We start from the raw sequence: 63,015 nt of genomic DNA on the forward strand, positions 1-63,015 counted from the left end.
AATGGATCTAACATATAGGCTATAGCTACCTTCATAACAGATAAGGTTGGTTCTAACATATAGGCTATAGCTACCTTCATAACAGATAAGGTTGGTTCTAACATATAGGCTATAACTACCTCCATAACATATAAGGTTGTCACCTAATAGCAGGACTTGAAACCTGTACAAACGAGGAGCTGTTGGTAAAATTTTGGTCAATTGTGAATAACTCCATCTTTAAGACACGTACGATTAATAAATACCTAGAAATCATGACAATCCGTCAACTGGTAAATAGTCTGGTTCCTTTGTTCACTTCAAATGTTTATTATCCAAGTGTAGGGCTTACATGTTATCTCTTCACTTTTGTTGTAAGTTATAATACACACACAAAAAAAAAAACAATTGTGGTGATATTCCACTGGGAGTTAAATGCATGGGTTATGAGAAAAATGACTTAATTATAAATAAAATCCGGAAAGATCGATTAATATATGTCTGAGCAGGTTGAATTAGGGTATTGTCAACGTACTAGGACATAAATAAAGCACCAGGTTAAACGATTGTTTAGTCTTAAGGTTAAGTTTATAAACATGAATAATAATCGACTCTCGGAAAAAGATAAAAAGAAAGAGACGTACAACTATGCTTCAACCACTATCCACCTCTTTAACCTAAAGCGTGGGTGTTTTATATCCATTGAGCAAAGGTGGACTATAGGGGGCGCTGGCCGCTGGGTGCTGGTTGATCGAAAAATGGGGTCCTGAAAGGAATCGTAGAGGCTCGTTGTCGATCCAAGTCATATCACTGGAACTGGTATATGGGCATGTGAGTTTCCTTTCAGAAGTTGCTGTTTCAACTTGATTAGCCTCCCACATTTACACATTCATTGGCTAAACGAGAAAAAGTTGATTTTTTGTTGCTGGTTTTATACATGTACAATTCATATATAGTGGACAGATCGAAGCGGCTGCTTGGAAACGCAAAGAGACTGGTTGTAATGGGAGACATCTGTGTGGCTTATTTTCAAACACATTACGTACACTACCCTATACAAAGTTCTCTCCATCATCATCATCATATATGGATATATATTCTGAAGTCTAAAGGATATTCCAGGCAAAAAGACTCGATCAGTTTACCAAACACTCTGGCAAGGACAACCCTCGAGTCATATCGATCATCTTTGCATACTGATAATCAACTATTCGATCATCTTTGCATCGATCAGTACCTTCCAGTTAAATTATCAACTATTCCATGTGCACATGATTGAAGCTAAATATGATGGTTGGTTGCATCGGGTCACATACGCACATCCAACTTCACATTAAGTGCATAGAAACTTGGATGAATTACACTTAACTGTATGAATAATATTTAATTGCGAAACTACAAGAATATTGTTTTTGTAATAATGTTTTTATCTTGATATGTCGAATGATGTTTATATTCCTAATTAATATAAGAAAGTTTAAAGATTTTAGTAACCCGGAGGTAAACCTGATCTGACCTGATTATGACACAAATTATAAAGGAATTATGAGGTTAGTGTGGAGTCTTAATTTTAAGTAATTTCTCAAGACGATGAGACCAACAGTTATAGATGAAGGATCTGTGATACAATTTTCTTGAATCAATTTACTTGGATATAATCGTGGATTGATGAGCAATAGTGGCCTATTAGCTCAGCTGGTTAGAGCTTCGTGCTAATAACGCGAAGGTCGCAAGTTCGAGACCTGCATGTGCCAAATTTTCAATTGATTCCTATTTTAATTTTGAATAGAAATTACTAAACATGCGGGTGCATGGCCAAAACATCTGATAATTCAGAAAAATTTAACTCCTACAGAATTGATGAAAAGAGGAATTCTGATGCATCAAAAGTATTTCAATGTTTGATATAGCTCGCTTCAAGGTAGGCATGAGGCGTGAAACATGTAAGGCCGAAACGCCTTGAGGCCCTGATTTCATGGAAAAATTAAATTTATCTGAATTTCTTCATTTCAAGTAAGTAATGATTTCTTTCCCTAATTATACTTGGATTGAAAAAAAAAATCTCTATTTATATCTAAATTTTATTTTTCAATTGATTCCTAGTTTATTTTCAAATTTTACTTTTGAATTGAAATTATTGAGGGTGTGTTTGTGATTACACGCATTTTTATGCATGTAATTGTATCTAAAACACTAGAAATAAGCTAATCCTTAAGCCAATTATAATGTAATTAATCTAATTTTATTTATTGTGTAGGAAATAAGCGGAATTGAGGAAACCGAGATAAAATTGTGGAAAATTAGAACAAATTGGAGTTTCCGACAAAATGACAAAATAGTCAATGCGGGTCAACCGTGGTCAATGCCAATTAAAGGAAGCGGAATCCAAGTGCCAGTACGAATGGAAATATATATATGGAGAAGAGAAAAGGAACGAGAAGAAAAAAAAATTGAAATTGAGAGAGTTAAGTTAATTAATCATTGATTTGATTAATTAATTATTTATTTGATTAATTAATCAAGGAGCCATCAGCCATCACATACGAGCAGCAATTAAACAAGGCCTTGTTTAATTACTTCAGCCTATGAAAGTATGACATGTGGCAACCTCTTCTTACCAACCTTGAAACCCACAGATCCTAGGCATGATTCTCGTTCTCTCTCTCCACCAATAGACATGATCCATTCTTTTCTCTTCCCAGTTCCCACCACATAGAGGCCACGTGCAGCCTTATCCTCTCTCTCCCTTCAAAAGCCACCAACACACAGCTGCACCACGATAAAGGAATATCTCTTCGACCCTAGACAATTCGGCCGCACACCTAAAATCCCATCAGACCCTCTCTCTTACCAACCCCATTTCAGCCTTCCTTCTTCTCTCTAACACCGAACCACCCACCTCCAACCCATTTTCTATATTTTCTGCACTATTCCACCACAAAGCTTCATCAATTCCACAAGATTCAAAGAGGAGCCCAAGCATCAAGAGCTTCATAAACATCAAATTTGGGTAAAAGTGGGAGCCATAAATCAAGGTTAGCCATAATTGCTCTATAGCAATTTGTGGCTTGTTCTTGTTACTCTCTACTGCTCTTCACTTTTTTCTCTTTCAATTATGTATTTTGATGTTAGTTTGGTGATGGGTAGTGAGTAGTTTTGTTGTTGGGGGCTAGGGTTGTGTGCCCTAGTCCAAATCTTGTGTAAAAGATGCTTATTTTAATGTAATGATGCAATTTTCATATGATGGATGCTTATATCTATTTTTGTTGGGTTAAAATGCATGTCTAGGAGCTTAGTCAACTCTAGGGTGTGTATTTTGAGCATGTCTAGGATGGAGTTAGAGGCTTGACCCCCTCTAATTCCTAAGCTAGAAACCTTCAATTTCGTATTCGAGGGGTTATAAGCATGGTGATTTACACCCGTTGCGTGAATGCGCGGGCGGGTCGCTTAGTAGTCTAATTTCTCGATCTCTACGCCTCTTGATGTGAATTAGAGACCCTTGAACCGGCTCTAGTTCATGCCAAGTGAGTTCCTACGACCCTTGAACCGGAGTAGGAATATCATGAAAGGGAATTTCGGTCCTTGAGCCTTGAACTGCCTTGGATACGACTACCGCCAAAGTAGGAAATTTGCATCTACATTAGATTAGCTTCCGACACATGAGATTTGGGTGAAGGAACCTCCCTAGCACCCGACATTCTCATTATATTGTTCACACTTTTCTAGTTTAATTTCCTTGCATTTTTATTAATCGCTTTGCATTTTATTACTTTTTGTTTAGTTCAAATCAACTCTCAAATATTAAATCCATCGACTCATTTGTGTATACCCATCTTGAGGCTACAAGTTAGTGGTTTTGAATAGGCTTGGTGTGAGCTAAGCCGAGCATTGCCAATGCTTGGTGCCTTGATTGTTTATATTTTTTATTTTACTTTTTATTTTTCGTGTGTGCTTTTAGTATCCTACCGCCAATTATCTTGGTTAGGTCCAACACCTAATCCCCGAGGTACGATAAACTAAGGTCCAAATATTTCTCTTACTTGACAACGATTCGTACGCTTGCGAGAGTTTATGAACCAAGTCAGTTAGCATTGAAGCCACCCTCAAGTGCAAGAGGTACACGTTATAGAATAGGGGATTAAGTAAGGATGTCGAACCCACGAAAATTGGTAAATCCTTTCCTAGCTAAGGAAAACCTAAGGAAAATCTAGAAGAATATGCAAATATACAATCACAAACAAAGGCTCACAAGTGAACCAAAGTTCATGGTGAGTATGTGCAAGATGGTGTGTAGAGATTTGATTTTAATTTTAAGATTGGTTTCCATTCAAATTGAAACAATGAAAGCAAGTAATAATAACTAAGCTAAACTAAACAAGTTGTTATCAAATGGATGGGAGTTAGGGCATCAGGTTTCACCTTTTGCCTCCCTTGCAAGCATTTTAAAGCAATTGAATATGAATGATGCAAAGCTAATTGTCCAACTACCCTCTTAGCATCCGGATAGGACTACTAAGGCTTAAACCCCTTTCATTTTATTAACTCTAACCGGATAAGTCTAGAGCTAACTACCTAGAGACAAATTCAATTACCGGATAGGTCTAAATTCTTTGCCCCTAAATGCATAAAGCTTAGAGTTTAGGTAACCAAGCAAGCAAACCAATCCTATCTCTAGGTGATTTTAACTCACTACCCTCACATGCACACATGGTGTGCTTTCATGCTCCCTTTTTACCTAAAGGTAATCAATCTCTAGGAAAAACTTCATGTCATGGCAAACACATAACTCAAATTGATTAGGTCTAAGTAATGCATTCAACTATTGACTTAGCATGTGAGAATGACAACATGAATTTGCATCAATTTATAAACAAAAGCATAAATCCAAGCAAGTTTGGCTAGGGCTTCCAACCCTAGCCCCAACTAGTTCACTACTCACACATATATAGCTAGATACACAAGCTTCAACATTCTATTAAACATCAAATACATAAAGAGATAGGGAGTAAAGGGTAACTATTGATGATGCCGGAAGAGGTGGTGGAGATGGGTCTCCAAGAACATGATGTGGTGGTAGTCACCTCCTTCTCCTTGCTCCAAGCTCTTGATATTGGTAAGAATAGTGAAATTTGGAATCTCTAAGGTGAGTTGTGGTGTTGACTGGTGGAGGAAATGGAGGTTGTAGTGGTGGAAATGGTGGTTTTAGAGGTGGAGATGGTGGTTTTAGTGGTGGAAATGGTGGTTTTAGTGGTGGAAATGGTGGTGTCTTCTCTAGAGAGAAAAATGGATCTTGGATAGGATGGAGATGATTGAATGGAGTCAAGAATTCTGAAGAATTAGTCTTTGGCCTCTCTTTGATCAGCTATGTGTGTCCTCTTTGGTCCCAAAGTGTGCAAGAGATGCTTTTACACCATTGTCTCCCAAATGGTCCCAAATTGGTAAGGTGACAAAAGAACAAGGTGTAGGGAGATATTTTAATTTCAAGTGATGGGAGATTCTCACAACCATGGTCCTCCTTTACTGGAGAAAGGACCCTCCATGAGTGGCGGCTCGCCGGAAAAGTTTGCCGGAAAAATTGCCAGAAAAGTCGATTTGCAATTTTCTTCCAATCTCCGTGTCTTCTTCCCCTAACTTCAAATCTCCGCATTTCAAGCCTCAAATAGTCATTTTATTCTCAATGCAAGGTTTCCTACAAATAAAAGGAAATGGATTAAAAAGGGTAAAATAGCATGGAAGACAAATCAATTTTCATAATTATGGGGCACAATTGCATAAGTAATTTGTGACTCAACAGGGTGCATGGCCAAAACACGCATCAAAAGTAATTCAATGTTTGAAATAGCTAGTCTCAAGGCACGCATGAGGCGTAGAGCATGTAAGGCCAAAACGCCTTGAGGCACCGATCATAATTGATTATATTCCTATTTCAATTTCTGTTTGGCTCCAAAACCAGTCTGGCGTGCAAACAGTCTCTTTTGAGTGAGCGAGCGTGCCAACACCGTGCGGTGTAGTCGTTGGGGCGTCCCTTGACCTGACTTCTGAATCAAACGCTGTGGACGAGGAGAGCACCAACCTCGTAACTAGGTTCTTTTCTATGCCTTTCGGAAAAGGACTTCTTGCCTTACGGATAAGGACTTGTGGTGTGATCTCTTGCGTCACCGAGTCGATACTTAGTGTTGTAGACTAAGCAGAGCAATCACCGGGAAGTAGGAGAAAGCACGGGTTTGCTAAAGCGTGACTTTAGTTTCGTTGGGTTGCGAGGGCGTTACCCTTGCTTCGCTGGTTTAAACTAGGTTGAAGGTAGGTTGCTCCGGAGAGACTTTGATAATCTGAGAGATTAGTTGATTGAGAGTTGTGTTCTTTTCTATATCGTCTTTAGCCTCTATATATAGGCTACTGCATATTCTCCTTCCAAATAGGAATGCAATACTATATTTTAGGCCACAGTTATTGGCCTTGAATCAAATCAAAACACTGAATAGTTTTGATAGCTATCGTAGGCAATAATAGATTAACTCTGTCGTAGCAATCTTTTAGGCAAGGTTAATTACCTTCTAGGAAACAACTTCTGGGCATGCACGTCTTCCATATATATTAATATATATCCCTTGTTTAATTGTAATAATCATTCCATATGTTGTACGTCCAACAATCCTTAATTTCTTGCATGCATATATATAGCCCACGCGTAATCGATCTGAGCCATGCAGCTTGCATAATTAACTTGTATTCTTCTGTTGATTGCCATCAAGAATGATTATGCCCTTCCTTGATATTCGCGAGCAAGGCGATCGTTTCCTTACTCAATTTGTTTGCGTCCTTGCACAGTCTTGACAATCAAGCAAACAAATCACCATTAATTATCAAATCTTTGATAATTACTAGTAAATAAATGAATATTCAGATTTGCTTCAAGATTGCTTGGCCTTCAAGTAGGCTTTATTTAGCCTCTAAACAATATATTCCGAACTTGTCGCAAATATATAGTTTGGGCCACGGATTTGACCTGATTTTCTTCGAGTCACCCTTGTCGGGAAAAAATGTTAATTTTGGGTTCAAACAATTCATAAACTTAATTATCTCTGACTCATGATTTTCTCCATTTCAAGAATCTCCTTATGATCAAATGCAAGATGAATGGAGAAAAACACTCCGACGCCCAAGTCAATATTAATTCAACATGTAAGAGTATCAAAATGAAATTGGATCAATACTTGTTACTGTTTTTACCCATGATTTCTCCCATGATTCGTTCACAAGTTTGAGAATTTATAGTCCTTGCTTCTGTGACACTTCATGGTTCTTGGCTCTTACTTCACGTTTAGTGGAGGGGTGGTGTTTGCACGTTCTCTACCACACCATCATGTTTTATTGTCTCTCACTTTATCTAGTTGTTAGTTTTCTCTAGAATAACATTGGTTACTCTTCCTCAAGCCTCTAGTACAAGGGGGATTCATTTGCGATCCTTACTACTACGTACTACAAGGAAGAGGAAGAGGGTGACCGCCATCCAAAAGAAGAGTACAAGCTTAAACTCAGTATCAATGGTGACTATACGTGCAAGGTTGTGAGAATTCTAGATACTTACACTACACCTGCTCCCCGATTCATCGTTCAAGTCTTCTCTTTTGAGTTTTGACAATGGTGAATGGAGAGAGTTTGTTGTAGCACCTCCCCAAAACTTTAATATTTTTCCCATGACCAATATTACTTTTGCTCACAATGAAATGCTGTATTGGACGAGCAATTATGAGTATGATAGATATCTTATCGAATTGGGTCCCTTCATGACCAACAACAACAACAACCTTCGATTTCGTATAATCAAATTACCGGATCAACCGCATCTACTTGATTTGTTGGGTGTGTACGGAGGATGTCTGCGGATGTATGACTATGACACGAGTGAACGCAAGCAGCTATATGTTTGGCAATTGAATACAGAAGACAATCAAGACATAGATGGGATCATGGGATTGTGAGCGATAGAGGAGTTGGAAAATTGGGTAATGGACACTTGAGACGTTATTCACTGCCCGGAAAAATTCTTACCGATGATGTTGGGCAAATAGACCTGCTAGCTTTCGACTCAAATGATCATGATATATATCATTTATCTACTTATACAAGATGAAATCTTCGATCCGTTGCAACATTTGTACAAAAGAGTGGTCAGAACTCCCCGGAGGCTGCGATAGAAATAAAGTTTACATGTCTCCATTTTCGCTCCCATTGTGGCCTACACCGGTTCCGAGACTGCCACAGCAATCCAATGCCCACCAGCCACCGCCACTGCCACCATCACCGCCATATGTAAATTGATGGAAGAGGAACTTTACATTTATTTGATATCTCATACGCATATTATTAGTCTAGTTTGTGCTGGCATGTAGTCTACAGACAAGACAGAATTCATGTAGAAACAATCAAACACCTATGCAAGCCTATTTCATATTTTAAAGTAAGAAGAAGAAAAAATGATGGGTTTAACATTCATCTCTGTATTCTGTACTAGAAGCTGGATTTTCATTCAAGATACAATGACAAAGTAAAAGGAAGAATATATACCAGTAGACCGACCGCATTTTATACTATTTTTTCCTCCTTAAATGGAAGCTTCGTACCCTTTTGCACGAGATTTTGAGTCCTCAAAATCTACCTTTTCATCAATAATACAATTTAAAATTTTTAGACAATTGTCTTCTACTAGTTTAATCGTAGTATTAATAGTCATAGCAGTACATATATAGAGGCATACAGTTCATTCTAGCATTCATAGGCAGGCCTTTATTCTCTCTCTCCTCTCTTCTCTCTTCTCTCTCTTTAGAAATGGAGTCCTATAAACACTTGTTGAGCACAGAAGGATGTAGCAGCAGTGAATCAGGGTGGACTACATATATTGCCTCTCCCATGGAAGAAGATGAACCTCAATGCAGTTATGATGATGTTGAATACAACTATAATAGCATTACAAGTCACACAAGCATTCAAGAGATTGACAAAGATGACAATGGCAGTGATGATTCAATGGCTTCGGATGCATCCTCTGGCCCAAGCCATCATCAACACCACCTTGTCTTGCCTTCTCGCAGTAAAGAAAGTAATCCAGGCACTGCTCGTTATAGCAAGCAATCGAAGAACAAGAACACAAGCAAACAAGAGAAGAAAAGGGGTGAAAAGAGTACCAAACGGAAGTGAGAAGTCGATGCAGGCTCAAGAAGTGATGGAGGCACAGATACGAGTCCTGCTCATAGAAAAGACTGCAAATTATAGTTGTTTATTAAGACTATAAGCTTGCAAATGAGAAGAAGATGTATATTCTTTCTTTGTATTCAGAAACAGAAGCATATATACTCTTTTTTATTTCTGAAAATTATTGATGATTCATGCCACGTACTTAACTGTTCTACAAGGAAACAAAGTGAATGACCAGTTTCTCATTTTTCCAGCACAATTAGCTTGAATTTCTTGTGTGTTTTCTCAACATAATTCAAGATGTACATAACTGTTAATGTTTAAAAGTTCGGCGGTAGCTGAACCTTTGTTAACGCTGATCCGGTGGGCGGATCGATACTTGTGATGTTCTCAAAGCTTCCGCTACCTGTCAAGTAAAATACAAAGGGGCGTCAGAGGCAGACCGCGCCGGGCGGTCTTCAACTCTCCGATGCCTAAGTTAGTCAATGTATTTATGTTGACAAAGTAACAGTAGATAAGTATTGAATGCGTAATTAATGAGGAGAGAGGAGAGAACCTTTTATAGGTGAGGAGGAGGTTGACCTCCTCCTTGTTTTCGATGTGGGACTGATGTGCTTCAGTTCCCAGCTCTGGGAGCTACTGATGCCATTTTGGCACGGCGCGTGGCGGCGCGTCGGCGGTGACCTGGGGGTGATCCGACGCTGAGGTTGTAGCCCGCCTGGCGGTGTATCTGTATGTCACTCCTTTGGTTTGAATTAGTACCTTTGGCGGTACAATGAGCGTGGCCCATTATAGCTAATGATGCTTGCAAATGTACATGTATGTACAATAACTGTTTGTGCCCTTAATTTCTTGTGTCTTTGAATGAACCAAGTGTATGTTTGCTGGAAAGAAGATTCATAGAATGGCGCACATGTGGATCTGCATAGAAATAAAAATGAAAAAAAGACTAACAGTTCACCAGAAAAAACTGGCCAATTATGATGGCATAAGGTACATAAACCAACAGGGTGTACATTGCGCTGGAAAGAAGAAAGATCAACCTAGCAAGACAAAAGCCAACTTAGAAAGACAAATGCCAACTATATATGAGTACTACCCCAGATGTGCAAGCACAACAGCAAAGCAAATACCTAGTATGGGCTGTACTTTAATTTCAAAGATTATTTTAGCTTCATACAAAACAGAATCTGTCTATTTTTAACAAAATCTGTCTGCAGTTAGAATCAGTGAGAAGAATGTTGGCAGTACTTTGGAAGTAAACTAAAATGACCTAATCAGAGTGTCTCTTTAATTTGGTCAATGACCAACTGATAGGTAACCAACTCCGCAAGTATGGTGAACTCCTTATCTGCATAAGTATGTCTTATGCAGCGGTTAGCAGTTAGGACTATTATTTCAATCACCAACAAACTATTTAATTGGGTTATTTGGCAAATATGGAGTGCTACAAGTTTTGACAGGTAGATTTTAGGTCGGAGTCAACCAAATTAGGTTTCTCAACCCTACTAGGCACAGGTGTGGTGCCACGCTTGATTTTGGTTCATTTATAGAGAAATTTGCACATGGCAGTCACATTCTGAGACAGGTTGACACTCTAAAAGCAATATCTGAAGAATATTTATCAACAAGAAGATAGATGCAAGACAAAGACGCTAAATAATGGGAAGAAATTTACAAAAACAAAAGGGAATTGCAGAAAGTGAGAAGAATACGTGAACTTTCTCTGTTGATTTTCATGTTCAAATATTGCAGTTTACAGTACTACCACCAGTCTCCCACATCAAATAGAATACATTTTCCAACAGTGATGCCAAAGCAGAAGCACAACAAATTCAAATCTAATGCACACTACTAAAACTTAAAGCAAATTGATAAAACTTATTTGGGATTAATGTTCACCAAAAACAGTTGACGGAAGCTCCGCCCAGCATAAAATCCTCAGCAGAAGTTATTAGGGATGAAAGTGAGTTCTGCTTAAGTTGAATGAGAAGGGAAATGGGAACTTAAATCTTGGATTGCTTAGCAATCTTGAACCATTCAGTGTGGAAAGCACCTTCAACATCAGTTCTTTCATATGTATGAGCACCAAAGTAGTCGCGTTGAGCTTGGACCAAGTTAGCTGGCAGTCTCGACCTTCTGTAGGTGTCAAAATAAGCAAGACTAGCTGACATACCTGGGGTACTGATGCCTGAGTTGATAGCAAGGCATACCACCCTTCGCCACGCAGACTGTCGCTCAATGATCTCCTTCGAAAACTCAGGGTCCACAAGAAGGTTTGCAAGATCACTGTTCCTATCGTAAGCCTGCTTAATTCTGTCCAAGAACACAGCTCGAATGATGCAACCTCCCTTCCAAATCCTAGCCAATTCGCCCAACTTCAAGTCCCATCCCTGCTCAATACTCTTTGCACGGATCAAATTCATGCCCTGTGCATAACTGCATATCTTGGATGAATAGAGAGCTTGCCTCACATCATCGACCAACTTTGCCTTATCCACCTCTTGGTCAGTCAAGATATCACCAAAGCCACCTGCTTTGAACACTTTAGCAGCTTCAACCCTCTCATCCTTTAACCCACTGAGGAACCTTGCATCCAAAGAAGATTCAATTGTGGGAGCGGCAATGGATAGTTCAGCAGCTTGCTGTACAGTCCATTTACCAGTACCCTTCATGCCGGTCTTGTCCAAAACCTTGTCCACCAAATATCCATCTCCCTTGTCGTCCTTGATTCCAAAAATATCTGCAGTGATTTCAATCAAGAAGCTCAGCAGCTCTCCCTTGTTCCATTCTGAAAAAACATTTTGTAGTTCCTCATTTGACAACTTCCCAACAGATTTAAGAACATCATAAGCCTCTGCTATCAGCTGCATGTCACCATATTCAATTCCATTATGAATCATCTTCACAAAGTTACCAGACCCACCTTTGCCAATGTAAGTCACACAGGGGCCACTGTCTGGAACTTGAGCTGACACCTTAAGAAGGATGTCTTCAATGTACTTATAGGCCTCAAAGGATCCTCCAGGCATCATAGAGGGTCCATATCGAGCCCCCTCTTCGCCACCTGAAACTCCCATTCCAAGGTAAAGAAGACCCAATTCAGCCATGGCTTTCTGCCTCCTCTCAGTGTTCTCATACCACTCATTACCACCATCAATAATGCAGTCACCCTTCTCCAGGTAGACGGAGAGAGTCTTTATGGTCTGATCAACAGGCGCCCCAGCCTTGACAAGCATGATTACCACCCGAGGTTTTTGGATTGACTTAACAAAAGATTCAGGATCATGGAAGCCGTAAAGGGGAAGGTTTCCTTCCTTTTTAGCTCGCTCAACAGTCTCATCAACTTTGGAGGTAGTTCTATTGTACACGGAAATGGGGAAGCCTTTCTCTGCAATATTGAGGGCCAAATTTTGGCCCATGACAGCCAAACCAGCAAGGCCAATTCTTGTAGGGTTTGGTGGTGCAGCCATCTTTTACTCTGTTAAACATTTTGGAATTATTAGTGAGAGTGTGAGATTGGGTCCATATATTGGCAAAGACAAAATATGTGTAAAGATCTGAGAATCCTTGGTTCAAAACAACAATAAAAATAGCAGCACCATTTTATGAAATTTACTACTCCAATCTATAGGACAATCACTTGCCAACAGGATTTCTGAGGGAACCCATACCAACATGCAAATCTCATTTTGAATCATGTTCAATGACGAATAGTTTCTTGTACCTAGATACTAGCTTTTACAATTGTATTGAAAACCACAAACAACCTTACTCACTAAATACATGTGATCCCGTTGACCTGACACTAAAAAAAAAAAAATCCCAAAACAGCAATGATTCTCCAAAATGAATTTATGAAAGCCCTCACTTTTACAGTCGTATTGCTACAATCAAGTCAACAGCCGCGAAATCGGAGTCACTCATTGCCCGACAATAGTAAAAGTAACCAACTAGATCATCTCCAGTAAAGCTATTCAGATCAATCGAGAGACTCACTAACTCTCTAATCATTTCTAACAAGATTCAATCATTCATGGTTATTAAGAGAACAAATAACTGACATAGAAGGACAGCATCCCAAATCTCAAACTCATCAACCACAATGAGTGAAGGAACTAAAAAGCATGATCTAACCAATCTGAAAAATCCGAAACAGCACAGATCATATGAAACCAGATACAGATACACAAAGCTAGAATTGAGTGATGCATATAGGCCAATAATACATAATGAAGCAAAACATAGATCAGCAATTCCAAATCATGCAAAACCAACAAACAGCAACACTATGCTTCATTTCCAATATAATCATAGAAAACCAATCGAAAAGTTGAAAAAGCTACAATCTTTAACCACAGTCAACAACTCTACATAGCAGGCAACAAGAGACAATTTTGATAAAAACCCAGAAAGTGACAGAATGCAAACCTTGAAAATGAGCAACACCCAGAAAAAAAAAAATCAAAGATCTGGGTTTGGCGGAGAACAATGATTAGTAATTGTGAGGAAGAAAATAAGAAGCAAGAATGAAATTGTTCACCTTTTAACGGAGGAAAGGTTTGTGTCGTTGTTGGGATGCTTTAAAGTGTGGAGTCAAAATTGGCCGCTGCTTTGGTAGGTGAGGTGGACAAGCCGTCGTTGAAGATGGGTTAGGTGGAATGTGAAAAATTACTTACCGTAAGGTTGACGACTCGTGATGAAGTTTTTTTTCTTTGGAACGGCTACTGATGAAGTTTTCACTTGTAGAATTTTTACCCAGAGCTGTTTGGTAAAGATCTTTTCATTTATAAAGAATATACTCAAATTAAATGTAAGCCAAACAGGATTTAAACTTTGTATAAAGCCAAAAATTAGTATCTCGTGTCATTTCATTACAGTTTTTGATTGATCTAATTTTTTGTTTTTGCTTTTTTACCGTTGTTGAGTCGAGACCTCCAACTCACAAATAGAAGATCTATGCTGCTAAAACAAGTAGCTGTGTGCGACTTCTATGAATAAATATCACAAAAACTATGATGGTTTTATACTTTTATTTCCACCCAGCAAACATTTTACTATACCTAGCAATACAATTTTGAATTTGATTAATCCGATTATATCACATGTTATAGTAAGTGGAATCAGATTATTCAAATGATATCTAGCATAACATGTGATATATTATTTAATCTTACGGTAAAGATTCTTTTTGGGTGTACAAAAAGATTTGAATTTTATATGAAATTGTTTCTTTAGTAATGCATGCACCTGGCCTGTGCAATGTGGAGTATATTCAATGTCAATAATATGTCATCAATGTGTAAGCATTATCAGCCAATTAGGAAATCCAGAATCACCAGAGATTACTTTGAATAACAGGATATGCTTGGACGGAAAGGAACTGAAATTGGAAACCATCTTCTAGTCTGAATCTATCTGTGAATCACATATACTGCAAAGAATCATTGCTAAGTGTACATTCCCAATATCACTGTCTGTTCTTACAACTCATGACTCATATGAATAACACATACAACATTAAAGAGATGCCATGAGATGGTCCTTTCCAAAAGAAGAAACACATAATTTCACCGAGCTTCGCTCTGACGGTTGCAGCAACTAATGAGGGATTCCAAAACTTGTGTCTAGATAAGTAAAGAGAGGTAGATGATATATAGCTTAGCTGCCGCTCGCTTATGGTTGAGGTGAAGCAGTAGAGTTTATGGTTGTATCAGTCTATAAACCAAAATTGCACATCTGAACAAATTCCATACCATTGTCCATATATTTAGTCCAGAGATTCTTGTACTGGTTCATAGCAATGTCCAGCCAAGGTTTCATATGTCCATTGTAATGAATGACTGCCGCATTGTTAATCTCATCCATGCTGATACTGGGGTTGTACCCCAGCCCGAGCACGTGCCAAGATTTGTCCAGAGACTTTGTTGTCGAGTAGAAGGTAATCAGCCCCGCTGCACTAGTCCCTGACTTATACAGAGTCTGGTTCTCATTCTGCATAAACAGGGAGAAGAAAATGAATACTCATACATATATGCACAGTTATATAACAGCTCGACTACATTGTTCAACTATAAATGGTGCCATTGATTAAAAATTTCCAAGTGAAAATCACACATTGTTTAGGGAAATTGTACACTTACCAAGTTCTGCCAGCTATGGTATTGCTCTGTGCATCCCTCCTGCCTCCAAGCGTCAAGATCAAATATATTCATTCCATATGCCCAAGCACAGGACCGGGGATTGAACCTCTCTCTAATAAGAGGGTGTGAAAAGTTCAAGTACTGAGCATATCGACGGAAGGACCCAAAGCAGGTCTCAACTGCTCCGTTCACCTTCCCATCCAAATCAATATTCCACAATCCTGTCAAGTCTTTTTGAACCACAACATCATCATCCAGAAAGAGAATCTTGTTTAGTTTTGGATACATTTCTGGCATATAAAACCGAAGCTCATGCAATAGTGACGAGTATGGGTTCCTATTCCTTTTAGATGTCTCCTTGGTCGCAAGCCCCTGCAAACTTGGCACATATGAGGAATTCAAGAAAGTAAAATCTTCTATTGCCTTCACCTCCACATACGCACCCCGTTCCACTGGTCTCATCTTAAACCAAACCTTCATTGGTGCAAGATTCATCCTATCTGTAACAACATGGAAAACATGTCTCCACGGTTCAATTGCATTATTCACCACAGATCGGATCACCACCGAGACAGCAATCACGTTATCTGAAAAAATTGCATAATGGTACAAAGTTGGGTCCTCAAACTCGGGGCTTGGTTCCTCCTCCTTATACTTCTCCGGATGTGAAATTCTCTCTTCAACAAGCCTCATGGCCAAACAATGCAAACTTTTTGGAATCGACCTTGCTGCAATCGAGCTCGCAAATGCCCCGTTCTTCTTTGCCTTTATAAGCAACTCATTAACAGCAAAAATCGTATCCTTCAGCTTCTGAATCTTGAGCTGATTATCATAGTTCTCCTTTGACTCTGTGATCATTAACCGGGCAGTTTTAACCTTATCCTTCACCTCCTTCTCAAACTGCCTCAAAACATCCTCATCCACGGGACCATCTGATTCAAACAAACTAGTCCGGTAACTCGGTTTCTTTTGAAGATCAGAGAAATTGGATGCCAAATCATCAAACATTCTCATTTGCCTAGATATCTCAAGCTTAAGCTTCCTGGCATAAGCCGCATACGCATTGACAAGAGTGACATGATCATTTGCTTGCTTGTATATCAAATCTAATCTGGTTTTCAGTGGGTCAGAATTTAAAGCTAGAAACGTTCTACGCATGTACGCGTTTCCAGTACTTGGAAGTGCCTGCATAACAAATCAAGATCATAAATTTATACCTCAAACTCTATCTAACTGCAAAAATTCGCATGTGGGTATTGCATAAATCTACGATTTGGGTTCACATGTGAAAAATAGAATGTGAGTTGTGCATAACTAGTTGGAAGTGCCTGCACTATACATCAAGATCATAAATTTATAACTCAAACTCTGCCTAACTGCAAAAACTGGCATGTGGGTTTTGCATTTCAAGATTTGGGCTTTACTTAAATCTAAGATGTGACTTCAAATGTGAAAACTAGAATTTGGGATTGCCTGCATTATACATCAAGATCATATATTTATAACCCAAACTCACTCTAACTCTAAAAATTAGCATGTGGGTTTTGCATTATGAGATTTGGGTATTGCTTAAATCATAGATTTGGGTTCAAATAGAATGTGGGTTGTGCCTAATGAGTGAAATTGACATCTGGGTTATGCTCAAGTTTCAAATTTTCAATCTGGGTCTAGATTAATCACAAAACTAATGGAGTGAAAATATGGATTAGAGTACTTACAGAGTCATGGTGAGGAGTTGAGGGATTGGTGGTGAGGAGCACAGAGATGGTAGCAATGAAGAGAAGAGAGAACATAGCCGATACAAAGATCCGATACGAGAAGAAGCTCCGGAGGCTGAACCCGCCGAAACCGGATCCTGCTCTGCTTCCTCGCACGGCCACCGCCATTGGAGGAGAACGACGACGTTTTGCTGAGCTTGGGGTCAGATCGGAGAGCTGTTAATCTGAGAATGATATAATATTTTGTTCAACTCTTTTTCTTGGAAAGAAGAAGAAGCAGTAGTGGAAGCAAGTGTGTGAATGTGTGAGAGATCTCAGCTGGGTCTGGGTGTGACCATGTGAGCGTGGAAGAGATCAAAGCTAAAGAGTGAGGAAGAGATCTAATGCGTGTCGGTGTTAATTGTTTTGCTTTAGGAAATTAGGAAGGAAGTAATATGATAATGGGTGTTGGAGTGTGACTCTGAGGTGTTGGAAATTGGATGGGAAATGGGACCATAGACCATAAACCAAGTTTGGTTAGTCGATGAGTGTTTTTAAGGGTGTGTTCGGCTCTGTTTTTATGGGAAGTGCTTTTGCTCAATAGTGTGTTTTAAGCCTCCTTTTAGGTAAGTGATGAATCTCTTGAGGAAGTTCTGTGCCAGAATCACTCTGTGTGGAATGTGGAGTATATATACATGTGTTGCACCTATAAATTTGTGTGAAGTCACTCGTTTAAGTGCTTCCTCAAAACACACTCAAAAGAAATTCTCCAATAAAGACGTGGAAATGTCATAAAAATGGCTTTCTTATAAACAATGCAACTCAATTCTTATATGCATCACTCAAGAGTAAATTAAATATACATGGATAATATTTATTTTAATGATTCTTAACAACTAGAGTGTACCGTGTGTATTTAGAGGCATAATAGTCATTTTGTATTCAAAGTGCGTTGGACTCCTACCGTCTTAGTATAATTTTCTTTTAGATCATTGCATTAATTACGCAATTAGAATATTTTCATCAGCTATAAATACATCGGATAGCCATTCCTAAAAAAACACAGATATTTTGTATGCAATAATTATAATATTTAGGACTTGAGAGGCTATTATCTACTTTTCATTTGCTATCACTAGACGAGTAAGTGCAGTTACTCTCAATAGTGACCTTTCATCATTACCATTTCTCGATGGGATTATTGAAAGTTCATTGTCTTTGGAAAAAAAATATATATATAAGAGAATTGCTTTCAAAATCTCGCCAAAATTTTCTGCAAGTAGCCAAACACGGCCCTAGAAATAAGCATCAATAACCTTAATATTTTTCTCCTGGGTCAAGAAGCTTTGACTTTGATTTTTAACAATAAAAAAAAAAACAGAAATAAATATTTGATAAAAAAAAAAAACAAATAAGTAAAATGAAAACGGGGGGGGGAGGCTAGCCGTTGGAGATAACAGAAATGCTGATTCCAAGCCTCTCGCTTCCCGCTCCCGCCAAATTGCCTCCGCCCTCTTCTTCTTCTTCTTCTCTCCGACACCACCAAGACCCAAACTTTGAGCCTCTCCACCGCCGTCTGATCACCCAAATAAATTTCGGCCATCTCCGCAACGCAATCTCCACCCTCGATCTCATGGCCCTCCGCGGCTCCCACCCTGGCCTCCCCACCTACTCCCTCCTCCTCAAGTCCTGCCTCCGCTCCCGCAACTTCCACCTCGGGAAGCTCGTCCACGCGCTGCTGACTCAGTCCCCACTCGACCCCGACTCTGTCATTCTCAACTCGTTGATTAGCCTCTACTCGAAATCGGGAGACTTTCAAAAGGCGCGATCGATCTTTCAAACTATGGGAGAGAAGAGAAATTTGGTGTCTTGGAGTGCGATGGTGTCGTGTTTCGCGAACAACGGCATGTCGTTGGAGGCGGTTTCGGCGTTTGTTGATATGCTTGAGGAGGGGTTTTACCCGAACGAGTTTTGCTTTGCGTCGGTTGTTCGGGCGTGTTCGAATTCGGAGCATGTTGGGATTGGGAAGGTGGTTTTCGGGTCGGTGATTAAAACTGGGTATCTTGAGTCGGATGTGTGTGTTGGGTCTTCGTTGATTGACATGTTTGCCAAGGGCGGTGGGGACTTAAGGGATGCATATAAGGTGTTTGAGAAAATGGCTGAGACGGATGTGGTGACTTGGAGCTTGATGATCACTAGGTTTGCGCAGATGGGTGATCCGAGAAAGGCGGTTGAGTTGTATATGGATATGTTGTCAAATGGGCTAATGCCGGACCAGTTTACAATGAGCGGTGTTGTGTCGGCTTGTACCAAGTTGGGGTCGTTGGCGTTGGGGCAGCAGTTGCATTCGTGGGCTGTACGGTCTCGGTTGGGTTTGGATCACTGCGTTGGGTGTTGTTTGGTGGACATGTATGCCAAGTGTGGAGGTGGTGGGTCGAGGAAGGTGTTTGATCGGATGCGAGAGCATAGTGTTATGTCTTGGACTGCTGTTATCACTGGATATGTGCAGAGTGGAGGGGGCGATGAGGAAGCTGTCAAGCTATTTGTTGAAATGATCTCGTGTGGTCATGTTTCGCCCAATCATTTCACGTTTGCTAGCATTCTGAAGGCTTGTGCAAACCTTTCTGATCTGCGTAAGGGAGAGCAAGTTCACTCCCTTGCAGTGAAACTTGGTCTTGCATCGGTTAATTGTGTGGGGAATTCACTTATTAGCATGTATGCAAAGTCTGGCCAGGTGGAAGATGCGCGGAAAGCTTTTGATCTTCTGTATGAGAAGAATTTGATATCTTATAATACAATCGTTGATGCATATGCCAAGCATCTAGACACAGAAGAAGCCTTTGGACTTCTCCATGAAGTCGAGAATACCGGACTTGGGGCTAGTGCTTTCACATTTGCTAGTCTCTTGAGCGGAGCTGCCAGCCTTTGTGCAGTTGATAAGGGCGAGCAAATACATTCCCGGATTATAAAATCAGGATTTGAGTCAAACCAAAGCATTTGCAATGCCTTGGTTTCTATGTATTCCAGGTGTGGAAACATAGACGCTGCTTTTCAAGTGTTTAATGAGATGGAAGATTGGAATGTTATATCATGGACTTCAATGATCACAGGTTTTGCAAAACATGGTTATGCGGCTAGAGCTGTGGGACTGTTTAACCAAATGCTTGAGGCTGGGTTAAAACCGAATGAGATCACATATATTGCTGTTTTATCAGCTTGTAGCCATGCCGGTTTGATTTCTGAGGGGTGGAAACACTTGAAGGAAATGCACCAACAACATGGTATTGTCCCAAAAATGGAACACTATGCATGTATGGTTGATTTATTGGGCCGCTCAGGATCCCTTGTAGAAGCCATTGAGTTTATTAACTCAATGCCTTTTGAAGCTGATGCACTAATCTGGCGAACATTTCTTGGAGCATGCCGAGTGCATGGTGACATTGAGCTTGGGAAACATGCGGCAAAGATGATTATTAAGCAGAACCCACATGATTCAGCGGCATATAGCTTACTATCAAATTTGTATGCTTCCACAGGTCAGTGGGAAGAAGTAGCAAATATAAGAAAAAATATGAAAGAGAAAGCTTTGGTCAAAGAAGCAGGTTCTAGCTGGATAGAGGTGAAGAATAAGATGCACAAGTTCCATGTTGGAGATACTTCGCACCCAAAAGCACGGGAGATTTATGATGAACTGGACCAATTGGGTTCAAAGATAAAGAAATTGGGTTACGTCCCCGATACAGATTTTGTACTTCATCAGGTGGAAGAGGAGCAAAAGGAATATTATTTGTTTCAGCACAGTGAGAAATTAGCAGTGGCATTTGGTCTTATAAGCACATCGAAATCAAAACCCATAAGAGTATTCAAGAATCTCCGTGTTTGTGGAGATTGTCACACTGCAATTAAGTATATTTCAAAAGCCACGGGAAGAGAAATAGTGGTAAGGGATTCAAATCGGTTTCATCAGTTCAAGGATGGGACATGTTCTTGCAATGACTACTGGTGATGGCATTATAATATCAAAGTGCCAAAACGGAGACAGTTTAAGAATCAGATAGAATTACTCATCAGTTGAAGCCTTGAAGGTGGATTCTTGATTCAGTTTTGGAGGTCTCAGGTCCTGGTTTTTCCAGTTGTAGACTGTACAGTTCATATTTGCAGCTTTCCTGTAGAACTATTAATGGATACTCAAATACTATTTCATGATTTATCTGAATAAAATTGTGCAGTTGTGTCCTACATCTCAGACTCATACTTATAGACAGCTATTTAGCAATGAACAATACTATTTAGCAATGAACAATACTATGTTTCATTTAAATTTTCATAATAAGGTGGACTGTGATGAATGAAGATGGATAGGAACTATCGTTCATCAACAAAACCAAAAAATGATCCAATATGTCAGACTCTACACCTCTGTCAGACTCTACACCTCTGTCCAACCTGTTCAGTTGCAGGTGTTGTGTTCGCTGCTGATGCTGCATGCTCGGTGCATAATTCAAGTTGAGAGGAACATGTTTCTGTAAGTAACTACTCAACTTTGAGTCTTTTCTTTCAGAAAGTTGTTAATTATGCAGTGTTTGCAGTACAGGGTACTCTCGTTTAAAATATTGTCTCATGGTATGCTGATTATAATGGGAGTCATCTGATGTATAACATATTAAGCTAACAAAAGTTAAGAACTTTGACTTACAAAATTGAAAAAGTTGTCTAGAAACCGAGTAAATCTTGATACGATACGTCTGATGAGGTCTTGTTGGAATATTGTGCCTCTGAGCTTGAGTTAAAGTCAGTTCAATTGCGTGGGGAATATATATTCTGTATCAGAATTCAGAAGTCTTATGTTGAACATATTTTTTTCCTCTATCAACCCAATTAGAAGGGTTTGGATAAGGAACTAATAATGATCATTGGAAATATTTAAATAAAATATCAAGGCTCTTACGTTTGAAGATCTTCCTAGGCATGCCTTGTAGGAAACAGAGTGATGCAGTATTTGCTCAGTAGCAAAATCAAGAAAACAATTTACAAAACAAGAAATAAACCAAACCGTGTCATATTTAGTCAAGCCAAACTCTCTAAAAGCTACAAACAGTTCTTCTTGGATTGATATGTTAGTGGATAGATATTCAAGCTATGATACTGTGATGTTTATCATTCACTAATTTTATATATATTTGAACAAAAATTACAATTTATATGAATCAAAGTTACAATATCACATTCGTTTACACTATTTACATATAATTAAACCAAAATTACATAATTAACAATAACTTGTTCAAAAATATGTAACAAAGTTGTAAGTGATGTAATTATCATTAAAAGAACTAAGGGGGGTGTATTCATTTAAGAGTCTACAAGATTTTTTTGTATTTTGAAAGTCTATGGGTATTCAATTGAGATTTTAAACAATTCTTTAAAATCTTGATGTATTCAATTAAGATTTAAAATTATCCATTCAAATCTGCAGATATTCAAAAGTGTACGGATTTTGAAGGATTTCATTAAATGCTGGATTTTGAAGGATTTTATAGTGCTTTTTATACATATCAAAACTCAAAAACAATCCAACCACTTTCCAAGAGATTTTGATAGATTCTTTCTCACTCAAAAAATGAAGAAGCTCTTCACCAAAAAAAGAAAGAAAGAAGAAGCAGCTCTCAAGAGGTGACACTCATCTATTTTGTCTTAGACCTATCTTCCCACTATCCTCCTTTGCCTCTGCTTTCATCTAATAATTTTTTTTTAAATTTTTATCACTATAGCTCTGGAAGCCTTAATCCTTCTAGCTAATTAAGCTCACTTTCAATGGTATTGTTAAGATGATACACACACACATGTTTCTGTTTTTTTTTTTGAATCAAGCTAGAAGCAGCGTGCCATATATCCATCTAAAGCCAGAATAGGCCGTTACATACACACATGTTTCTTTTGTAAATTAGATATGAAATAAATTATGTCATTAGTTTACTACTTTACTTTTTGTGTCACGTACATGCATTTTGGTTGATTAATTTTCTCTCATTATTCATAAATCATTATACAGAACATAAAGAATGGTAGATTGTCATATATATATATATATATATATATATATATATATATATTTGTCATTGATATAGCATTATAGTTGGATCCATACATCCATTGCTTTTAAAGAAGAAGGAAAAAAAAAATTAACCTACCAAAAACATCATAAAGACTTGTAAAATCTAAACAAATACCAGTAAATTTGTCATTGATATAGCATTATAGTTGGATCCATACATCCATTGCTTTTAAAGAAGAAGGAAAAAAAAATTAACCTACCAAAAACATCATAAAGACTTGTAAAATCTAAACAAATACCGGTAAATCAATCCATTAGAATCAATCAGAGTCCATATAGAATTTAAACAATCCGTGGATTAAGTAAATTCATGGATTATAAAAACTCAAACAAAATCTTTTAAAATCTGAATTGAATACACCCCCCTAAGATTACATAGAATAGAACTCACGTTACCACAATAATAACAAATTTGTTGTCACATTTGTAAATGTAGGTATTACATACTGGTATGTACTGTAGAACTTTTCGCTTTTCAATATGTTTTTCTAATTATAGTAATTTTAATATGACGAACCCAACACCCATTTTCACCACCTTTATTTCTGTGTCATGTCCAACTCTTCTCCACCCATTGCCACTCATTGCTCCACCCATTGCAATATTGCCACTCATTCCTGTTTTTTTTTTTTTTTCTAGTACACCTGATATAATTGCTACTTTCTATTTTGTGCAGTAATCTTATTTTTTTCAAACATCATGCTTGCTGGATTTCTCTTTTAGTACTGTTCCGGTAATCGCGTAATTGCTTTTATTTTTTCATCTGAATCTATGGAAGTTTTCTTAGATAGTTTTTCTGTACGGATCATTGTTTTGTCTCTGCTGGATATCTGAGATAGTTGTTGCCATGAATGTTGGTAGTACCTTTCTGTGAAGGATGCATGACTTAGGAATTTTGATACTAAACATAAATAGATAAGAATCTAACAAAGAGAATGCCAATTTTATTGATCAAGGATTCAATGAAAATCCTCAAATTTCTAATTGGATCTCACAGAGAGGCTGGTTCACTTCTACACAAACAGAAGTGAACCACCATGGATGGAAAATGATAAAAACTCTCTCTCCTCCATCGATCAATCGATCTTAATTATTTAGCCTAGCAAATCCATCGAACTTGTTGTGATGGGCTGGTTTGAGGACTCTGCTCTCAGATAAGCTGTGTTGCAGGGAACATCGACCTCCAGCTGGTCTCTCAAGGATGGATGATAGTTAGAATTAGGACTATGCAGCTGCAGGTCACTCAGCATTTGGCGGAGTTCAGAAGCCTCCTCTTTGAGCTGAGCATTCTCTTGCAGAACTCTGTCATGGGACTCCGACACATGATTCAGCTTATCCACAAGTTGGTGATTCTCATTTCTGAGCCAAACCACCTGTGACCAGAGCTCATCCAGGTGCTTCTGCTTGCGCATACGCGATCTACGTGCAGATTCTCTGTTGGATATCATTCGTCTCTGTTTCCTCTCATTGATGAGACTTAGTTGCTGCTCATCAGCTTCGTCAGAGGTTGAGTTACTGCTGAAGGAACATGGTTGCTGGGGATTATTATTGTTATTAACTTCTTGAGGAACTAAGTGGGAAGGAAATTGGTAATTATTGTATAATGGAGTAGCGGAAAATCGGTTGAATTGAAAAGCGCTGGCTGGGTTGCTTTGAGTAGTAGTACTCATCATGCTAAAATGAGGTGGGTAGGGAGATGATAATGAACCGGAAGGGACTAGGTAATGAAGCCCTGTAGCCTCATCAGGCTGCATGGCTGGCTTCTTGAAACTTTTAGCGGAAGAAAAATTGAACTCAAGGTCTTGGTGGTGATGAAATTGGGTGTAGTACTTAATCTGTTGGTTTAATTTAGAAGGAGGAGTGAGGCTCTAGGAGAGGAGGTCTTTTATAGGATGAGAAGTGTGACAAAGTGCCTTAAGCTTCAGTTGATTGGTCTTTTATATCATGCAGCATCACATTCACATATGATGACATGAACGAATGTATATGCAAGAGGGTTCTCTTATGCATGTGTTCATTCATACTTTACTGACTACTACTACATCCATATATGCATGATGATGCTTGTATGCATATATACATGTAAGTTGTAACATGGGAAATTAGTAGTGTCTGTGGATAATCATTTTCCAGATCAAATCTCTGCTTACATCAGAGAGAGAGAGAGAGAGAGTTCAGATTATGGGGAGTACAATTATTTTACTGGGGAATGTTTAAGCAAAATAATACAGTGCAGAGAAAATGGGTGCATGAAGTCAATCTTAAATTTGGTGTGCCGTTGTCAAGTCTATGAGGATTGATGCTTGTTATCCAATAAGGCATTGTGACGTAAGGAATGAAAAGAATTGAACAGGTTCAGAAACGGAATCCCCTTTATACGTAACAGGTTTATAATAATTAAGGAGTTGATGACTCATCAAACACTTAACCCTTCAAAATATTAGCTGATCATTAGTTTACTTGATACTATCTACTTTGATTGGTAGCAAGCCTGCCATCTGCGGTAGTTTTTAGGCACTAGTCGATCATCTTCTGCTATTTCATGGTGGAGAAACCTACACAAGTAATCATCAGAGAATGTCTCAAATTCCAGTGTACCCAGCCTAGTTTAATAATAAGAGATTGCACAAATTTGGTTTTCTTCTTATATATTTAAGTATTAGTTTTTCTCGAAATTTCGTAGTCTTCTTTTACATGAACATCCAGTGTGATTGGGTGAGCTTTGTTCTGAAGAGTTAGGCAGGTAAAAGACGCCAATAGAGTGTCTGTTTCAAAAATGACTTGAAACTTCTAGTCATTGTTTATAGTACTTACTCATGTAATAATGCAATTCACCACTTTTCTTTACTGGAGTAAAAACGTGTAAAAGGGGCAGATTATGAAGGCTGAGGTTAATTAGTATGCAGATTGACAATTAAAGTGGGATCTAATTTATTGTCCTCTTCTTCAGTAAGCTGTACGTCTACAAAGGTTTAAGCATATATTCTCCAAGAAGTGCAAACTGAGATTCAATTATTATCAATCTGCATTATTTTAATTTCGTGATCAATCAATCTACATTATTAAAATCAAATAACCTGTTTGGTGTTTACTATATTTTCCATTAGAGGACAAATTGTCCTGAGAAAAACTAGCCTGCCCTGCTTAAGTAATCTGTATATATAATGGTGCACTTGGGTCAAATTATGTCAGCTGTTGCAGGAACATGAAGAGGATTAGCTTTTGTCCCAACCATTTAATTAGCAGATGATGTTACTTAGTGGAAGGATCTTGTTCTATTGTGGTGGGATTGGGAAATGGGAATGGATAATAATGTATTGATTATTATGGATGTACTTTGAAATGCACTGTTCCACTGACCAAAAAGCTTGTAATGGATGTTGCAGAAACAAAAATCTAAGTGATGAGCCGTATATCCGAATGCTGATGGAGTTGTGTGGCCGATATATGCCAAGAACGCGGAAAGAGTTAAAAAGTCTCTCATCGGAAAAGTGACACAACAATCTACCTAATCAAAGTGATCGAGTGGTCTACTACTGCTAATAACACCGTTCGCTGTACAGCTGGTAAAGGTGGAGGCATTATCAGTGCCTTCGAACTAATAGTGGATTCGCATTCGTCCGTGTTGCGCAACAAATGCTCTCTGCTTTCTGCTCTCTGGTCTCTGCTCTCTCCCTACACCTGAGAATTGAGGGTGTTGGGTCTAAAGTTGAGTGGATTGAGTGGTCAACAAGGTCATTAGACAGGTTTAGACCCCTCAATCTTTTCTTGTCTTGTGGTTGTTCTTCCGCCTCTGCTCCATTTCTTTTTCTTTGGTGATTTGGAGTATGAAGGTGGATGATGCATGGTTGGAACCCCAAGACCGGTATGTCATTTATTCCAATTGTACTTGTATTGTACATTGTATAGAGAAACTGCATTTGATTGGTCAAAGTTGCCTCAATTCAGCATTCTAAACGTGAAAGTTGACCCCTGACACTTCATTTAGACTCTTTAAATTATATATACTAGCATTTCTCCGCACATGCAAGTTATTATTTTTTTAAAAAAAAATAGTTGGTTATTGCAGAGAAAAGAAAATGGGAGAGAGAAAAGTGGGTTGTGAGTATTTTTTTTACTTTTTTTAATAAAAATACATTTTGTAAATGTCTTAATTATCCTTGTGATTTAATTAATTCTCAAAGTTTATTAATCTTCTAGGGTCAATTCTGTCAAAATTTTAGATTTTGGCTAACAAAGCCTCTTCTCTTAATAATAGTATATATATATATATATATATATATATATATATATATATATATATATATATATATATATATCTACTTTTTTTAAAAGGGTTGCTTATAATTTTCTATTCTGTATTCGGGTTGAATGAATTAGACCCATCATAAATGATAATATTTGACTCTTCTAGGCTTCTAGCATCTTCATGTTTTCTCGAACTCATTTTATCTTCATGTTTTTTTGTTTGGATGCGGCTATTGACACCCTATCACAATCTTTGTTCACCTTACTTGCTCATACACCTTACATTTTAATTTCAATTATTATATTTTCTTATCTAACTCATTTCTCTTTCCAGTAAAATCCCTATATGACCCAGACCCAAAAAAAAAAAAAATCCCTATATGACACATCCAATTAAATAATATTTTTTTAATGAAAATCTCTCATTTAATTTATACCAATTATTAAAGTTTCCTAATAAAATCATAATCTGATTTACTTCCATTTTCTTAATTTTTTTTCTTTTAGTTTCAATGTTCATCTAATTTAATCCATGTTAAAGGATTAGTAAGTTAACAACTATGAGCAATGAAGAAGAGATTGATTATTATTATTAATATCATTTTTGTGTTTTACAAAGAGTATTACAAAGATAACGAAGTTAATACTAATAGTTTTGTGAATTGAATCACGGATTACATTTTTTTTTTTTTTTTTAACCAATAATCATTCATTCATCTCAAGCCAGAATGACACGGATACATACCTTCCCTTGCCAACTCTAGGGCAAGTTTAGGACGTGGTATGCTAGCACCACCCATTAGACAACCAGTGCTCACTTATTCAGCGAGCCTATGAACTATGAACATACATAGTAAATAGGCACATAAAAACAAACAAAAGTGCATAGGTCCCTGAAAATACAAGGAATAGTGTAATTAGACAAACTAAAAACATAGGGTTGGGCCTAGGTCAAGACAACCCTGCCCAAAATAGTAGCCCCACAGCTCCAAGAAAGAAGCCCAAACTCAGGCCCAAACAAGGATGGCTTGACCCAAGTCCACAGTCTTTCTCCAGCCACACTGGTCGACCGACCCGACTTCGGATGCCGCAGCCGCCAAATGACGCCAGCCCCTGTGCCACCGCCGCCAAAAACCACGCCAGCCCCCGGGCCGCGCGCCGCTAACCGACGTTAGCCCCGCCGCCACAACGCACCTCGCTAAAGTCAAAAATCACGGATTACATTGAGAAGACAACAAAAAGTTAAAAAAAATAATAATAAATTCAAATTTTTTTTTTTTTTTAGGGGAAAGGAATCAGGTTCCAATATATTAACGACGTCATTGCGTCAAGCTAAAATGATTCGCAAATCCTTCATAATACATCTCAGAGTACAATTCAGACTGCCAAAGGCAGAGGTGCCTAAACTAAAAAGTTCAAAACACATAACAAACTGCATAAAGCAGCCAAATTATTACTAGCCAACAAATAGGAAAAAACCTAAAGGAACTGCCGAAAAGAAAAAAAAAACAAAATAAAACTTCCCTAACCCTACCCAGTCTAAAAATGGAACCACTGTCTTGAGCATCTTGACGCCTAAGACCCAATGGTGTACGTCGCAACAAATCAACACAGCCACAGTACCAATCAAAGACCAACATAGAAAGGAACAGGCCTCTTCCCAAAGACCCCACCCAACCCAAAACTGAAAGATAAGAAAAAGGAGAGAGATGGGCTAACCCATCCATGCCACAAAGTTGCAGCCCAGACAGACTGGAGGCCCAATGGCCCAGAACCCATCTCCTCCCTCTCTTCCTTTCAAATCGAGCAGACCGGAGCCGCCGGAAGGATGCGCCCCATCAATCCACTGGCGGGCATGCGCGCTCCTCCACCATTGCCTTGGACTATTGGAGAAAACTCCGGGACCTCGGCCTAGAAACAAATTAGACCGCCGCCCCCAAAAACTAGGGTCGCCGCCTTCCTACCTGAAACTCCACAGAGCCACGCAGGGAGTCGCCCCTCAAACAGGCAGCCGCGTTGCCCTAATCCGGGTACCACCACCGCCCTCGATCTCAACACTCGCTGCTGCTATCTCTGTAGATCACCACCGTTGCAAAATCTGACCCGAAACCCGGACTCGCACCCTCAACCGTCTCACCGGAGCTGCCACAATCCAAACGAGACTTCTGACCCGCGCCGCCGCCGTACCGTCGTCGCACACCGCCTGGAGAGTGTGCCGCAACCTTGCCTGGTCCGGGGAGCGAAGCTTCACCGCCGCCAGCAACACGAAACCCTAGGTTTCGTACCCAAGGTCGCTCCAAGAAACTCGGAGGCCTCCCAACCAATTAATAATAAATTCAAATTTGGGTGGAGAAGATAAAGATTAATGTTATCCAATGAAAAATTAAGTAGTCTTTGTATTTAATTAATTGGTTATGCATTTAATTTTCCTTGCAGATTGATTTCACAAAATTAGTGTACTTATTAGTCATTTTGCATTTGAGTAATATAGTCTTTTAATAATTCAAATGTTTGTAGAGTGAACTAAAAAAATGGTAGGGTGGCAATAGCCGCACCCTTTTTGTTTTTATGACCGAGATACTAATTTTGTTAGATCTGCCTATTTATAAGATTCTTTTTTCCGATCCAAAGATAGAAATTGGGCCATTATACCTCTATGATTCCTTTGAGCTCTTTTGACCTCTATAGTTTGAACAGCTATAGCTCTACATATTCTTTTTATTGTTTGAATAAAATAGCTCTATATATCTAGGAGTCTCACCAATTTTGGTGGTGAATGGGTGGGGTATGAGCTTAATTTCTTCTTTACCTATACGCATACTAAGCAACGTATACTACCAAATTAGGTAAAGACCAAATTACCAAGCCTAAAGAAACTTTCCACCTCAAGTTTGATTCTTTGGACGACACTTTTTTCCCCTCAAAACCAAACGCAAATGAAAGTGATCATGATCACAACTCTTTCTTCCCCTCACTCAACTTACATATCTTATCTCCCTCTCCAAAGTTCATTCACCATATCTCTCCGATCTTCCCATTTCACCCTTGAACTTTGCTTCCCCATCACTATAAGACAAGATCAGAAGGGCATTTCGGAAAATCTATCGTCTCATCGAGGGACATTTGCCCTACAATGACGGCCTGCGGTTGTGCACGGAAGGGTACCTGATTTAACTGCTGCCCTTTTCTTTTTTGTACCCTAAAAAGAAAAGGGATGATTCTCCACAAGAACATAATTTGAAAAAAGAAAATAAGAATTTTTTTAACATTTCAAGAACAATGATAGAAAGGGCATGAAGAAAGATAAAGGTAGGGCAGACGAGAAAAACGCGAGCGCATGATAGATGTCCCACCTTGCTAACAAGCGCGTGGGTGGTGAGTGCACCACCCCCTATCCCTATTGCTGTGCCTGTCAACTCAAACCAAAAGCTAGCTAGGGTTTGCTTTCGTTTTTTCTCTTTTCTCTTCTCTCTGTGATTTTTTCGGTGTCTAAAACAACAGAGTCTGATCTAAGACTCTCTTTCTGTCTAGGAGACTAAATATGGTGGCTTTTCTCAGGCTCTCCCACCAATCAAAGGGGGCTTACAAGTTTTTGGGTGATTGTCCTCGATAGTTTTACCCCTTCGTGCACCCCACTAAGACAACCTATGTTACTGCTATTTTTGTTTTTGTTTGAATGGTGCTGCACTGACTAGCTAGCTAGGGTTAGGGCAAGAAGGCATGGAGGCTTCATCATCCATGCCAATCTATGAAATGTGCATATAGATTTCCTTGTTTCACAACCCTTCTGTGAATAAATCTATCTTTCCGAAAGTTTTATACAATTTTGATTTTTGAAGTATAAGTGTATTTGAATTTTCCGTTGTTGAGTCTAAAAGGTAATTCTAATAGTGAAAAATTTTAGTATACCAAATTACCGGCCAATACCATAGAAGGACTTGTCTCTTTCTATTGGAGGACATCTCAATGTGCAGATTTGAAGAACAATCATAGCAAAAATTGCTTGTAGGATCCAGTAACCTGATACCATACTTGCGACATGTATCTCGAATTTCATGGGATTGGTCCTCGACTAAATATATGTATGATGGAATATTTAGGATCCCATGAAAGGAAAATATGGATTTGCACCAGAATATTGTGCCATCACTCCAAAAGATTTGGCGATTTGGACTTCTAGCTAAAGCTAGGGTCTACAAGGAACATATCCAGTAGGATATGGTTAGTCTAAGGTATGACAATGGAAAATGAGATTATGGGCGGGATTGATCAAGACAATATGTTGTGAAAAAGTATATACTTAGATGATAGATCGAGGATAAGATACAGGATATTTGTGGTAATTTTCGTGTTCTATGCCACCCCTCTTGAACTAAGAAGTAGTTCATTTTGGAGAATATGAAAACGATTTCAAAATTCATCTAACCTTATGAAAAAGTATTTTCCAGATTATTGATTAAGTAGTAATTAATTGGTAGTTAACCTCTTAACTAAATAATGATTGATTTTTTTTGAAAGGGAATATTTGCAATTCACAGTTTTCCTTTACAAAACATTGGAGATAGTAAAACTAGGGCTGTCACTCGGTCTGTTCGAATCGGTTATAACCCTTGCCAACTTCAAAACCAAAGCTTTCGATTTGAAAATGAAGCTACCAATTACCAACCAAAATTTTCGATATTGAGTCATATTTATCAAATTTGGTATTTCAATTTTCGGTATTACCAACTTTGCAACAAGTATTTCTTTATAATATAAATTAGAAGGAACAATAATCTATTATTTAATTTGATTAGTTATGGAAAACTTTGGATTCATCTGCTTATCTGATTATAGCTCTTCTTATATACATATGACATTATGTTTTAATCATTCTCAATAAAAATAGTCATTTAACTATATTTTATCAGGTTAATTAAAATACATATACTATTAATCTAGTATTAGTAATAATGTTAATACTATTATGAAAATAATGAAAATAATTATGTTTACATTTCTTAATTAATATACACGTATGTGTATTGAAAACTATGTATATATAGTTTATATATAGATAATCGGTAGATTCGGTATTTACCAAAATCAAATCAACTTTTTCAGTAATATTCGATTTCGGTTTTATCGGTTTCGATTACTAAAAAGTCGGTTTACCAGACCTAAAATATCGGCTGATTTTCGTTCGGTTCGATAATTACCAAACTAAATGGCAACCCTAAGTAAAACACACTATACAGATTTTTTGTTAGAGTTACTTCTCCGAACTGATAATTCTAACATTTTTCATGATCAAGGTAGCAGAAGTTGAAATTTTTTGCCAATGATCTGGTGGGAAAGCACAAGAAGACAAAATACTCGTTAGTTACACTTGTCAGATTCTCATTCCAGCAGAATGAATCTCCTCTCCCAGAAGCAAACCCTACTGGTTTTGTCTATTGAAGTCATGAGATCGCAAGAGACTGATTAATACAGGATAATCCCATCATCAGCTTACTAAACCCCCCCTATTGATTAATTATGTCTTTCTTTCTCGGTTCCACTTTTGCTTAAGCAATTAAATAATCTCCTTCTCAGGCTAATTAGTCCATCAAATAATCTTATTCTAGTGCTTTAACAAGATTTGTCACCTTGGGTGCAATGTATGTATGCATTTACTTAATTCTGGGTGGTGCATTTTGAGTAAGACTGACTCACACTTAACAGCTACATGTGCTTACGTACTTGTAATAGTTAGGGTTTAGGGTTTATTTTATCTGAAGAGACGTCATTTCCGCGATTTTTTAAAATCTGGGTGCTTACCTCCGCATCATCAATATTGTTGTTAGTGTTCATTTGCTGCTGCTACTTCTGGTGATTTATTTGTAAAGTCCGGTCGTCTTAGATTATCCAAAGCATTGTTCTAACCTTTTTCATGTCTGTTTTTTTTATTTATTTTTATTTTTTATAATGGGTATTTGGTGGCTAATCTGAGTTTTATAATGAATTGGTGTGGTGCTTAAACATAGCGTTTATGGCATTAATTTGTCTTAGATTATCCAAAGCACTGTTCTAACCTTTTTCATGTCTGTTTTTTTATAATGGGTATTTGGTTGCTAATCTGAGTTTTATAATGAATTGGTGTGGTGCTTAAACATAGCGTTTATGGCATTAATTGCTTTAAGCTCTGCCTAACTCATTTGGATGTTGAATATGTATTGGAAATGAGCTATAGGAGAAATGGAAGAAAGTAATAAAAAAAGGTGCAAGAGTAAAGTAAAATTGGCGTTTTAAAATTAACAAGTTGGCTTCTGAGTTTGGTGATGCTTTGTCCTAATAGCTATAGCTATGCTTGGTTTTACTCCTACAAGATTCTCAACGTCTCAATCTTTCTCTATCCCCTTCTGTTCTTCTCATTCATAATGTGTGCAAATAGCTGCAGTGGTAGAAAGAGTAGAAGTAATAAAGCCTCATGATCTCATCGTGCCTTTTGTTGGATTAGTACGTTCTTCATCGATGTCCCTCATGGGTAAAGCTATGGTATGTTAACATTTCTCATACATCAACTATTTTTACCACTTTAAGGACTCATGTTACCACTTTGAGAACTAATATTACTATTTTGAGGACTCGTATGGTAAACTAAGAAAATTTACCACTTTAAGGACTCATGTTACCACTTTGAGGACTAATATTACTATTTTGAGGACTCTTGTGGTAACTAAGAAAATTTACCACTTTAAGGACTCATGTTACCACTTTGAGGACTCATTTTACCACTTTTAAGGCAATTGTATGCATGTCATACGTTAACACATTGTAGAATTTTCCCTCATTTTGATATTGGGTTGAGTAGTCTTGAACATCCATCGTCACTCAATTAGTTTAGTCATATATCTTTGATAGTCTAACGTAGCAAAATATTTATGCTGGACTTTACAAGAGAATATTGATATAAAAAAAAATTATAAGATATTACGACAGTTTGTTAATGTAATGAAGAGACATTGAGAGGGAAAAAAAAAAGTGAGCGTGCATATGCATAGTTCATTGCAGTACACTTATGATTATTGAATTATAGTAAATTTCGTTCCCACTCAATTTGATATTACTTTATCATTGAAAATCCTAGGACCCTACACTAATCACTTTCTCAGTACGTATATATGGTACTTATAAATCAGAACTTATCCCCCTTTCAAAAAAAAAAAAATCAGAACTTATCCCTAATTAAGTACAGGCCGGGTTCACTCAATTGTGCTAACATGCATGGTTAATTAATTTCTGCTACATTTAACTATGATCCGTCACTCTCAGTGTTTCAGTGGACGCAATGGTGAAGCCAACAATATCGATTTCATTGAGATATCGTTCCCTAGCTAATTGATACGGCGCGCAGTATATTGTGAGACATATATATGTACCCTTTTTTGCATAGACATTCTGCTAATATTACAGCTTGTTGCTTATGTTTTACTTATGTGATGCTGCTTCTGTCTTGGTCTATGATCTGTCTGTTCTTGTTCCTTTATCTCAGAACATTATCTACAATCTACTTGCCCTTGTCTAACCCAATTGTTAACATATCATCCATTGCTTCTTGACCAAAATTTCTCATCAGGTTAGAAACATAATAATCTTCATGGAAAAACAAAGTGATGGGGATATCTAGCAGAATAGAGAGGACGAGATTAATTTGATTGTACTCATTGAGAAAAGCCAAAATTGCTTGCACAGGCCGGCTTTCGATCATGATTAACCATTGGAATGCGTTTTTGTGGTGTTTAGTTTTGCCTACAAATAAATTATTCAGTATATCTGTGATATATGCGTATAGGAGAGGATCCAAGGTCCGTGTACACAATCTTCGCCATTCGAATATGCGTATCCATGTAAAATATAGATTAGTTTCATCTGTTTTTGCTCTTTTTTCTGTAAGGGTGTAAGCGTAAGATGTTTGTAAAATGCTTTTCTTGTCAAAAATTTCAGGGAAGTTGTAAGTAATGAGAATGCAAAAAGGTTAAGACAAAGTGTTCAACCTTAAAAGTCTAAAGCAATATACCAGCGAGCAAATTAAGCAAAGCAATTCGGAATGTGAAATTTTCATCTCATCCCATGAAGAAAAGCTTATAAATCCAGGACGTGTACACAATCTTCGCCATTCGAATATGCGTATCCATGTAAAATATAGATTAGTTTCATCTGTTTTTGCTCTTTTTTCTGTAAGGGTGTAAGCGTAAGATGTTTGTAAAATGCTTTTCTTGTCAAAAATTTCAGGGAAGTTGTAAGTAATGAGAATGCAAAAAGGTTAAGACAAAGTGTTCAACCTTAAAAGTCTAAAGCAATATACCAGCGAGCAAATTAAGCAAAGCAATTCGGAATGTGAAATTTTCATCTCATCCCATGAAGAAAAGCTTATAAATCCAGGACGGTTAGAAATAATACTAACAAAAACTGATGAAGAAGGCAAAGCACTGTATCCTCTATTTATATAACATCATTTTCAAAACCAAAATGATTGGAGTAATAATTCCGTGTCCCCACTCCTAAAAAAATATCGTGTGTGGTCTTTAATTTGTAGACTCTTTTGAACCTACAGCCACTCCCAAAGTTCAAATAATTAAGCGATTAAATAATTTTCTAGACGGATTACTACTGATAGTGCTCTTTGTTTCTCTGTGGACACTACCAGAGCCATAAGGTTTTTCCTCCATTACTGAAAATGACTGGTTAATTTGTTTTCTTCGCAGTTTCTCGTTTTTGTTATGTGTATTGATGGTGATGTAAACCCAATTTCATGGTCTCAAACGTCAGACAGATAGATCTGGAAGTGAGTAACTCAATTAATTACCATAGTTTAGATTGATTGACCTTTAACTGATTTGGATCACATTATATTTTATTTTAGACGGGATGGATATAGAATAATTCACCTATCCTAATAACAAAAAAACCTGACTTGAACGATCGCTAAATTGGCTAAAGAGATGGGTCATAATTATGGAGAACCCGCATGGCCAAATGATCTTTTATATATTTTTGCAGTAGTAATTTTAGGTATCATTGCATATAACGTAGGCTTAGCTGTTTTAGAACCATCAATAGTTGGTGAACCAGCCGATCAATTAATTTGCAACTGCTTTGAAAATGTTGCCTGAATATTATTTCTTTCCCGTGTATTATGGCAACTTTACGTAAGGCAGAGTTTGGTGTTTTTTTTTTTAGTGATAGTACGTGGAAAAATTGACAGATAAATCAGTGTTACTTGCACTCTACAAAACCGTACATGAGATTTTCATCGCATACGACTCCTCGTTAAATTCTTTTGAAGTAGAAGCATCTCAATTATATCATTGATTGCTAGATCTAGATAGTAGCAGCTGCAAGTTATATCGAAAAGGAGATATATATTCTTCTAAGATCTTGATGTTACATGGAACTGTATAAATAGACTACAGAAATATATACAGAGAGATAGATCTGATCATAAAGGTGAATGGTTGATCACCGAAGTGTTGCTTAATTCATCTAGGTCTATAGCATCTGTTGTTGATAAAAACCCAAAATTAACAATGGCATTGTTCTAAGTAGCTTTATTACTTCTCCAATTTATACTAATGGTTAGAAAGATATCACCCATTACAAGTTAAACTTCTGTTTTCACCAAAATGAAGTACAACTTTTGTCTACACAGAAAAAAAAAAAGTACAACTAGTGATTGCACCAGTCACTCACTGTGACTCTATGAGGGAACACTGGCTTTTGTTCTTTTCGGCTTTAGTGGGCACTTAAACTCAGAAACATGACAATTCAGAGAATCATAAGGCTTTGACTCCTTTTCACCAAAACTTCCTTTTTCTCTTCCTTGGAGATGATGATGAATGGGGTATCCTAATTAATGGAGTTTTCTGTAAACACGAAAAATCCTGCAACGAATGAAAGAAGGACACATGTACAAAACAATATATTTTTATTAATGAATTTGCGGGTTACAATCTCTGTAGATGCTCTTTCACAAAATTCTCCTCTGATTCGATCTCTGACGTTGATTTAATCCAAGGGTGGCGAGCACTTGATCTTGAATCAAACGGTTGCAATGTGGACTCCCTGCTATGTTGACGATTTGAGGAAGATGATTGACCAAGGGCTGTAGAAGCTTGATCTTGATCGGATTTAGGCCACGAGTGGTGTCACGTGATGAGTGTTCTTCGGCTTTGGTAGGGGATGAACCAGCACGTGTGTTTGGTGCTTGTTGATTCTCCACGAGCTTGATGAAGAACTTGTAGAGGATTTACTTTGTTGAAGATAACTTGAAGACGACAGATGATCAAGGGCTGTAGAGGCTTGAACTTGATCAGATTTGAACCACGAGCGGTGTCACGTGGCGAGTATGGCTTTGATGGCGGATGAATCGGCACGTTTGCTTGGTGCTTGTTGATTTTCCGCGAGTTTGACAACTTCTGAGCTTGCAGGTGATTTCCCTTGTTTGTCTGAACTTGGCGAGGTGAAGAGACCGGCTATTTGGCAGCTTGATGGTTCTTCACGAGCTTGGGAGGCTTCTGAGCTTTGGAGAGGTTTCTTCCGTCTGCTTGCGTCCCTCTGTCTGTCGTCGTCCTCGATGGTGTACTTGACTCAAGGGCGATTGACGCTTGATCTTGAGTCGTATGATGGCCACGAGGGTTGACACGTGACGAGTGCTTTGGCTTGAGGTTGGTGATGAACCGGCTATTTGGCAGCTTGAAGGCTCTTCACGCGCTTGAGGACTTATGAACTTTGGGAGTGATTTTTCTCTCCTTCCGCTCAAGTCCTTCTCTTGATTTGAGAGGGGCTATTTATAGTGTCAGCGCCTCTCTCAATTTGGAATGCCTTAATGACACGTAATTAATTGTATTTTCCTTAATTACGTAATCAAATCAATCAGCCCTAATTAACTGATTTAATCACGATTATTAAGGAATTATCCAATCAATTTGATGGCTGATTTTAATTGTATTTCATTAATAGCATAATCAAATCAATCAGCTTTAATTAACTGATTTAATCATGACTATTAAGGAATTAGCCAATTAATTTGATGGCTGATTTTAATTGTATTTTATTAATAGCATAATCAAATCAATCAGCTTTAATTAACTGATTTAATTACGACTATTAAGGAATTAGCCAATTAATTTGATGGTTGATTTTTGTCTTGATTATCAATTTAAATAAATTGATATCTAATCAGCAGACGAGATTTAATGCTTGATTTTATTCGGAATCAATTAATTTGATTGATCCGCTTTAATATCAATTGATTTAGCCGGAGCAAATTCATTTATTGCCGTCGAGCCTTTCATGTATCGCCAAGTGTCATTCTCTGAGTCTGCGTGATTTTGCTGACTCACAAGCCACGTGGACAATTTGCGGGACCCACATGCTGACTAAATTTGTTCGGTCATAATTTCAAGTGGTGACCTAATTATTTAATGAATTTTATTTTCATTAAATTTTTGGTGTCTACATTTTCTTTTTCTTTGGAGGTTGATGGATCCGAACTTCATATCTCATCTAAACCGGTTGAGAGAGAAGTACCACTGCAGTATATCTCGACCAGGACGCTAACTAGCCGGTTAATTAATTACCTATTTCATACATTATATTACCTGGATTCCTGAAAGTTTTAGCATACTAATGATACTATTATTAGATTTGGATAGGTAAGAGCATTTTTAGCAATACTAGCAATTTTTTAGTTAAATTTTAGCCAAAGTAGCTAAAAAGTTATTTTGACTAGCCACTTTAAAAATATGTTTGTATCAATACTCTATATTTTAGCTAATTTTAAATTTATATTATTTTTAAATGAAGATTAAATGGTTTAAATGTATTTATAAATTATATAAAATAACTCAAAATTAATGTTTTAAATTATAGAGAGTCTCATCTCGCTCTCTATATTTATTATTTAGGAGCGAGATAGCTAAAAGTTATAATGAATAGCCATTTAGGAGTCTGGTGCAGCTGCTAAAATAGATAAAAAACTAAACATGCTCTCTAAAATAGCTAAGAAGCCAAAATAGAGAGTTTGCTAAAGATGCTCTAAGATTCAGTCTATAAGATAAAGAATTGATATGTGTGTAGTAGTTAATTTGTACCTTTGGTAGACGAAAGCATGCATTTACCTTTACACTCAAAGGTTCCTAGTTATCATAAGCAGAATGTTTAGTTATGGCAATCCAGAAACCAAAATCTGGATTTAGCATTCACCAAGAAAATAGAGCACATGCACATATATTGTTACCCCAAACCATGCATGAACAGATTTGTTGGTTAGATCTTTAACTTTTCCAATCACATTTAAAATTCTTAAATCATTTGGCTTTTGGAACAGAAATTCTTGTCATGTAAAACGAGAGTAGTTGATGGTAGAACACTAGAACAATTAACCTGACGTGGATGTACACTTATCTCTCCCGCATCAAATTCATGTTTTCCAGCACTAAAACACTAGATTTCTGCCCAAAACTAAAACAAACTGTAACGTCCCGTATCTAAATTTACCCGTTTACTAGTCATTTGGACAGTAAACGATAATTTGTTTTACTTTTACTCTTTTTCGACAACTTTAGTGGCCCTAAAAGTTGACTTTTTGTTCGGGTCAAAATTTGGGAAAATGTTCTTCATGGAAGTTGTAGAGGACGTTAAACCGAGCGCGTGCATATGTGGTTCGTAAAAATCGGAGCTCGTATGCGATAGTTATAAGTGAAATAGTAAAGTTACTGTTTACGGTTACTGTTCATGGTAAGTTCTATAAATAGCCAAGTTACTGTGGTAAGTTTCCATTTTTGGAAACTTACCCGGCCTTTTCTCTCTCTTCTCCCCCGACATTTTCTTCCTCTTCGGCCCGATTTCTTCTCCCTCCGGTTTCTTCCTTCTCCGGCCGACCCACGACGGAATCCGGGCACCGGCAGGTTCGCCTCCTCCTCCTTGTCACGCCTGGGGTGGTGTTTGGCGGTGGCTCGACCGGTGGAGCTCGGAATTGAGCTGTGAAGGTTACTGTGGCCGATCGGAACTTTCATCGATTTCCGGCGATTCCGGCCGTTTTCGGCCACGAAATTGGCATCGAAGGTTCGGTTTTCATCACTGATCATTTCCCCTATGGCCTTGTGTCATGATTTGTTGTGTAGAAGTCGAATTGATGAATTGAAATTTTAGGGTTCTTGAGAAATTTCTGGGCTTGTGTTCATCGGCCGAATTGGAGCTCTTTCAGGTAAAATTGGAACTTGTTGTAGTTGAATGAATGGTTGGGTGTGTTGAGTAGATGCTACTGTCCAAAGTTGGTGGCCATCGGAGGTGGTGGCCGCCGGCGCGTGGGGCCCACGCGCTGCCACTGTGGGTGGCGCGTGGAGGCGTGTAGGGCAGTGTTTTAATTCCAGTTTTTAGCCCATTAAATTCTATAAATGTTGTAGAGCTTGTATGTGAAGTTTGGTGATTTTTGGAGAAGCTTGGAATTAATTATGAATTTTTGAAGTTTAGGGTTTCGATTATCGAATTACGAGAATCCGACCGTCGGATATCTCTCGGTTCTGCTTTGGAACCTTTAAATTAACGAATTGGTATTAGTGGTATAATTTGGGCTGAATCCGAGGAGAATGGGAGATGTAATTTATGAGGAATTGAGTTTAGGAATTATATTAAATTGTTGAATAATTATTCACGGAATATAATCGTGTACAGGATGTCGTACCGAGCCCTGGCTCGATGAAGGAACTCGTATACGTGATCGTTGGAATAGTACTGTGAGTGGACTTTTGTTTTTAAGTAAATGATGCATGCATTTATTTTGAAATTATTGGTTTATTTAATTATCGTTTTAATTATCGAGCATGATATTTTGTCTTGGATTATAATTTGACATTGATTTTTCAGGAGTTTCGGATATGAACTTATTATGCTCGGATTTGGATTTATGAGTTGTTTTTGAGAATATGAATTGATTTTCAGGAATTGATTATGATTATTATTTGAAATTCTGATATTGTGATTTTCAATGAATTCTTTTCCGAGGTGATTTCCGGAATTTCATATTTATTTTTCATTCACCGATTTGAGATCTCTGAAAGATTTTCGAAATGAGATTTCGATGGTATTATTTCTTGTTTGTTTATCGACTTTCGGTTTTGGCATTGGGAATGCCTCGATGATGATTTTGGAATTGGTTTTGTTTCGAATTATGATGATACTCTTGGCGTGTGGGACACGTCGTTGGAAATTCATTTGCGAGAGTTGGGGAAGCCTTATGTATTTATGGATTTACTTGATTTTCGGTTATGTTTCCCTGTGCCATACTGAGGGGTGATTTTATCATGCTAGCATTGATTTTCCGCCTTTGTGGCGCGGTGATGGGATCACCGTAGCCCTTCCGCCTTTGTGGCGCAGGTTACTGTCTCTGTGACAGTAATTCTGTAGCCCAGTATCCTATCGCTACACTTAGTGGCGTAAGGGTATATTACGGGAGTTATGGGAGTTCTTTAGCCTGGGAGGCTATCACCCAACCAAGCCTGAGTGGCTTATTCGTATGGCTATCATCTTCCCCTACTTATACTATTTTTGACTAGCGGGGACTAGTCTGAGTTTTCTTAACCAGCGGGGCTGGACTTTTATTTTCGAGTATTGAAATTTCAATCTTTTACTCTGTCGTTGTGACTAGCGAGGCTAGTCGGTTTTCTGGAGTTCAACGTTTTTCGGATTATTTTCGTAAGTGTTTTATAAATGTTACATGCATCCGGATTTTATATATATCGAAAAATGTGGGAAAGTATGAAGTTTTATTTTGTTTTATTCATATTAAATTATTTATTTTTGTCCACTCACGCTAACGTTTTTATGTACTTTCCCCTGGGCCCTTCGGTTTCAAATGCCCAGTGTGCAGGAGAAATTAGTTGAGGTCGGGCGTACATGGAGTCGAGGCATAGTCAACAGTATGGCTTCCGCAATTGCCTTGAATTAGGTTTTCCTCATTTACCTTTCTATTAGAATTGCTCTGATTACCTGCGGAATTAAGGTTATTAAGTCCAGATTTGTGTGTTGTGAATCTGGTTGATGTTGTTTGAGGGAGCAGGGTGGCTCCAGGAGAATAAGGATGGGTGATTTAGAAGTGTAAATTCTCTTTCTACAGGTTTTGGGTTGTCCACTTTAGGGGAAGTTCTGCCAAATTTTCGGTAGAATTTCTTCTAAGGTGGGCCCCGCAGGTCCACTTCGGATTTCAGGGTGAAATTCGGGGCGGGTCCTGTCAGTTGGTATCAGAGCATTAGGTTGTCAGATTCTGTAAACTCATTTCTATCTTGTTACCTTATACGCTTGATGTTACACAGTACCTCCCGAGTGATGGCCCGACTGCAGCGGTTCCCCATCGTTTACTCTTCGGTGCTGATGTACTCATTAAGTGTGTAAGGTACATGTTTAGATGGTGTTCCTTTAGGTGTTATGCCTCTTGTACGCCGACCTCCTAGGGTTTTCGTTGCGTAGCGGATTATTCGCATGTTTTGCACATTTCCCTGCTGATGGTAGAGTAAGACTACTCTACAATTTCGAGTTGTGCTACGATGTGTAATTCGAGGAAATGTTGTGGTTGTTTCTCCCTCGATGATAATAAGTTTGTTGGGCAAGATTTAAGGTGCGTGATCGGAGTTCGATTATGTGTTTGAGTGACCGTGATGAGCGACGATAGCTTTGGGTCGTCTTCGAATACCTTGAATCAAAATGGTTTTTGAAGTGGGACTAATAGTAATAGTGGTTCTGACTTTGAACTGAGTTTCGAGGAATGTGTCACGTATACGTGGTTGATGTTGTGAGCATCATTTTGGAATGATACCTTGCAATTTACAAGGAAAACCAGATTGGAATTTTCCTTTTTGGACACTTTGTTCTGTTGACCTGACCATGACTGGTGGACATAGTTTTGTTCAAGTAAAGGAAATTGATTTTTGGCTCTTTGAGTTATGAATATGTCTTCTTAAGTTTTGGATCGTATTGAGTATGGAGATGGACTTAAGTGAGTTTTGAAGCCGTTTTGTGTTTTAAGTTTAAGCAGACGGACACTTAAAGTTTTGCAATAGAGTTTGATCTTGGTCAGTAAATAATGGAGAGGATTTGAACCAACTCTTTGTTAAGAATATTGTACGTGAGTGTGTGTCCTTGTGGGGCTGTGCTACTTGACAGTTTGATATATTTCATGGGAGAGAGTTCCCTTAGTTTACTCAGAAGTTATTTTAAGGCTTTATCAGAGTTCTAAATTTTTTAGATCGGGTGAGATGTATTGTGACACGTTTGTTAACGATATATATTCTTGTGGTGATTAGTTCGAAATCGGATCCGGGTATCGTTTTGTGTGATATGATGATGTTATTCGAGGAAAGATTTTATGAATGGTGTTTTGTCGTCTTAGTAAACTGTTTGTTGCTCGGGTTGAATATATTTAACGGATTGTTTTGGAGGAATTTAGTTAAATTTTTTTTCTTTTTACCTTGGTGCCATTACTGGTGATATAGGGTTAAGCTGTTTGAGATATAATTCTCACTTTGACCGATCTTTCTACCGTATGGTAACCCTTGATTGGAAATTATTTGTCTGAACTTGGAATTTGATTGTTGGGTGGTGGGACCACTTTCGGATCTTGGTATCGCTGGAGGTGATACGTGATGTTGGACGGGTGTCCTTCATCTTAAAAACTAGTGTTTTTGTCAGCGGAGGATGAACTATGTAGCGAAAGTTGGAAGTTGGAACCGATTAAAAGCACGAAAAGAAAGTGTTGAGGTATTGAAAGGTTTCAGAAATCAAGGACATTCGGATCGTCTTACGACGGCTGCGATCGTTTTGTCGCGCATGAGGGTACTATTAAGTGTCATTGGATATCCATTTGGGCGAAATTGTTGAATTTGGGATCAGGAAATGGTCGTAGGGACCCCACGGGGTGTCCATAGTAATTCAAGTGGAAGTACTATACGATATGGTTATGATCTTAGTTTAAATCTATAAGTTATGGTGAAGGTTGGTAGTAGTTTTCCTCGCGGGGCGACGCTAGTCAACAAGTTTAGGGATTCTGGTAGCATTCATTGATGGATTCCTCGATAAGTCTTTTGGGGACTATGAAAGAATTTCTTTCCTATTTGTGGATTACGTCGTTGCTTCAATATCTCTTTTTCCTAATTCACGAATCGATTTTCTTCTCTGCAGTATTTGGGGTGCTCTACGCTCACGTAACACGATGCACTCTTGTTTACTTATCGAACCATTCACAGGTTGCTTCAAACATCGGGTTTCTCAGTCACGTTTGGAGGAGTTTGGAATTGTTGGTGATTTGATATTAGTGGTTGGAGTAATTGAGCGAGTTTTGCCACCCTGGTGACCCTTAATTGGAAATGTATAGGAAGCTGTTGGTACAAGTGATAACCGGTCACCACTTGACTAACGGTAAGTGGACTTGAACAGGTAGTAAGAATTGAGTTTGAATTAATTGATTAGGCTTAAGTTTTATCAAGGTTCCATCTGACCATTAAAATACTAAATTGTAATATGGTTGAGTCGTGTTGGATTATCTCTTAGTGAGAAGAGACTTAGAAAATTTGTGGTGCCCTCAGTAGTGAGAATTACCTGGGTATATGACTTAAGATTACCATTTAGGGCAACAGAGATCAACGAGAATGGCATGGATTCAACCAGATTGCAGGTTTATGACTATTAAAGAAGTGTAACCTCGGCTAAGAACAACTTGAGGGTGATGCATTTTCTTCCGGATTTGAATCGTTGAGCTGGAGTTGAACTAGTGGTTATAATTTTTGCTTGCACCGGATTATTGAGGACGTGGTACAGGACATGGTAGTCAAGTGAGTATTAACTTGTGAGAAATATTAATAGTTTTGATTGGAGGCATTGGTAATTAGTAGAGATCTTGAGACACATTTGAGTTAGAAAAGTTTTCCACATTACCGTACTTATAAAAAGTTTTGAGGAAGGTGTTTATGTGTGGCTAGTAAGGTAGCTATCAAATGAGTTTTCTTAGTCAACTCGCAGCGTCATCTCAAGGCTGGACCAATGATTTTAGTCTGGTATCAGAGTAGCGCAGCGGAAGTGTAGTGGCCCCTTAACCTACTTGATTAAGAACTTATAGGTTCATTCGAGGCTGACCTTTATTATGCTTGACAACTAAGGGACCTTTACGTGAACGATCTTCTATTAGGAATTTAAGCACAAACAAACAAGGAAGGAAGTGCTGTCCTTGTAGTTGCTAAGGAAGTTGTTGTTTTAGAGTTTTCGTTTAGCAACGACCATCTTGTGATTATCGCAATATTGATGGTGAATGGGTTGGATTGTCACTAAGCGACTTTTGTGAGGAACTTATGAATGCTATACTTATAATAGGTGGTTTGTGACGTCATTACCAGGTATCATCTGAGCCAACCGTTGAAATGAATTTTCTTTTACACCGGAATTTATGTAGGTGTGAGGTTATGGTGCTATAGGGTTCAGCAAGACAAGGGATTTGACTTCGAACGTGGATGATTTTGGATTATTAGCATGTTTTCATTGCTTTTGTAGTGGGGGATCATCAGAGTTTTGTTAGTTAGATTTGAGGTTGAATGAGAAGTTTAATCTAAGGAAGAGTTGTTAAGTTTTAAGATTGTTGTATATTGAACCAGTTGGAGTTAACGATTTCATTCCTCACTTAATGAAGACTCTCTGTGACGTTTGGAAATAAGTCTACTCCTTAGACGGTGGAAATCAATCAGATTACAATGACTGGCCATATTTCAGCTTGAGGACTGTTCCTTTTGTGTGTTGATTCCTTTATCTTATTTAGCCAACTCTTGGACTAGATCTAAAGTTAATTTCTATATGATTTGAGCAGGCTTGCACATTTTTTTTTCATACACTATGATCGTCTTTTTTTTGTTTAGTCGACGAACTATCTTCTTGAAGAATGCTGTATTTCGGATTGTTATGTGCGTCCTACTTCTATTTCGGCGATATGAAATTTCGAGGACGAAATTTTTATAAGGAGGGGAGATTGTAACGTCCCGTATCTAAATTTACCCGTTTACTAGTCATTTGGACAGTAAACGATAATTTGTTTTACTTTTACTCTTTTTCGACAACTTTAGTGGCCCTAAAAGTTGACTTTTTGTTCGGGTCAAAATTTGGGAAAATGTTCTTCATGGAAGTTGTAGAGGACGTTAAACCGAGCGCGTGCATATGTGGTTCGTAAAAATCGGAGCTCGTATGCGATAGTTATAAGTGAAATAGTAAAGTTACTGTTTACGGTTACTGTTCATGGTAAGTTCTATAAATAGCCAAGTTACTGTGGTAAGTTTCCATTTTTGGAAACTTACCCGGCCTTTTCTCTCTCTTCTCCCCCGACATTTTCTTCCTCTTCGGCCCGATTTCTTCTCCCTCCGGTTTCTTCCTTCTCCGGCCGACCCACGACGGAATCCGGGCACCGGCAGGTTCGCCTCCTCCTCCTTGTCACGCCTGGGGTGGTGTTTGGCGGTGGCTCGACCGGTGGAGCTCGGAATTGAGCTGTGAAGGTTACTGTGGCCGATCGGAACTTTCATCGATTTCCGGCGATTCCGGCCGTTTTCGGCCACGAAATTGGCATCGAAGGTTCGGTTTTCATCACTGATCATTTCCCCTATGGCCTTGTGTCATGATTTGTTGTGTAGAAGTCGAATTGATGAATTGAAATTTTAGGGTTCTTGAGAAATTTCTGGGCTTGTGTTCATCGGCCGAATTGGAGCTCTTTCAGGTAAAATTGGAACTTGTTGTAGTTGAATGAATGGTTGGGTGTGTTGAGTAGATGCTACTGTCCAAAGTTGGTGGCCATCGGAGGTGGTGGCCGCCGGCGCGTGGGGCCCACGCGCTGCCACTGTGGGTGGCGCGTGGAGGCGTGTAGGGCAGTGTTTTAATTCCAGTTTTTAGCCCATTAAATTCTATAAATGTTGTAGAGCTTGTATGTGAAGTTTGGTGATTTTTGGAGAAGCTTGGAATTAATTATGAATTTTTGAAGTTTAGGGTTTCGATTATCGAATTACGAGAATCCGACCGTCGGATATCTCTCGGTTCTGCTTTGGAACCTTTAAATTAACGAATTGGTATTAGTGGTATAATTTGGGCTGAATCCGAGGAGAATGGGAGATGTAATTTATGAGGAATTGAGTTTAGGAATTATATTAAATTGTTGAATAATTATTCACGGAATATAATCGTGTACAGGATGTCGTACCGAGCCCTGGCTCGATGAAGGAACTCGTATACGTGATCGTTGGAATAGTACTGTGAGTGGACTTTTGTTTTTAAGTAAATGATGCATGCATTTATTTTGAAATTATTGGTTTATTTAATTATCGTTTTAATTATCGAGCATGATATTTTGTCTTGGATTATAATTTGACATTGATTTTTCAGGAGTTTCGGATATGAACTTATTATGCTCGGATTTGGATTTATGAGTTGTTTTTGAGAATATGAATTGATTTTCAGGAATTGATTATGATTATTATTTGAAATTCTGATATTGTGATTTTCAATGAATTCTTTTCCGAGGTGATTTCCGGAATTTCATATTTATTTTTCATTCACCGATTTGAGATCTCTGAAAGATTTTCGAAATGAGATTTCGATGGTATTATTTCTTGTTTGTTTATCGACTTTCGGTTTTGGCATTGGGAATGCCTCGATGATGATTTTGGAATTGGTTTTGTTTCGAATTATGATGATACTCTTGGCGTGTGGGACACGTCGTTGGAAATTCATTTGCGAGAGTTGGGGAAGCCTTATGTATTTATGGATTTACTTGATTTTCGGTTATGTTTCCCTGTGCCATACTGAGGGGTGATTTTATCATGCTAGCATTGATTTTCCGCCTTTGTGGCGCGGTGATGGGATCACCGTAGCCCTTCCGCCTTTGTGGCGCAGGTTACTGTCTCTGTGACAGTAATTCTGTAGCCCAGTATCCTATCGCTACACTTAGTGGCGTAAGGGTATATTACGGGAGTTATGGGAGTTCTTTAGCCTGGGAGGCTATCACCCAACCAAGCCTGAGTGGCTTATTCGTATGGCTATCATCTTCCCCTACTTATACTATTTTTGACTAGCGGGGACTAGTCTGAGTTTTCTTAACCAGCGGGGCTGGACTTTTATTTTCGAGTATTGAAATTTCAATCTTTTACTCTGTCGTTGTGACTAGCGAGGCTAGTCGGTTTTCTGGAGTTCAACGTTTTTCGGATTATTTTCGTAAGTGTTTTATAAATGTTACATGCATCCGGATTTTATATATATCGAAAAATGTGGGAAAGTATGAAGTTTTATTTTGTTTTATTCATATTAAATTATTTATTTTTGTCCACTCACGCTAACGTTTTTATGTACTTTCCCCTGGGCCCTTCGGTTTCAAATGCCCAGTGTGCAGGAGAAATTAGTTGAGGTCGGGCGTACATGGAGTCGAGGCATAGTCAACAGTATGGCTTCCGCAATTGCCTTGAATTAGGTTTTCCTCATTTACCTTTCTATTAGAATTGCTCTGATTACCTGCGGAATTAAGGTTATTAAGTCCAGATTTGTGTGTTGTGAATCTGGTTGATGTTGTTTGAGGGAGCAGGGTGGCTCCAGGAGAATAAGGATGGGTGATTTAGAAGTGTAAATTCTCTTTCTACAGGTTTTGGGTTGTCCACTTTAGGGGAAGTTCTGCCAAATTTTTGGTAGAATTTCTTCTAAGGTGGGCCCCGTAGGTCCACTTCGGATTTCAGGGTGAAATTCGGGGCGGGTCCTGTCACAAACCCTAGCTAGTTCTGTATGTTTAAGATTCTTCCTCTCGATCTAACCCTAGATTCAGAACTCTTGTTTGGACAGCTCAACAACCTCCTCTAGAAGATCTTCCTCTACATACCTCTGCCTCTTTCTCACCCATTTTACACATTTGCATTGAGCGTTGAGTAGCGACCGGTGCTTTAAGGGACGATTGGGATTCATTGCTTTGTTTCAGAGTATCTTTAGCAGACTCTTTATTTTTGCTCCTTAGCTATTTTGGAGAGCATGTTTAGCTTTTTATATATTTTAGCTGCTGCACCAGACTCCTAAGTGACTCTCTATTATAACTTTTAGCTATCTCGCTCCTAAATATAGAGAGCGAGATGAGGCTCTCTATAATTTAAAATATTCCTATTGAGTTATTTTATATAACATATAAATATATTTAAACTATTTAATCTTCATTTAAAAAATAATATAAATTCAAAACTAACTAGAATAGAGAGCACTGATGCAGACATATTTCTAAAATGGCTAGCCAAAATAACTTTTTAGCTATTTTAGCTAAAATTTAACTCAAAAATAGCTAGCTTTGCTAAAGATGCTATCAAGGCTACAGAAGCTCGGAGAGGACTTACTAATTGATGCATAATCTAGGGTTTCTTTTTTGCCCCAAAATGGCCAAAACCCAGAATGTATTTTAATTTTGTTTTTTTGGTCAAGGTATTAGGCAAAAATTTTGGGCCTGTGAGCTAGCTATCAGGTTGATCTATTGGTGCAACCGTATAAAATACAATATTTAGGTGGAATTTTAAGTTTTAACATAAGATAGATTAAGTTTAGACAGTCCTAAGCTAAAATAAATAAGTAGAGAAGCCCTAAGCCGCTCAAGATCAGAGTTTTCTTCTCTATTTCCTATTGCCCGTCTAGCAGCCCTCCGTGTCGGTGAGGGCCTTGAGTTTCGTTAATGCGATGTGGACCTCAAGCCATGTCGTTGAGATGCAGATCTCGAGCTTCATCGGGTCGATGTGGGTCTTGTGCCTTGTTAGTGTGATGCGGGTGCGGCCGGACGAGATATCCAACCGAATCTGAGTGGTAGAGGTAAGGGGTTGTAAACACGAAAACCCTGTAATGAATGAAAGAATGACACATGTACAAAATAATATAATTTTTTATTAATAAATTTGAGGGTTACAATCTCTGTAGATGTTATTTCACAAGAATCTCCTCTGATTCGATCTCCGACGTTAATTTGATCCAAGGGTGGCAAGCACTTGATCTTGAATCGAATGGTTGTAGTGTGAACTTCTTGTTATGTGATTTGAGGAAGATGATTGACCAAGGGCTGTAGAGGCTTGATCTTGATCGGATTTAGGCCACGAGTGGTGTCACGTGGTGGGCGTTCTTCAGCTTTGGTAGGGGATGAACCAGCACGTGTGTTGGGTGCTTGTTGATTCTCCACTAGCTTGATGAAGAACTTATAGAGGATTTACTTTGTTGACGACTTGTAGAAGGCGGTTGATCAAGGGATGCAGAGTCTTGCTTTTGATAGGATTTGAACCTCCAGCGATGTCACATGGTGAGTGTTCTTTAGCTTTGATGGTGGATGAATCGGCACGTGTGCTTAGTGCTTGTTGATTCTCCACGAGCTTGATGAAGAACTTGGCAGAAGCTTTGCTTTGTTGACGACTTGAAGACGACGGATGATCAAGGGCTGAACAGGCTTGATCTTGATCAGACCTAAACCACGAGAGGTGTCACGTGGCAAGTATGGCTTTGATGGCGGATGAATTGACACGTTTGCTTGGTGCTTGTTGATTCTCCCCGAGTTTGACGACTTCTGAGCTTGCAGGTGATTTCCCTTGTTTGTCTGAAGTCAATGAGGTAAAGAGACCGGCTATTTGGCAGCTTGATGGTTCTTCACGAGTTTGGGAGACTTCTGAGCTTTGAAGAGGTTTCTTCCGTCTGCTTGCAGTCTGTCTGTCGCCCGTCGTCGTCCTCCCTTCTCTTGATTTGAGAAGGGGTATTTGTAATGTCGACATCTCCCTCAATTTGGAATGCATTGATGACATAGCATTAATCACATTCCGTAAATATGTAATTAAATCAATCAGTTTTAATTCGTTGATTTAATTACCTTTTATTTAAGGAATATGCCAATCAAATTTGATTTGATTTAATACTTGATTTCAATCAGAATTAAACAATTTAATTTGATTGATATTTGAATTTAATACTTGATTTCAATCAGAACTAAACAATCTAATCTGATCAATATTTGAATTTAATACTTGATTTCAATCAAAATTAAACAATTTAATTTGATTGATATTTGAATTTAATACTTGATTTCAATCAGAATTAAACAATTTAATCTGATCGAGATGCTTGATTTTCATCGAGATCAATCAGTTTAATACGATTGATTCTTTTTAATTGCTTAACTCGAGCAACAATCAATCAGTGATAAATTGACGCTTCCACAATTGATGCTTCCGCGTCATTCAATCGATGGATCACTCGTGTTTTGACATGTGTCATCCTCGAAGCTCACATAATTTTGGTGACGTATGAGCCACGTGTACCTTTTGTAGGACTCATGTGCCAACTAAGCTTGTTCAGTCAAAATTTCAAAAATTGACCGATTTATTTAATGAATTTTATTTTCATTAAATTTCTTGTGTCTACAGGGGTAACAAGTGCTTTCTCTTTCTTGTGATGATCAATGGCGGTGCAGCAAGGTATGGTGGAAGCTTGTGCGGTTGATGTATCCGAAAAAGACAGTCCCAGGTTTTTTTTTTTTTTTTTGCAAACGAACAGTAATTTATTAAGGGCAATTCTATTCATACCTCCAAATTTGCTATTTATACCTCATACTTTTTTTTAGGGCTAAAGTCTGTTTAGTCCCTGTACTATGCATCTCTCATCGTTTGAGTCCCTGACATTCAAATTTAATCTGAAAAGTCCCTGAGGTCTCAATTTCCGTCTAATAGGTCCTTTCCGCGGGAAATTAGGAATTGGTCTTGGGTGAAATGTCCAATATACCCCTCAGTTATTTTTTTTTTTCCTTTTTAATTTATTTTTTTCCTTATTTTCTTTTTCCTTTTTAATTTCTTTTTTCTTTTTTCTTTTTCCTTTTTAATTTCATTTTTCCTTTTTTTATTTTTATTTTTTTCCTTTTTCCATTTTAATTTCTTTTTTTCATTTTTTTGTTATTCCTTTTTAATTTCTTTTTTTTATTTTTCCTTTTATTTTTCTTTTTTTCCTTTTTCCATTTAAATTTTTTTTTCTTTTTCCTTTTTAATTTCTTTTTTTTGTTTTTCCTTTTATTTTTCTTTTTTTCCTTTTTCCATTTTAATGTTTTTTTCTTTTTCCTTTTTAATTTCTTTTTTTTTTCCTTTTTTTATTTTCTTTTTTCCTTTTTAATTTCTTTTTTCTTTTTCTTTTTTTTCTTTTTTCTTTTTCCTTTTTCCTTTTTAATGACTATCGTATTCTGCTGCATCAGTAGCACCACGTCGGCGAACCAATCCAAATCGACCTGAAACCCCAATTCTTGTTCTCCACTCCAGCAGTCATTTTTCTTTTCCATCACTATTCTTCTTCTTCACTTCTGGTTTTTGTCAACTTAGCCATCAAAAACCACAATTTCAACCAAACCCAAAATCCAAATCACCATTTTGAGCAAGACCCAAAAACCTTAGAGTTTGAAAAAATGGTAGTTTTCAGTCAAAAGTTAAAAAATGGTAATTTTCAGTGAAAAGTTTCCAAATTGAGGCTTGATGTGGAGAGAGAAAGTGGGATTTGAGTGGGAGAGAAGTAGGCTGTGAAAACAAGAGGGGAGTGGTTTAGTGGCGAATTTCCGAGCTGATTGGGAAATAGATGAGTTGTGGAGTTTGATCCGAATGGGATTGGTGGGTTGAGGAAGTAGAAAGTAGGCAAAACGAAAAAGAAAAAAGAACTTAAAAAGAAAAAAAAATTAAAAAGGAACAAGAAAAAAAGAAGAAATAGAAAAAAAGAAATTAAAAAGGAAAAATAAAAAAGGAAAAAAAGAAATTAAAAAGCAAAAAAGAAATAAAATGAAAAGAGAAAAAAGGAAAAAAAAGAAATTAAAAAGGAAAAAAAAAGAAAAAAAAATTAAAAAGGAAAAATGAAAAAATGAAAAAAAGAAATTAAAAAGGAAAAAGAAAAAAGAAATTAAAATGGAAAAAGGAAAAAAAAATAAAAATAAAAAAAGGAAAAAGAAAAAAAGGAAAAAAATAAATTAAAAAGGAAAAAATGAAAAAAGAAATAACTGAGGGGTATATTGGACATTTCACCCAAGACCAATTCCTAATTTCCCGCCGAAATGACCTATTAGACAGAAATTGAGACCTCAGGGACTTTTCAGATTAAATTGGAATGTCTGAAACGATGAGAGAGACATAGTACAAGAACTAAACAGACTTTAGCCCTTTTTTTTAAGTTAACATTGACTTTTGTCAACTTGTGTAAAATGACCGAAAAGGGCATAGAAGGAGCAAAAAAACAAAAATCAATGCTAGCCTAAGAGATGCAAATCGATTGATAGTTTCTGAAAAAAAAAAATAAAGTAAAAAAAAGGAGGAAGTAGAAGAACCAGAAAGAATTTGATTAATGAAAGAAGACAGCTATATTATATTCAAAATGCGACATATATAGCTTGTGAAGTCTTTTATATATAACTTGGATCGATCAAATTTTCTTTCTTTCTTTTGATCAAAGAGGTAGATCAATTCAGGTTTACATGAATTCTCTTTTTTCTTCTTCTGCTTTTGGAGTATCAACAGCAAACGGTATACCTCAATTTTATACTTCATCTATGATGTATCTATGACTCTTTGGTTATACTTCATGTTGTCGTTTGCTTTTTGGTCAAGAACTTCATGATGTCATTAATCCTTGAGAGTTATAAACTTATGAACCTTATTATTACGAATGTAAACAAAACATTGAATTCTCCACTTATCAAGATCAAAGGTACCATCAAGTTACAGACAACATAGCCTACAAAAATTTTTAACAATAAAATAAAATGATGATTTAATAAGATTTTACAACCAAAGGGGAAGGGCGATACGCAGCATGATTGCAGCAACCTCTTTGCAGTCACTGCTCCTCTTGAGTTCTTTTTTGAAACCCTAAGTTTGGTTATGTTTATGAGGTAAGAATATTTTGGGGATGTTAAGGAGGTCTAGTTAGCAAATTGGGTATTCAAAAAGTAAATTGGGGGTCTACTAAGTATATGAGGTCAAAATATCAAATTTAGAGGTATGAATAGAAGCACACTAGACCCAAAAAATAGGCCACAAATTACAGACTAAAAGAAAACAAACCCAAACCAGGCGAACCCAAACCTGTAACCACCCAAACAGGAATACAACAAGGACAATGACGCAGCAGCGTCGTTAGCACCGCCGCAGAGGAAGTTGCACCAAGTTGTTTGATAAGAACAATAAATCTTGAGAGGCTCCGATGTCGATTCCAAAAAACCCAAACATCTTGAATCCAAAAACACAACAAATAAGAGCATATCCCAAATCATCTCCACAACAACAATCATCCTCTACCATCAAGAGTACCAGACAAAGAAGAGGATGTAGAAAAGAGAGGAGATCACAATGGGATCGAAGAGATAGCCACCCAAAGGAGGACTAGTCTCTTGTTGCACCACCAAATTCAGAATCGTGTACAATAATGAAAAAACCTCATTGTAGACACCAAAAATTTAATGAAAATAAAATTCATTAAATAATTCGGTCACCACTTGAAATTATGACCGAACAAATTTAGTCAGCATGTGGGTCCTGCAAATTGTCCACATGGCTTGTGAGTCAGCAAAATCACGCAGACTCAGAGAATGACAGTTGGCGATACATGAAAGGCTCGGCGGCAATAAATGAATTTGCTCCGGCTAAATCAATTGATATTAAAGAGGATCAATCAAATTAATTGATTCCGAATAAAATCAAGCATTAAATCTCGTCTGCTGATTAGATATCAATTTATTTAAATTGATAATCAAGATTAAAATCAGCCATCAAACTAATTGGCTAATTCCTTAATAGTCATGATTAAATCAGTTAATTAAAGCTGATTGATTTGATTATGCTATTAATGAAATACAATTAAAATCAGCCATCAAATTGATTGGATAATTCCTTAATAATCGTGATTAAATCAGTTAATTAGGGCTGATTGATTTGATTATGTAATTAAGGAAAATACAATTAATTACGTGTCATCAAGGCATTCCAAATTGAGAGAGGCGCTGACACTATAAATAGCCCCTCTCAAATCAAGAGAAGGACTTCAGCAGAAGGAGAGAAAAATCACTCCCAAAGTTCAGAAGTCTTCATACGTGTGAAGAGCCCTCAAGCTGCAAAATAGCCGGTTCATCACCAACCTCAAGCCAAAGCACTCGTCACGTGTCAACCCTCGTGGCCATCATACGACTCAAGATCAAGCGTCAATCGCCCTTGAGTCAAGTACACCATCGACGACGACAGACAGAGGGACGCAAGCAGACGGAAGAAACCTCTCCAAAGCTCAGAAGTCTCTCAAGTTCGTGAAGAACCATCAAGCTGCCAAATAGCCGGTCTCTTCACCTCGCTGACTTCAGACAAGCAGGGGAAATCACCTACAAGCTCGTAAGTCGTCAAACACGTGGAGGATCAACAAGCACCAAACACACGTGCTGATTCATCCACCATCAGAAGCCATACTCGCCACGTGACACCGCTCGTGGTTCAAATCTGATCAAGTTCAAGCCTCTACAGCCCTTGATCATCCGTCGTCTTCAAGTCGTCAACAAAGCAAAACTTCTGCCAAGTTCTTCATCAAGCTCGTGGAGAATCAACAAAGCACCAAACACACGTGCTGGTTCATCCCCTACCAAAGCCGAAGAACACTCACCACGTGACACCACTCGTGGCCTAAATCCGATCAAGATCAAGCTTCTACAGCCCTTGGTCAATCATCTTCCTCAAATCGTCAACATAGCAGGAAGTCCACATTGCAACCGTTTGATTCAAGATCAAGTGCTCGCCACCCTTGGATCAAATCAACGTCAGAGATCGAATCAGAGGAGAATTTTGTGAAAGAGCATCTTACAGAGATTGTAACCCGCAAATTCATTAATAAAAATATATTATTTTGTACACGTGTCCTTCTTTCATTCGTTGCAGGATTTTTCGTGTTTACACTCATTTACAGTAGAGCTCCAAGAAACATATTTACATAGTATGGTAGAATGTATGAAAATAGAACCGCTCGAGACAGTGGAGCACAATGAATGATTGATTTAAGGAATAAAGGAAAAGTAGATTTGAAAAAAGATGGGAAGGGTAAAGAGAAACCAACGGAAACTTAAACAAACCTGAAGGGAAAACAATCAAAAGGGAAAATGGAGGCAAGATGTCTTCGATCTAAGCCTAAACCTAGGCAAAAGTGCCCATAAGGGGTGGGTCGGGGTGAGCACTACTGACTTTCAACTTGAGAGGAAGATAACCTGAGCACAAAGGTTTTAAGGGAGAGGATTAAAGCTCACAGTCCTAGGGTATTTGATCTACATGCTTTGTTTGATTGAAACTTGAAGAAGCACTGCATTAAATAGATCAACTAGCTAGGTCGTGATGGATGCTCAACTAGAGCTATCATTTGAACCTAAACAAATAGAGTCGGTTTTTTCTTTCTTCCCAGTTCCCACCTTGAGAGTTGGTGGCGCACAACCCCGCCCACCATGGGCGCTTTTTCCCGGAGTTTCTCTCCGATATGAGGCTATGTGCCTCTCTTTCCCTTTCTCTGTTGTTTCCCTTCCGTTGAGTCTTCTCTGTTTTTCCCTTTCTGTCGGTTTTCTTGGTCTGTTTCTCTTGTTCCTGACCCAATCTTTTCCAGATCTACATTTTCCCCCCTCAAACCCACTGCTATACTTGTGCATCACTATCTCCGGTGATGCTTATCTTATCCCTTCTGCCGTGGCCTGTAAATATGCTCCTCAGAGCTCTGTTCAAAACGGGGTTTGCCCGTTAATGCACCCGGTGATGCTACAAGAAACTGAACACCCTTTGGGTGCCTGGATCTCACCTATCTCTCCTTTCAACTAGGTTAATTTTCTGGTTGATTTCTTGGCAGATGAAGGTTTTCTTGTTGGAGATGGTTTGAGTTATATGGTTATAACTTTTGTTTCTGGAAATTTGACGGATGGGTACTTCGAAATCGCCATCGAAACCCTCAACGATCTCTCGATCTGGCGGTTGGAGTTTGCTTCTGGTGGCTTTGTTCTCCAGGGCGGCGGCGCTGCTGGTTCTTCATCGTTGACGGCAACTGTGTTGGCTAACCAAGATCGTGGGCTTGCCTGATTTAGGCCCACTATGTTTGTTTCCTTCTTGTTTCGTTTGGGCCTTTTAGGCCTTTGTTGTGTACTTATGTTTTCATCTGGAAGGCCTAGTTGTCTTTCTTGTGTTTAGGCCTTTGTTGTCTACTTATGTTTTCATCTGGAAGGCCTAGTTGTCTTTCTTGTGTAATAGTTTCTCTTCTTTAATATTGTTGATTGCCAAAAAAAAAAAATAAACCTAGAGCTATCATTTGATTGGTTTAATTACAGTTGTTACTAACTTCAAAATTAAAGTATTTGGTTTTAAAATTGAGCTGGTAATTCTCAGACTTTCGGTATATCAGATTTCGGTAAAGGTGGTAAGGTGGTTATTACATATATACTTTTCAATTTAATTGTTCTGGATAACTTTGTAAAATGAGCTCTATTACCGGATATTGATGTTTCCTCTTCGGCTTTTAAACTAACCATGATAACCAAATTAGCCATGCAGTAAGTAGAGACCAATATACACACAAGGAAGAAAAGAGAGAGGACATTTACCAACGACTTGATCAGCAAATATGTTTCTCACATATTTCTTTTTTAAATTTATTCTTTTTGGATAGACTAAGAGAGTCCTGGTGGACCCTCCTGGGATTTTTTTGATAGCCTTTGTTCAGGTTTCTGTAAGCAACAATGTCCCTTCCTTAGCTTAGTCTCTGCCCTGCACCTATTTGTCACCGTCACCAAATTCCATTTTCAACATAACAGTTGCTTGATTATTTCAATGAATGCAGACTTGCACATTTGTTGGAAGAATGCAAAGGAATGTGTATAAACTGTAGAGTACACATACCGACTGGTATCTTTCAACTGACAATCAATGCGCTTAAAGGAAGAATGTACTAGGCTTTGCCTTGTAATGAAACTAGTGAAACTACAGCCTTTACCTTATAATGATGTGCAAGGCTCAGCACTAGAGCGCCTCAGGACAAACTGAACTGACAGAGCTGAGAAATGAGCAAAGGTATACTGGTAGAAGATGGAAGAGTGCTGCAACTACTGTAAACTACAATTACAAGTAAGATCATACCCTATTGTTCAGGAAGACAACAATGCCTTTCAACACAAGCAATTTCCTATGTTAACGGTCCTTGTGATCAAGATATTTCCAACACAAGTGAAAAAGAGTGATGAATCCCTTCTATCCTTTTTCATCGAGAGTTGTAGCACCACCAGAATAAGCCAAATAATTAGCAAAAGATAGTAGCATTATAAATAAAGGAGCCAAAAAATGTAAAATTGTAAATCAACAGTTGCAACAACCTCATCTATTTGGACAGCAGTAATATTTTCGGATCCATTGAAGAATTTTTGTTCTATGAAAAGTACTGCTAAATCTTTACACTATTAATAAACCAATGCAAATTTCAACAGTGCACTTGGCACCATAATGAACAATACAGGAAGGACTCTGGCAAAGTGCATTCACAGCAGAACTCTAAAAGAAGCATTGGGTATAAAACTAATTTGGGACAGAGCTCTAAACATATTTCTCTAAACTAATGGTCATAAGCTCACTAATTCCCCTTAAGTAACATCAAAGCAATTTATCAGGATCACAACTCCAACAAATTAATCAGGTGCATATAATTTGATTTTCCTTTATATTTCTTAATGCAACATCAGTTGGACAGAGGTTGTTACTGATACAACTTTATTTGATCAAATGCAGCTTGCACTTGATTTACTGTAATGAGATTCATTTAATCATATCAATCACTCATAAAAATAACATTGGAACATTATCATATATTTAGTTCAGGAAGATTGAATCACAATTAAACATCTTCTTTAACTTGATGATCACTGTCCCTCCTTGAGAGGTTAGTGCATGAACACTACTACCACAACCTCAAGTAACATCAAGATCAATTTATTACAATGACAACTCAAGGCTATATAACAAGCTTAATTTCACTCTGATATAACACTGCCCAAAAAAAACGCTATGTACAATTTTTACACGGACCAAAGCAATTATAGACACATTGTTACCTTAAACAAACCGTTCAAAATCAAGCCTAACCTGTGATTCCCACGACAGGCCACGAGCAGCCCTCTCGCACTTGCTCCTTTCATAATCAAGATCATCTGTGGGCAACTCATACCGACACACGGGGCATGTATTCCTTATGCTCAACCACGGCACGATGCAGTCCTGATGGTAATAATGACAACACGGCAAGCTCCTCACCTTATCCTCCAACACTATATCATCTTTACAAACAGCACAAACCACCTCCTCCTTGCTCAGCTCCTCCACCGAAAACTCCACAAAAGGAAGGTCTTCCACAGCGCGCAAAGCCGCCGGAGGGCTGCCTTTACAGGCATTAGCATTCTCCACAAACTGCCCGAAAATCGCTTCGATGTACTCAGCAGTCTCTATATCAAGCTCCACATCATCCACATTCCTCCTGAAATTGTTCACTGTCAATAGTATCTCCCACTCAATGCTTCTCGCCGCTCCTTCGGGGACCTCTTCTTCTTCAGTAGAGAATCCAGAGGCCACTGATAGCTCTTCCACTCCTCCTCCTCCACCCTCAATTGAACTATCCGGCAGCTCAATTCTTTGCTCCACTTCTTCCCACTCAGAATTCTCATACGCATTTCTCTGCTCCTCCATGAAAATACTGTCCCAAATCGACTGGATACCTTCGCTGACCCGATTGCTTTCGAATTCATCGATATCCGAATCCGAATCGGACTCCAACCCAACAACCCGAAGCCCTTGCGGAGCTAGAAAGTCACCGAATTCAGAGCCTGAGCCCTGGGAATTTGACTCGGCCCCAAACCCTAGCCCCAAATTGGAATTTGACCCGAGGTCATCGCCGTCGTCACCTTCGATCTCCAATTCGGTCGCGAACGGATCCGAACCCGATACGAGAACGCAGTCGCTGGGGGGATGATGATGATCGGAGGAGGCGCGACGGTCGAAGAGATCGGTGACGAAGCAGCTGACGTCACGGTCGGAATCGGAGGCGGCGTCGGAGAAGAAGTCGCCGTCGGAGCTGCGGGAATCGATGGGATCGGCGAAGGGGTTGAAGTTGTGATGGGTGCACCAGCGGGTGAGTTGGGGCGGGTCGGGTTGGTTTGGTGGCTCTGGTTCGCTAGGTAGGTGAGGAGTCTCGGACATTTTCTTTTTCTGAAAATATTGAAAGGTTTTAGCCCGGACGCGCCTTCACTTTATATAGTTTCTTCTTTTGGGGCCAAATTATGAAAGTGTCCAAATTTTGGGGCGCTTTTTCAACCTTCTCATTATCCTAAAAATAAAAAATTAAAAAAAGTTTATCCAAAACTAAACAAACGTAGTGATGGGGTTTGCCCAATCAAAACACAGAAAATTTTAAATGTGTTCCGGAGCTATTCTTATTTTATTAAAGTGAATACCAAAAATACCTCTTTTTATGTGTACTGATTGATCAGTCTTACCAGACACGTGGTACGGCTGTCCTACATAAGAATCTTATCATTTCGGATCAAGGATGAACAATGAGGAAATAATTACACTTTGAATTCTGGAGATTAATCTAAGATTACTCACGACTCAATAAAATGAATGCAAACAAAACTTTTAAAGTTAAGTTAGGAGTAAACATATTTTCATTGTACTACATGATCCCTACGTGAATTTTGGTTTTGCTTTTGAGAAATACATTAATCACCTTCGAAATATACACCTAAAGAAAGTTGAAATTTGAGAAGTACTGGCCTGTAATTTGATGTAGTGTTGGGATGTGCTTAGATCTCTAGTCGTATATTGCAATCGAAGGATTGAAGACGCGGAATAGCATGAATTCGAATCGTTTTCTAATGTACTGCTCACACACATGCGAATTAACATTACTAAAATTCAAGCACAATAAATCCAAGCAAAGGTGTTGTTAAGAACAATATCTACAAGCAATCACAGGTTGAGGTTCGGACAAAAAAAAAGAACCACAATACACAAAAACGTAAGGAATAGGCACCTTGTAATTAAAAGCAGACAAAATACGATCCACAATACACAATCTGGCTCAGTGACCAACCAGTTTGATTGAACTAAACCCCATATTACATGCAGATTTTGACTAAGCATTGGGGTTGAACCACACAGTATTTCCTTCAAAGAGTTCGGTAGGACATTGATCCTCGGGAAAAGTCAGAGGTATAACCCTCTTATTTGTCAGAGAAAAGACCCCAAAATCTCCCCCAGGTAATATGACACCAGGCCAATTAGAAGCAAAACAGATGCAGTTTCTTTCGAGTAGTGTCTTATCATGGGAACCACTAACGCCATTGCCGGAATAGATGAGTTGGTTGCTGAACTTGCCTAGGAACAACATCCGGTCACCAAGGTCAGAAATCTCTACCCAGCTAGAACTATTAGCAATACAGTTCTCCAGCTTGAGAACCCGAAATCCTTCAGTACAGTACGTAATGGGCAACGATTGCAACAAGGTAACGTCCCGAAAAATCATAAACAACTCCTTTGATGTAACATCTTTTACTAGGTAAGGGCCATCTTCAAAAAGCTTCATGTACCTGTCTTTATCTAGTCCCCAGTGATGATAAAGCCAATTAACTGATGTAACATCTCTTACTAGGTAAGGGCTATCTTTAAAAATCTGCTTGTACCGGTCTTTTGTACAAAGGGCTTGTACCAGTCTACATCTAGTCCATAGTGATCAGAAAGCCAATTAACTGGCTTATCGTAACCAAGTGCCGTAACTGGCTTATCGTACTGAAGCGTAACCGTTTCTACAAGCTTATAGCTAAGGCAACGGCCATCCTTAATGTCTTTGATGTGAAACACCATAAGCAAGTTCTTCGTTGCAGCATACAATTTCCGATCAATTATTTCTATGTCGCAGAATAATAACTTGTGATCCTCCACCTCTGCAACCTTAATAATGGTCCATGATTTATGAGTGAGCCTACAAAGAGACAAATCGTGACGTACTTCAATGCAATCCACTACAGGGCCGGCCACAATGCCTGCCACAAGACAGCGCTGCTGCCCCATTGGGGCCGAAGAGGCTACTACTTTGTGGAAGAAATCGTGTCTATGGTTTTCGGGAGACTCAATTGTGGATTGTGATGGGAGAGCGACTCGGGCATTGGATAGTGGATCCATGAAGAAGGTTACAATGGGAGAGCTTTTAATGCTCTCCGTCATGATCAACTACCCCTCTACCGACCCAACACAGTTCAGCTCATAATGTAACGTTTTGGGGTTTGAGTCGAAAGTTCTGGGAACAGCTCGACCACTGCGAAAGAATTGGTTTTGGATGTAGAAGGGATGATGAGCATAGAGGAGAAGCCATGGAAGGTGATGAGGAGGAGGTAGAGGAGTCGACTCTGTGGTTTCATGACTGGGGACTTGCTTCTGGTCCAAGCTCGTGTCCAAGCTGCTAGTGCTGTCATCTTCCAATTTCGCCATTGTTGACCTTTTAGGTGGTTTAACAGAGTTTGTGTGCGTCTAAGGTTATATAGGGTTTGCAA

The 63,015-nt window shown here is 38.3% G+C and overlaps 6 protein-coding genes and 1 non-coding gene across 8 annotated transcripts; 3 read left to right on the plus strand and 4 right to left on the minus strand.

The window, feature by feature from the left end:
• The first annotated feature begins 1,659 nt into the window (after positions 1-1,659).
• On the plus strand, positions 1,660-1,733 carry TRNAI-AAU (transfer RNA isoleucine (anticodon AAU)). Its single transcript has one exon. It is a non-coding gene; the product is annotated as a tRNA-Ile (tRNA).
• A 6,646-nt stretch (positions 1,734-8,379) lies between these two features.
• Positions 8,380-9,479, plus strand: LOC133726219 (protein SOB FIVE-LIKE 4-like). Its single transcript, XM_062153725.1, has one exon. The coding sequence runs from the start codon at positions 8,809-8,811 to the stop codon at positions 9,175-9,177; it is 369 nt and encodes a 122-aa protein (XP_062009709.1). The 5' UTR covers positions 8,380-8,808; the 3' UTR covers positions 9,178-9,479.
• Positions 9,480-10,877: 1,398 nt separating this feature from the next.
• On the minus strand, positions 10,878-13,835 carry LOC133726217 (6-phosphogluconate dehydrogenase, decarboxylating 2). Of its 2 annotated transcripts, none has more exons than XM_062153724.1 (2): positions 13,718-13,835; positions 10,878-12,655 (listed from the first exon to the last, which is right to left on the minus strand). In XM_062153724.1, exon 2 carries the CDS (start codon positions 12,645-12,647, stop codon positions 11,181-11,183), a length of 1,467 nt encoding a protein of 488 aa, XP_062009708.1. In that variant the 5' UTR covers positions 12,648-12,655; positions 13,718-13,835; the 3' UTR covers positions 10,878-11,180. The 2 variants fall into 2 exon arrangements, with proteins under 2 accessions (XP_062009708.1, XP_062009707.1); XM_062153723.1 differs by having other exon boundaries at positions 13,606-13,762.
• A 740-nt stretch (positions 13,836-14,575) lies between these two features.
• On the minus strand, positions 14,576-17,513 carry LOC133726220 (probable galacturonosyltransferase 9). Its single transcript, XM_062153726.1, has 3 exons — positions 17,036-17,513; positions 15,318-16,502; positions 14,576-15,168 (listed from the first exon to the last, which is right to left on the minus strand). The coding sequence occupies exons 1-3, from the start codon at positions 17,201-17,203 to the stop codon at positions 14,893-14,895; spliced, it is 1,629 nt and encodes a 542-aa protein (XP_062009710.1). The 5' UTR covers positions 17,204-17,513; the 3' UTR covers positions 14,576-14,892.
• Positions 17,514-18,449: 936 nt separating this feature from the next.
• LOC133726221 (pentatricopeptide repeat-containing protein At3g49170, chloroplastic) lies at positions 18,450-21,253 on the plus strand. The gene has a single exon (XM_062153728.1). It carries the CDS (start codon positions 18,477-18,479, stop codon positions 21,018-21,020), a length of 2,544 nt encoding a protein of 847 aa, XP_062009712.1. The 5' UTR covers positions 18,450-18,476; the 3' UTR covers positions 21,021-21,253.
• A 2,800-nt stretch (positions 21,254-24,053) lies between these two features.
• Positions 24,054-25,049, minus strand: LOC133745164 (basic leucine zipper 43-like). The gene has a single exon (XM_062173168.1). The coding sequence runs from the start codon at positions 24,881-24,883 to the stop codon at positions 24,224-24,226; it is 660 nt and encodes a 219-aa protein (XP_062029152.1). The 5' UTR covers positions 24,884-25,049; the 3' UTR covers positions 24,054-24,223.
• Positions 25,050-59,260: 34,211 nt separating this feature from the next.
• Positions 59,261-60,693, minus strand: LOC133726222 (E3 ubiquitin-protein ligase CIP8). The gene has a single exon (XM_062153729.1). The coding sequence runs from the start codon at positions 60,662-60,664 to the stop codon at positions 59,528-59,530; it is 1,137 nt and encodes a 378-aa protein (XP_062009713.1). The 5' UTR covers positions 60,665-60,693; the 3' UTR covers positions 59,261-59,527.
• Positions 60,694-63,015: the final 2,322 nt, after the last annotated feature.

Source organism: Rosa rugosa, chromosome 1 (assembly GCF_958449725.1).
Source record: "Rosa rugosa chromosome 1, drRosRugo1.1, whole genome shotgun sequence".
NCBI lineage: Eukaryota > Viridiplantae > Streptophyta > Magnoliopsida > Rosales > Rosaceae > Rosa > Rosa rugosa.

Excerpts from the sequence above, each read along its gene's own strand:
- LOC133745164 (XM_062173168.1), bottom strand. The coding sequence starts at position 24,883 with ATGCAGCCTGATGAGGCTACAGGGCTTCATTACCTAGTCCCTTCCGGT.
- LOC133726220 (XM_062153726.1), bottom strand. The coding sequence starts at position 17,203 with ATGGCGGTGGCCGTGCGAGGAAGCAGAGCAGGATCCGGTTTCGGCGGG. Across the intron at positions 16,503-17,035 it reads CAACTCCTCACCATGACTCT|GCACTTCCAAGTACTGGAAA; the intron begins GTAAGTACTCTA and ends TTTGTTATGCAG. Across the intron at positions 15,169-15,317 it reads ACCATAGCTGGCAGAACTTG|AATGAGAACCAGACTCTGTA; the intron begins GTAAGTGTACAA and ends CTGTTTATGCAG.
- LOC133726222 (XM_062153729.1), bottom strand. The coding sequence starts at position 60,664 with ATGTCCGAGACTCCTCACCTACCTAGCGAACCAGAGCCACCAAACCAA.
- LOC133726221 (XM_062153728.1), top strand. The coding sequence starts at position 18,477 with ATGCTGATTCCAAGCCTCTCGCTTCCCGCTCCCGCCAAATTGCCTCCG.
- LOC133726219 (XM_062153725.1), top strand. The coding sequence starts at position 8,809 with ATGGAGTCCTATAAACACTTGTTGAGCACAGAAGGATGTAGCAGCAGT.
- LOC133726217 (XM_062153724.1), bottom strand. The coding sequence starts at position 12,647 with ATGGCTGCACCACCAAACCCTACAAGAATTGGCCTTGCTGGTTTGGCT.